Genomic DNA, 72,089 nt, shown 5'->3' with positions numbered 1-72,089 from the left:
TCATGGTACAATTTTAGGGTAAGGTAGTGCAAAACATAACCTTCTTTAGGATGCAAGGTCTGTAGAAGCTTTGGCACTTTTGGCAGTGTGATGATTCCCAATTTTCCCAACATGTCGACTTGCTCGTTGCTCATTGCACCGATGTTCACTACTTCACGAGAGGGGGCAAGGAGGTAATCAGCAAAGAAGTCGTGAAGCTCTTCGGGTATGGTTAAATTGACTTCAACTATATAACCCCACTCTGAGGTTTCGCTGGTGAGCAGTATGTCTGCCAGACTTTTTTCAACTATTGAAAAATCGTTTAAGGGCAAAGGGCAGTGTTTCATTATCCCCCCGTACAAATTGTTTGCATCAATATTGAGGATGTAGCTTGATGGTTCTGAGGGCAAAAAATCGTCGAGGTATTTATTGTTTGCTTTGTAAAATCGGCGCGCGTAAACCGACGACATGCCTCCTCGTATCATTCGCTGCACAAGGTCTAGATGTTCACGGTCCGTTAAGAGTTTCAGTTCGGGCTTACAAACTTTTAGAAAGGCGTCCCCGGAAAGGTTACTTGCCGTGAAGTAACAGGCGCAATCCAGCCCGTATGTTTGATAGCAAACTTCACGAAAAGCTTCGAAAACGGAAGCAAGCAATAGCACATCTGTAGTCAAGTACAAGTCGTGGTAATCACCAAGTGAGCCACACTTCAGTTCGGTGAAAACTTTAAGGGCATGATTGTACTCGCTTCTTGAAACACTCACATCCCCTCCTGTTAGACTATTTTTCCACATTGCTCCTGGGGGAAGGCGAGTTTCTCGGAATTTTTCGAATGAGTTGAAGTATGAGTAGGGTTAATGCCCTTTCTGTTTCAACAGACTGACTTTTTCACGTGAGTGGCCGAGTTTTTCAAAATAGTTCTCCAGCAGAAAAAACTTTTCGTTGGGCAAATTATCGACAAGTTTTGCCAACGATGCTAGCATGAACCTATACGAATCGATGAATCTCAGATTTTCGTAGATTTTGTTGATTTTTCCGTTTTTGTCCGTGTACGTTTTTATGTAGACTGAGATTGTCAAGGATATATATTTTTCTTCAGATGCGGACTTTACGGAAAAAGTGTTTTCCGAATCGCTTTTTGCCAGCGCTTTGATTATAAAGTGTAAATCATAATTTGACAAATTATGAGCTACCACTGGAATGTAATTTGTTGTTTTTCTATTAACGTTACACTCATTGTGTGCCCAACCCAGGAACTTGTTGGTGTAATGGCAATGATCAAGTACCACTTGATCATTGTCGGAAAAATCATTCTCGCATATCCAACAAATTGTAGCATCTTCCCGTTCCTGGTCTGTTATACCAGTGAAAGTGTAATATTTCCTTTTTTCTACGTAAATTTGTCTCGCTAACGATTCAAGGGAGCTAATTAGCTCTTCCATCACATTTGGTCCTTTTTTAAGCTCAAATTTTAACAGGTCTTTTTTCCCAAATTCGATTACTGCTAACGCGTAGCCGCACGGTTGATGGATTTCAATTGTTTGCGTGCTAGATTTTCGCGGATCAGGTTGCGGTCCGTATACTGGTAAGAGCAGTGACTCCAAATCAAAGTAGATTACTCTGGGTACGTACCAACGAGCTGTTAAGTTTTTGAACTTGTGGTCATCTTTTCCCGACTTGGGCATTGTTATGACGACATCTTCGTCTTGGTAGCACAGTTCTTGATGTCTTCTCAGAGTTTCGAATGAAGCGCATGTGTGGAAACATTTGCGACAAATCTCAGATTGAAATCGGTGCACTTTGTCCCGCACGTACTCGACCAGTTTCTGGGGATCACTTATCAACACATAGTGATATTTTGATCCATCTGTCAGCAGCAACAAGTCCACAATCAGGCTAGTAGTGAATCTACTCGATACTCTTATGGGCAACAATTCGCCATCGTTGTACCTGAACAGAAAAATAATTTTTATACCTAGGTTTGCAATGAAATAAAAAGAAGTTTGAATAGGTGAAGAACGTTATTGAAGGAATTTTAAAGTTTTTAGAAGGCAATTAGAATTTGCTTACCGGAAGACGTTGATTTGACAATTGTTCAACTTTTCAAATCTGTCCATATCCATCAGACCCATTGGCATTTCGTATTCCCCATTGATTTTCACAATTCCTTCTTTGTCGAGATTGTAGGTTGAGACTTTGTTTTTCTCCAGCCACCGTCTAGATGTGGGGTAGAGGGCCGGCTCATTCACATTGTGATATGCGGCAACAAAACAGTAGAGAAAGCAACGGTCATCATCTTTAGTGTTGATATTTGTGAGCAGAGTAGATGCTGCGCTGAGTGCATCAGGTAGCTCGAGGTAGGATCCTGCTCTTATTGGTGAGAAGGCCGCGAAACTGATTTGCAATTTTTCAATTCTGTCAATAATCCATCCGCTACCATGAGAAGAGAACGAATTGACTTGGTTGACCATATGTTCAATCAGTTCCAAGAATTGAACCCCAGCTATTCCCTCGAAGTACACTGTCAATGTCTTAGTGTTCAGAAACAACATGGTCCTTTCGAAGTTTCCACTGTCCCCGTCTTGCACAGTGGGAATTTTGATCATTCCCACTTCCACGTGGAATTGCACCTTGTTCGGACCCTCTTTGACCCTTTCCAGTATAAGAGCATCTATTTCCTCCTTGTTTTGCATCATGACTTGAAGCAAATCCATTTCTTTTTCACCAATTTTGAGATCGTATCGACGCAATTTGCCTCTGAACGCGCTTTCCGTTGGGGCAGCGGAAGACGTCGTCTCAATGCCGTCCCAAACTGGCAATGCGTGCTTCTTCAGCAAGTGTTGTCCATAGCTTTCCGCGGTGAGAAATATTGTATGGCAATAGATACAATGACTATTCGAAGTCATGTCATGTACCAGCTCGACGTGCTCTCGGGCTTCCGAGAAACTCTCGAATGACTCGAGACACTCATCGCAAACAGTTTGAGGAGGAGGGGGAGGAAGGATCTTGTGAACTTTTTGCTCATGTCTTCTCAAGTTCCTTTTAGAGCTCAGTGTTTTTCCGCACTGCTGGCAAGGAACAGGTGTCGCGATAGAAGTAGAGTTCGGCATTGTTTGTTGAAGTTACTGAAGTAATTCAAGAAAATTTCAAGAAGTAGAACTGGTTATGAAAAAGCAAAAGCGAGAAGTGACTAGCACCAAAAAACTTTGCGGGTAAGGCAAGTAGAAGCCATTAACGAGAGTTATACTTCGCCGTCTTGACAATAAAAACTTTCCTTTCCAAAAACAGGGTTTATTCTAGCTTTAAGCTCTATATGTCTCATCACTCTGCTCAAGTGCAGGGGTTTTGTATACTAAAAACTGATTCATTTACAGCCTCAAACTTTTGCTGTTAATTTTAAGGGTAAGTGATAAAGTTTTGGCATTTTTTAGGGGACTGGTTTAGACTTTCAATTAACATTTCAGTACTAAATTACAAAATTTAAAGCTTAGATTGATTCAGATAGAGCCTAAAACTTTTTCTGACTAATTTTAACCGTGAAACAGTAATTTCCTAATGATTTCAAGCCCACTTCTTGGTTTGCGTAAATAGGTATAATAAAATGTAGAAACATGAGATAAAAGTATTCAGAAAGTAAAGCCTCAACTAACTAATTAAGTTGAAATAAAATAGTAAACTTAAAAAATGAAAATTTTGCAAATTTGACACCTTGATAGTTACCGATGCATGATAAGCATAGATTGTCATTTGAATGTGTAAAAGATATCGGAATCAAAGTTTCCTTCATGTCATTCAGTGTCCCGTGAAACATTTCATATCATGTCCTTCGAAATATTAAGGCATGGCCGTTTGGTTTAAGGGGCAATAGCTAACCCGGCGTTGCTCGTCGCTACGCTCCTCGGGAACGCCTCCCGTTCTGTAATTTCAAGTGAATTTTTTTTTTTTTCAAAATAAAGGAAAACCTCAAACTTTTTATGTTGTGAAAAAAGGAAAAGTAATGTTTAAAAAAAAGTGTCTTTTAAATCTATCAACAAAAAAACCAGTAAGTTTTGTGGGACCTCGAGCACAGTTCGACTGGTCAAGTTCGAAATTTAAAAAACATAATTTTTTAACTTCTTTTTTCCTTCATTTTTAGCTTGAATTATTCGTTCTCGTTTTAAATTCAAGTGAATGTTGTTTGAAATTTATAGGAGCTATCTGATACGTAATTAGGACAAGCGTAGAAATAAAAAAAAACAATTATAGCCCAATCAATGAGAGTAGACGCTTAAAAAGTTGTGATTTTTTGAGAAAATCTGATTTTTGTGAAAATATTGAAAAAAAAATTGGGAAAAAATTTTTTTCTCTCCAAATCCATTGAAACTACCCTCAATAAATTTGCCATGAATTTCTGAGCAGGGTTAAGGTTCATGTTCATTTTTGGAAAAAAAAAACATAATTTTTTTTTTTTTCACATTTTTACCAAAAAATTGTCCGTTTTACACCCAAACATGTATATGAATGTAATATAATGCAGATTTATGGCTTAAAACACTCTCTGTTACTTTGCGTAAGACCTGGCTAACCCCACCGGGCACAAAGTATGATGAGAGAGAGGACAGAGACTGTTTGATAAAAAAGCCAAATAAATATGGTTGGACTACCAACAAGAAAATGTTGGACCCTTCCATATTTATCTTTCTTTTGAAAAGAAAGCAATATCCCGAAAAGGATGTTCCAAATGGGGTTCACTACTGAGCAAGTGTATTTATCTCTCTCTCTCTCTCTCATTCTTTCTCAAACAACAATTTTAGCGTAAAATTATTCTTGATTTGTGATTTTTTTCTAGTTTTTCTCTAACATTTTGCTGAAAACTTTACGGGGCAAACTTTAATTGATCTATTAAGCAAAATAAAAACTGAGACAAAAAATATACACACAGTAATGTTAAAACAGCTTAGAAGTCAAATCAAACAAAAATGAAAATATAAAACCTTGGAATAATATTTGAAACAAAGGAAAGTTTTTTGTTTAAGTTATTAGAAACCTCGAAACTGTAGTTTTCTCTTTTTTGGCGCATAGCAAGCTGCATTTGGAGGAGTGCCTTGAATGAGATCTGGGGTGACTAGATCAATTGTCTCCGCACTAGATGAAACCCGAGCATCCGAATAGGAAGTTGATTGTTCTGGAGTTGAAACTGCTCCCCTAACAAACGACTCGGGAGACATTGCTGTCGGAATATCCCAGTACGCTTCGCGCTCTGCATAATCACGAATACATCCCTCCTGATTTTCATACAACAGCATTGACTCGCAGTCATACGCGAAGAGAATTTTTCTTGGAGACTGCTCGAGCGAGGTTGTGTCGTTTATCTCCGTCTTTTCTAATGCCGGATAGCTCTCGTGAATAGTGCAACTCTCGTACATTCGTTTTCGATTCTGTCTAAGTAGATCGATGTGATCAAGGAGGTAGTTCGGTAGCATGATATGACTTTGTGTAGTCCATTCCTCGTTTTGATTCTCGTAGTTTTTTCGGCGAGCCAAGTCATTGAACGGACTTGCTGTAGACGGAGAGACTCTCTCTTTCTGTTGATGGATGACTGCACTCGACTCTCTCGTGTATGTTTGGTAGATAATTGTTCTTTCTCGATCAGACACTGAGATTATTTGTAAAGGACTAGTCATGGCTTGAAGAGGTTTAAAGTTTTGTTAAAATGAAATGACTGAACTACCGAAATGAAATTGAGAGAATGAAAAGTATGAAAAGTTTATTAATGAGAATGAGATCAGGAAAGGGGTGGCATAGTTCAATTAGGTCAAAGCTAATAACTTTTTAGGCGAGGCTATCAAATTTTATTCATTCTTTTAAGCATGACGCCTGAGGTCATGTTAGGAATGAATGTGAAAACCCGATTTTTTTAGATTTATGTGATAGCTTTATTATAGTGGCTACGGGCGAAAGCACTCAAAATCAAGTTTTCATGATAGTTTGCCAGACATTCTTTGTTATGCTGTTAGAAATTCATTACCATGATTCATAACAGTCATTAAAATAACCGTCACAATAAATAACACTAGAAGATTTTTAGAGTATAGCCGGGGGAAAAAGTAACTAAATACCCATATAAAAAGAGGTTTATCGTTAAAGAAATTATATCCTTGGTGATTAAGTCTTATCAATATGGCTTAGGGCTCTCGTAAACGTTATCACCTAAATTTTTACTTTGGGAGCGCATGATCTGTCTCGTATACTGTGATCAGTCATTCTTCAACGTTCCACACTAAAAACCAGTTGGTTGTTATTCATTTATAATGTACGCTTCTCTTGACACTGATGTAGACTATTTCGATGATTTTAGGGATATATCTTCGAATGATAAACGTTTAGTTAGAGTCGGTGCAAAAACATTCGCACAGACCGGTACCTACATAACTATCAAATTGTACAAAAAAGACGAAGAGGGAACTTTCAAGTATCGACAAGGAATAACTTTGTCAACTGGTAAATTCGAGTCCTTGGCGGACAATTATACAAAAATCAAAAGGTTGACGAAAGCAAAAAACTGCGACGTGACTGAAAAACTTAGAAAAAAGCGAAACAAATCTAAAAAATCTTCATGCTCTGAAAAGGAATGCGAAAGTGAAAACGATGATAACTGTCGGGTTGTGTAACATTATCAACTCGTTATTCGATTGAAACTTCAAAGCAATGGTTGAAGCAATGTATGAGCAATCCCCTGATTATTTCAAACAGTTCCGTAAAAGTTCCAAATTTTTCATCCTGAATCATGAACCCAACTTTTCAGGCTTCGCTTCAAAAGCTAATTTTGCAGTATCCTCCCATTCGAATAAATTAGATTTTTGCAACCATTCGATTGACAACGAAAAACATTATCATGTGCTGGTCGAATTTACGAAAGAGTCTATCGATTTACTTAACAAGATGACTTCAAAAGCCTTCGTTGTTCCTTGTCTTCTCTCTACATTCAAATATTTAATTTTGGGTTGCTCCAACTATGAATTGTCTGGCCCTCTGATGGAAAAACTGAAAATAGCTGTGAATTATAACTCCATCAACAACTTAGATGTTAGTGGTGTTCCAGTTTGCAGACGATTGCCTCAAGTTTGCTTCGGCTCGCAGACTAAATCTGTTCAAACTCAAACTGACCTGATTACTAACGTAACAATTGAACGCTTTACTAATATTTTGAATGGTGAAAACGCTGCTGAGTTTTCTAAAATAATTGACATAATTTTAAGTGGGTATGGTTGTATGGAAATTGATTCAAACACTTTGTTTGTGAAACTTATCATGGAGAAGAAATTCAAGTTTTAAATATTGGTTTTCTTTCGCTCTTGTATATAAAAAAAAAATGTTACTACACAAGCGGGAGGCGTTCCCGAGGAGCGTAGCGACGAGCAACGCCGGGTTAGCTATTGCCCCTTAAACCAAACGGCCATGCCTTAATATTTTGAAGGACTTGATATGACTTGATTGTTGTTAATAAGAATGAATTGAAAAAAAAAACGAATTTATAAATTTTACAAAAACATCAATAAATTAATTTAGAATAACATATGTTTGGCAAATCTTATCAAATCATGATCATTAAGTTTGAAACCTATTGGAAATTTGTTTGTAATTATAACATGAGCAACATAAATACAATAAAGTCCGCATAACACGGAATCAGCTGATTGTAATGGTTTTTTCAACAGTAGTTGATTTCCCTCGTGAATTGTACGTCGCATATTCTTGTACACGAGGGGATAATCACATAATCGTTTACCTAGAGGATCTGCGAAGAATATCTGTCCTCCAGCTTGAGCAAAAAGCAACCAGTGGGTTCCAGGTTGATCCGATGGTGAGGCATTCATAATCATGAACGTATTATCGTTTTTCAGTACTGAAGAGCATGGCAAATCTGCCGAAAAAACACCTCTAAAGCGATATTTCAAATGTTTACAACGGTTAATAATTTCTACTAGTTGAAGATTATCCATGTATATCTTAGGTCATAAGAGTGTTTTTGGTAATTTTTCTATCTGAACGCACATAAACTGTTGATGCACGCTCTCCCATAAACAATAACTCGACGTTATTACCGAGACCTGCGTCAAACTTGAGTTCGACCAAAATAGTGCAATTGGTCAAATCAGGATGAATAAAATCGTGTGAAGCCTCCTGAGTAGACGTGAGATCAAAAGCCATAATATAATGATTATCATAATTAGCGAGACTGATTCCATGACTAGTGTTCAAAACAAAATCAAGAGCCTCAAGCGTATTGTAATAAATTCTTTTATTGTCTGATGTTGAGATGGGAGTTTCGGCAATGGGTAGACCGTTTCTGTACACAATGATCTCATTCAACCCAATTTTCTGGTAATGAAAAGGGTTTGTTCTATTAGTACCCAAATATGCTTCGTTTATGCTCATTGCTACTATCATTCTTCGAACAGGTTCTTTTGCAAAAACATCCTTTTGTCGCCAGCTTTGTACTCCTGCAGTTGCGAGAAACGTTTTTGGTACTACTTCGATGTAATTATAAATTGCCGGGTTCTTCAACAAAGTTTTTTCTATTGATGAGAGAACATAGTCAGTCACAGTCATCTTTCTGACATAGAGGTTAGCTTCGATTATTTGGACCTTGTAGTGTTTAGCTGCATCTTCAGATATGACAACAAAATCATTAGGAGAACGTCTAAGAGACAATTTTATTGTCACACCGCTAAGTAGATGCTTCTCACACGACAAAAAGTCGCAAGCAATTTTACCAAATAGCTTCAGCTCGCTCGAGGCCGCAACGAGACCTTTACGCTCCGTAACATCATCAGCTCTCCTTCCAGCACCGTCAATGGCTGATGGATTTTCTTCATAATAATAACCTTGACAAGCCAACCATGTTTTTTTGGCATCATTACCGTATGAAAACTCGGTCTCAATAAAGCTTTTATGGGCATTGGTAGTTGATATTTTTTCACCATTCAGAGACAGTGTACACTCAGAAAAAAATGAAGATAAAGGGTTGTTAACAAAATACGGCGTATCTCTGTTTGCCGCCTCTGTAGCATGCGTTCGAAGCACGTTTCCATTGCTTCGAACAATTCGTGCAACTATTTCCAAACGAGTACGTTGAAGATCGATGAAATTATTTCTGTCGCCGAGTACTTCAAACTCGAGCATAGGACCATCAGGAGAGTAGGAAGGTCCAATTTTTTGGGTGAAAGCTTTTTCAAAAGTGACAAGTAAAGGCGGTTTCTCAAATAATTCCAAGGAGCTGTGAGTTGCTTCACTCGGGATTAAATTAGAAATCATTTTTAACCCTTGTAAAGAAATCGGAGCGACATCTCTGTGCAGTTCGTTTTCTGGGAATGACGCGTCTCGTTTTTCGTTTGAACGCCGTCGTTCTTTTCGGATGACTTTTCCGAGATCTACTTCCTCCTCCTACTTGCTTTTTGATTGTTTTTCTAACGGTGCTTTTGAGTGCCTGCTTAGAACTTTTTCTTTTTGTTGCAACTTCTGTCAGTTCTGGAGCTGCCTGAAGAAGTAGTTCTTTTCCGATTTTTTGAGCCAGTGGAAGTGCGACTCTTCCTATTCCCAAGGCTAATGCACCGAAGCCACTGCCTCGTTGTCTATAATGCCCCGAGAAATGTGGTTGGTTTGCTTGGTTGTGGTAATATGAATCCATTTTGATCAATTGCTAAACTTTTGAAATTTCAAAGTCAGAACAACTTTTCCCCCTCCAGCGAAAGGAACAAGTCCTCCAGTTTCTGTGCGCAAGTTCACAGAAATATTGAAAATATTATTGACCAAAAGTTTTTTAAAGTCCAAATTACTAAACACTTTACGATGATTCGGTTCAATTGTACATGCGTAACCGTTTTTCACTCGACGATTTGTATCAATGAATTGTAAAAGGGGTGCTTTTGTGTCTCCGACTATTTGATAATGAATTATGTCCAGATAAATAAACATAAGCTGAGTACCAGCGCATACATCAACGGGATAGTCAGCAATAAGATCTTGGGTAGAGAATGTGCTATGTTTCGTGCTTCCTTGTTTGTAACCTATATGATAACCAGTTCCATCTCTGACGCCTTTGAATCCAAGTAGACTAGGAATTTGCGGGCTTGAAAAAGTTAAACCTTCCCAATAATGCAGCCATAAGGAAAGATGTTTGGTTATTGGATCTATTACGTAATCCAATTTCTCTAATTCTGTCTTTCGACGAATCTCGTCCAGTATTTGATCAATGCTCGTATATTCTCCTTTTGTTATTTTTGCTGTTTCTCCAAGGTAAGGGAGATCTTGTCTTTCTCAACTTTCATGCTTGCTATAACCCGATCTTTTTTGTAGTACACAATGTTGTTGTCAGTTACGTTGTTTATCTGAGTAGGGAAGGTAATTTCTGTAACTGCTACTCTCCATTCACCTTGCAAATTTATTTCTTCACTCAGGAGGTTTTTGAAGTTGGCCAGAGTGTTATCTTTAAAAACGTTCATTGATGCAGATGAAACTAGGCTAATTGTGAAGGAAGGGGGAACATTATGGGTGAAAAGGCTGTTGGAAGTGCCCTCAGTCATGATCGTCCTTCTCCAGAACGCGAATTAGTTCAGACTCGTAAAATTTTCCCTCAATCGGTTCTCTGTTAGAATCAATCAAATTGTATGTTGGGGGATTTCGTGTTGGTATGTCAAAAATTTCAAACACTTCATCGGTGAACGATTGTTTGTAACCCTTGCGAAAACGTATGTCTACTTTGGCAAGTCTAACATAATCACCAACATAAAGCTTTGGACGTCGAACTAACTTCAAAGACTGTTCTGCTCTTAATGAAATCAGGCGAGGAACATCTTTTTTAGTTACTTTATTTGGTGCAAGATTTGTGACACGATTTGTTCTCGAATTAATTGCATTGACAAAATCTTGCAATTTGTCAATGTATGAGTAAGTCCATTTATCCTCCAAGTACTTAGAAATAAGATTTTTCAAGGAACGGATATTTCTCTCAGCGAATGCGGACATTTCTCGCTCTCTGTGCTATATGTGTTTATGCCTTTCTTTTTACATAATGCTTCGAAGGACCCTTTAAACTCTGTGCCCTTGTCCACCCATACTTTTTCCGGTTGTTTTGTCGTTATCATTAGTTTGAACGCTTCTGCTGTTGTAGTAGCATACTTTGATTTCAAGGGTTGCACTCTGAGATAGCGGGACATGCAGTCAACTGCAACAAGCAGATACTTAACATCATGGTTGTACTGGGCAAGTTTATCAACAAAGGCCAGATCTAATGACCAGATTTCGTCGATATCGTAAACTATGACCTTGAGTCGCGGCGTTTTTCGGATCACAGTTCGATATTTCGTGTAAGCAGGTTCAGTATGAAGGAAATGTTTAACTTTCTTTCGCGACAAATTGCTTGCTTTTATCAAGTTGTTCACACTACCAAATAACGCGGGACCTTTGTCACTGTATTTAGTTTTCAACAATTTTTCTTCAATCTTGGTAATTTTCCCATTGTTTTGTTTGCGCCTTCTTCTTTTCTGACGTTGGAGAATCTGAATCGTTATGGGGCGTTCCGTATGAGTCAGAGCCTTCTTCTGACCCTTTTTCACGTTTTTGGTTTTGGGTTTTTCTATTACCGCTGAGACTTTTTCGTTTGTGTTTTTTACTTCTCTTAAGGTTTGCACTACTTTTTTCCTGCCAAGTGGGCGACGTTGAGCAGGTTCTTGAAGGTCCGGGTTCTCGTTTCTCTTGAGCGTTAATAGGCGCTGACTAAACCGCGTGTTTGGCTTTTCGATTTATTACCAGGTTTTCATTCAAGTTGAGAGCAGTTAAAATGTTAATGAACGCCGGATTGTGTAATTTTTTCGTTGGTTGTTGTATGTCGTATAAAAATATTGTAGCTTTAAGTCCTGTTGGTACTTTATCTACATATATCACCTCATTGTCACGGTTTGTGGTTGCTCTTTCTGAATTTTCTATGATTTCAAGTACGGTTTTTGCTCTAACAAATTTTTTGTCTTCTAAAACTTGTAACTGTCCTAAAATGCTTTCGGTCTGTCTATTGTGTTTCTCTTCTAGTATTTCGTCTTTAACACGTTCGACCGGTACTTCTTCATCGTCCGTTAACAGTTTAAGCTGTTCTTGTTGGGGCTCAACATTATCGGTAAATGTTTCCTTCGTTGCAGTAGTCTTACTAGTTTGTGGAGGTAATTGGGGTCTAAGCCGGTTAAGATAGGACAGTTGAGCATTTTTATGTTTTATATTATTATCATGAAGAACACGTGCAGCATGTGGCTGCTCTTTAACATATAAGTGTTTCGGAATTAGAATGAATTCTTCAGCAGTCATCTTTAAGTTGTGAGGTACTTGTAACAAAAACAAAGTATTTGTCGAACTAAATGGAAGCCTTCTTTACTCAAAATAATCGCACGTTTTTTGACAACACTGGTTTTTTGAGTTATTAAGTATTTGTATGCTGTCTCGAATCGTTCGATGTTTGCAATTTTAACGGGTACGCTTCCATTGACTACATTGAGCAAACATTCACAAATAAGTGTTATAATCTCACGATTTGAAGTTTTTCTAATTAATCTTCTTAGATGGTCAGGTTTCAGTTGTACCATATGCCGCAGAATAGATAAGTTTTTCTTTTTCATTTGTGATTGGAGTAGTTTCTGCTTCAGATAAGGGTAAATAAAAAACTGTTGGCCCAGGTGGTGTGATATTTGAACAATATCTCAAACAATCTGATGTACGGGGGTCCAAGTCGATTAGAAGATGTCCAAAAGAGTCTCTGGTAGCTAATTCGTAACAGTTTCTCAAAAATTTTGATACATTCAATTGTCTTCCTAAAAGATCTAGTTGCTGAACGTCGCGAGGCGATTTGAACAGAATGATGTGTGAAGTGTTCAAATCAATCGTACGCGACCATCGACTTTGTTGAAACAAGTTATGCTTAACATATATTACATCTATCCCTCTACGTCTACCCGCTGTCGCTAACCTAACAAATTCCTTGTCATTATAGATGTCTTCACATGAATAATCGAAAACTAGAAGATCATTTTCTAATTTTCTCACAGATTCGAATCCGTCGAATTTCATGAACTCCACATTCACTTCGCGAGAAGACACTTTTTCTGAGAATGCAGGTTGTATCTCTTTGTAAAGATATAGAACGGTTCCAAATTTAGGGTAAAAAGTATTTCCCATCAGAAGTTTCAAAATTAACTCAGTTTTCCCGGATCCTGAAGGTCCCACTATCGCCATAAAAATTCTTGTCGAAGTATCAATCACTTTATTCATATTCTTGGGTTTGGTAGTACGTAACCAACCAAGCCTGATAAAATCGAGAACCAAACTGACGTTTCTTCGCAACTTAATTTAGTGAAAGAAAGTTTGAGAATGCAGAAAGTTAGTAAAACTAGAAATACTACCATTTGCGCAACAAAAACTACTTCAGACCTTGGCAAAGTTACATTGTTACAAAACTTCCATGATTTTTTTTCACTGTTTGTCTCGTTATAAACAAACTCTGTTACTATTGTTGCGTCGGGTTCATCTACTGCTGTTGTTGCTTCTGACATTTGAGAAACTATTTATTCTACAGACTGTTTTAGACTTTTTCTCTCTTTGAATGAAGCTTGTAAAAAATTGAATTAGTTTTGAGAACAGTAAAAAATTTCATAACGTGTGATATCTCTATCATTTATGTCATGCATTTCTAAAACAAAGTTTGCTGGGATATTTGCAGTTTTTTCGTAGTACATTATTTTCTTCACAGTATCCTCTTTCACAATCGTCTTAATCTCATCTGGCAATTCACTGCTGTTTAGATCCATCTGAACTCCTGGCTGACGTTTGGGTACTAAGACTAGTTCTGGAAGATATACTCCTCGCTTGCTGGCTAACATTTCTGATAAACTTGAATCTCTGGAAGTATACAAATTGATCAATAACTGGAAAAAACTTCTTCAACTTCTTCGGAAATTATTATTTGCTCCTTCCTCTGAACAATTTGGCCAGTGCAATCAATACGCTCTATTCTCGTTAATGAAATTTTAATATCACCCTCTGGAGTCATCCACGCACAAAGCATTGAATTTGATGATAGTTGTGTCTCCACTTTCGCTGATCTCTCGCTGTTGTTCATTTTTCAACCAATCATAAAAAACCTTGGTTTTCTTCAGGGCACAATGATTCGTGGAGTTGTAGTGTGGAATATGTTTATTGCAACTTGGATAATTTTAAAAATATAAGTTTTCAACCCGAGGACAGCCCAAATCATCTAGGTTTTCAATCTTTCGGTCCAAGTATTTGACCAAAAATTCTGTCTTTTCTTTTCCTTTAGCGTAAAAAACGGCACCGGGATTTCTCAACACAAAACTCTGAAGTATTTGATTCAAGTTTATGTAAAGGTAATCACCGTTTTCCCAATGGAGACCGTGTAAATAATTTGTTAACCAGTTGTAAGCTTTTTGTTCAAGCTTTGGTAGTATATTGAAATTCACTGGAGGTAGGAAAATGAGTCGATCGCTGTAGTCTGAAGTTGTTATTGCTAATTCTTTAACCACAAAGGCGTTTTTCTTGTAACGAAAGCCTTCCACGTCGAGCACAACTGATCTCTCGCCTAGCATTCTAGTAAATGATAAACTTCTGGTTTTTTGAACTTAATGAAAAGGCAGAACGCTATTCCACTCAAATGTCCCAATAAGCTGTTGTTACAGTTCCAGGGCAACATGTAACAGTACGTGGGACCCTGTTTATAAAATTCGTGTATAAATCCGGCCGCATCGTGCAAAATAGCGTGCAATCGTAAAATTTTGCAATTTTTCAAATATTTGTCCAAGGAAGAGTTATCAATACCAATCAAGCCACCATAAGGTGTCAACTTAATTAAAATGTCGTAGTTAAGGTTATCAGAACTAACAAAAAACAGAGAACATGCAGCTAGAAAATAGTTGCGTCGGTTAGAATTATCAGGATAAGTTTGTTTCAAAGACGTATAAATTTCGTGAATTATTTTCAAATCAATAGGAGTTACTCTGCTTTTATGCAATTTCATTATTTATTTTTTCCAACACCTCTCCAACCTGCTGAATTTCAAGCCAGTGGAAATAAAAGTGACCTTGCAAATACCATTTAGACTCATTAAGATAACGGTGGTAAACAATTAAATAAACCACCGGAAGTTTTTTGTATTTTGATAGCTTGTTGAAACATAGACGGATTTTTCTCTCCAAGTCTTTATCAACCCATAATGAGTTAAAGTCAAACGAATAGTCGAAAACGTTTTCATAATCAGCAATATTCAAATCGCTCACAGTACCATACTTTTGTTTTGTAGAAATGCACCAAGAGATTTGTTGAAGCTCACTCAAATAAAATTGTTCTTTGAAAATCAACTCGTATTCTTTCTTTGAAATTTCCTTTGCCCTTTCGAGGAAGACGACGTAGCGTTCATCACATTATTTGAAAAATGAGTTTTTTTCTGCGGTTGAAAACACTTTTAATTGTAAATGTTCATTATCAATATCTTCATTACACCAAGTTCCCTCTAATTTCATTTTTCTTATTTCAAAATTTGACAATTTTATCATTTGGTATATTTTGCCCAGAAACGGCCGCCGCCTTTTGAGACTAATTTCATTTTACTGCCTTTTCACCATAAAATTTAGGTCAAGTTAAGGAAATAGTTTACTGCTGCCAACAGTTAAGCTACGCTGCCAAATTGGCCGGCGCATTTTTCTTATATACCATAAAAGTCAATTCCCCGTTCACTAACAAATTTCAACTAGGTCGAAAGTTCATTTGGCCGAAACAAATATAACAATTAATATGACTCATATAATTAACCAGGACCAATAATTAGGACCCCAAAAATTGGAATTAGAAAGAATTTTGTATCGTGTCCCTTGTTGTTAAGCTAAACTTAGCAAGATCCTAAGTAGGGGGTCTTCTGCTTTTTGGGTGGAAAATTTCTTTCGTTTACAAAATCCTAGGATAGGGGTCCTCCAAAAAATTAAGGACCCCTTTCCTAGGATTTTGCTTTACGTGAGGACCCCCCCCCCCCCCCCCCCTTAGGAAGGACCCCCCTTAGGATCCGGGACACGATACAATACTACTGTTGGTTGCAAATTTTTTATATCACATAGAAGAAATCGTCATTTTAATAATTTTCCTTTTACCTGAAGCAGTTTTGTCAAATGAAATGAAATGGGGCCATCGAACTGGTCACCGCAAAATTTTGTTCTGTTCAAATAGCATCATTAGGTATTTTAAGTTGAAGATAAACTGAATAAATTGAACGTGAACGTGACATGACCAAAAAAAAACCATATAATTAACGCAGAGTTGCAAGTTCATCTTCCGTTTTTTTTGCAAAAAAAGTCAACAGTTTTTAGTTTCATGTCTATTTTATTATATTAATTATAATCATTTCAATGTCTTTTTTGAAAATTTACAATGTATTTCTTTTTGCTATGCGCATCAGAAGTACTGGCTGAAAAAAGCTGTAGAGACTTTTATAGTTGTTTAGAGGCGCTCTGCACGACTGACAATACAAAACTATTGATAAATCGATTAATCAAAAAACGGCTGAATCAGTACCTTCCCAAATAATCTAACACGGATTTAAAAATGAGCTTGTAAACAATATCTGTGAAAAATTATCAAAATAGTTTCAGTTGATGAATTATGGTTGAGTGAAACAACATTTTTTTTAAATAAACCTTTGCTTTTGGTTGAAAAAGCAACCAAAAAATATAAAAAACACTTATATTTTTTAAAGATGAAACATTAAAGATACAACAAAGGTAATTCGTCGAAATACCAAATTCGCAATGTTTTTTTAAAAAATGTTTGGTAGCTGCAAAGCCAACAAAAATTAGGTAAGATTCATTTTTGAGAAATAACATTTAAAAAAGTTCAGCATGCAAAAAAAAATTTCCGGTATGCAAAAATGACATTGGCTGACCCGTCTTTAACCACAAACTGTAGTCTCATCAATCCTCTACGTGACCAATACAGTAACTTTTGAGCTTGAACCAAAATCTATTAAAAAAGCTGATAAAATTTGATCTGATTTGAAAGAGTTTGCTTGTCACAAACATTTAAACGAAAAATTATTACTAGATTAATGCTTGAGTTGATTTCAATAAAATCATCGTAATGAAACAAATTAGAAAACTCATGTTTCTTAACCAAGATGCAATTTACAGCATTACTTATTTCAGTCTTAATTACACCTACAAGGCCTTCATCTGATTCATATTTTAACCTCCCACAGTGTATTTTTGGGAAACATGATTTTGTCTAAAGAAATTTTAAAGCAAAAATGTCATCAGAAAAATTCAAAAAAAAAATTTGCCGCTACTTTGTCCCTTATGTACTATTTTGAGATATCCATGTTTGATGACGGACCCTAATAATTTTCTAATGGCGCCTTTGACGTCAATATATACTAATTTTAAGGGGGGAGCGCGCGCCGAAACATTGATTTTTTTTGGTCAAAATGTTCCAAAAAGTGACTAAGAACGCCTTTTTTTGGATTGTTTTTTTCTAAATTTTGCCTACGGCACTAAAACTTTGGCCAACACAGGGTCTTTTGAATGCTTTTGTAGCGCTCGCAACATCGAAATTTTTTTGAAACACCTTCGAGAAAATCCTAGATCCGCCCTGTACTGTAACTGAAGGCTTACTGCCATCATGCATCAACTCTTCTGCTGGTATTTTATGTAGCAAAAACCAAAATGCGTAATTAAACAAGAAATTCAATGATTGTTTTGCCAGATTTTAGCAGATTTCCGACATCGTATCATCTGGTATAGTTTTATTTTTTACAGGATCTGTTTAAGACTCATGTATCATTCCATGTAAAAAAAACTAAAGAAACACAACCTGTACAAGTTATCTTCAAAATTAAACCTTGTCCTACGATTATTAATGCAATTTTGTATTGGTTTTTTGCTAAAACCTTATCCTATGCAAGTAGAAAAGTAGTAAAGTGCACAACTTGATTACCAGAAAATCTTTTGAGCTATCTGTAACTGTAAAAGAAAGGAGGCCATGGGCCGTAGTTCATTAAAAGTAGGCCATAGTTCATTGTTATTCTTATAGATTTTGAGAGTAGCTGAAACTGCAAGTCGACTATAGGAAACAACGAAAACGTACCAATGTGTACGCATTCTGATCTTCAAATTCTTTATTGAAAAAAAATATACTTTTTGTTCTAGTTTTTTTGATGTCAATAAACAATTTAGACCGGGAAATTTAATTGATTTATCTGAATTCTTGACAAATAATTTCAAAAATTGACTATCAAACAGCTAAATTGAATTCAGAGAACAACTCATCAAAAACGAAATCAGTGTTTTCAGTCAAAACAACCAAAATTTAAAACCAGAAAACAACGAAAAAAAACACAAAAAGGCTGATAGAGTTTAATAGCTCTAACAAGTTTGACTGTCATTAAAACCAGCATTATGAACCAATCACCGTCAGATCTCCAATAAAAATAGACCTAAGGATGAAAAGTTTCTTATTATAAAAAAATTTTAAAAAATGAATCTATCAATTTTTCTATAGTCGATACACAATTTTTAATTTTATTGAAAACTTAAAAATTCTCTTATTCTATAACTTTTAAATAACTGAATAGTTTTTTTGGAAAAACTTTACTGATTTTTCTCATTTATCATATATTTTTTTTAAAATTCAACTTAATTTATAATAAATTTGCAACTAACACCAATTTTCAAATATGGCATTTTGAATTTTCTCGCTTGTTAAAGGCTAGTTTGTTAGTTTTTATCGTCAGTAGTTCTTTTTCGTCTTTCGAAGAATTTGGAATCTACTAAATTGTTTCACTAGTTCAAGTTTTAATCTTTTGTATATTATTCTACTTTGTTGAATTTCGAGAGTAAAAATCAGATTTGAAAAGCAAGCAAACCATTTTTTTAAAAAGCGAAGTAATTTTGATACGCAGGATGTGGGCAATAAATTGCAATAAATTGATTTTTTTTTTTGAAAAATGACGAGATCCCAGATCAATTCTATCGAATGTCGCCATGACTGAGTAATTGAATCTGAGAAATTTTTTGGTTTTTGGTTTACACAAACTTTTTTTCTAAGACCTATTTCTGCTTCTTTTTTGTTGTATGTGATGATTATTTTTTTGCATCTGTTCTTGCAAACCTTTTTTGCGTTAAACACCCAAATTTTAATCATGTTGTGTTTTTTCTACTTGCAGAGTGAGTTTTAAAATACAAGCGAAGTTTTGTGGATTTTTGTCCTATCTTACAACTTTTGAGGCGTATCATTTTCATAAAAAGACGAACAAGTACCGACTCACGAACAAAACTAATTCCCATTTAAAGACATACAATTCGAGTCTCATAAAAAATACCAACTTTTTTGGGAACAATCAAGATAATATTCATCATAAACCCGTAAACTAGTTTGATGAAATATTTCACAATAACACACATTGCAAGAACTTCTATTGATGCTTTCAGTTCTCGGACAGGAACATTAAAAGCTGCAGGGAAAAAGTTTTCAAATAAGAAAACCAATTTTCTGACTTTTTTAAAAATCGAAACCTAGAAAATTCTAGACAAGGAAGTTTTAAAAACTTTGTTAGTTGTTTTTGTCAGTAGTTTTTATATACTTTCAAAGACTGAAATCTTCTAACTTTTATTTTACAAAATTTTAAATTTTTTAAATATTTCTATTTTGTAAATAAAAGCCAATACAGTCAGTCTTTGAGAAAAAACTTTCAGAGACTGACTGTGCACAACTCAAGTTTCTTCTATTAACCATTGAAGTTACCGAGATTTTTTGGCTTAATCGTCAATTAAAATCAAAGTAAAACAGAAACTTTGAGAATTTCTACCAAAACCTGTCTAAAAAAATTTCGAAGAAATTGCTCCTTTAAGTCCACATTGTCCAAATCTAGTTTTATTGACCACAAAATGACTTTGAGAGAAAATACAAAAAAAACTGAATGATCAGAAATTGATAGAAAGCGGATGACTTTTCGCTACTTTTGACAACTTGACAGGAGAGTTTGGCTTATCAATTTTTCAAAAATCGCATTAGGAGGCCAAATTGTGCACTGGATAGGCGCACAATTTTGCGTATGCATGATCCTAGATTCCAGAGACAAATCTTTAAAAAAGGTCTAAAATGTAAGTGGATTCCACTTACAAAATTTCAGTGGATTCCGCGTACAAATACCTGTAACGTAAATTTTGTCGGCCCATTGTTTTGTTGCGGGTTCCGCAACAAGCAAATATAGCTAGTTGTTCTGGATTCTGCAACTGTAATGAATCCAAAACAGCAAAGAAGATCAAAGAAAAGTAGCAATGTTGCGGATTCCGCGACAAATCTGATTTTAGCCTGTTGCGGATCCCGCTTACAATGCAGAGAATGAACAGTTTGGCCTCGTAATGCGCCACAAAAAGATATTCCCTAAGCTTACTCCTCGTAAAGTTTTCAGTATCAGAGGCTACATTTCTAACTCAACTGCTCTTCAATTTAAATTCTCAAGCATGCAGCTCAAAATCTGCAGGTGATGTGAATATGTGTTCACTTGTGCTTTCTTACCACCAGTGTACCATTTAGACAACATATATTAAACACGAGGGGCAGACGTGCGCTTTTAAAACAGTCACGTATTTTACGATTAATCAAATCAAACGCAGTTTTCTACAAAAGCGAACCAAAAATTTTTCTATTTGCACACTCCAAACTACATGGTTTGGACTTATTTCTGCTTTATAAAAACACAGTCCTTTTTACAACAACTAGTAATTTAACCGCAACTTATCTGCTGTTTATTCAAGTCCAACCCCTAGTCCAATCATTTAGATATTCGATCATAGTAGCGATGGGTTCAACTTCGAGACACGAAATGGAGCTGCAGCGGAAGGTAAGAAAGTTTAAATTGAGAAGAAACAAACCGTTAATCATCTAGGTATAATTCATAAAATCAGCGAAGAAATCAAGTGTTTATAATTAATTTACAAACTCAGACCACAAAAATTGAAATTTATTTTTGCCCACAAGCGCCAATTTTTTGAGAAATACTCTATGAAAAAAAGATTTTTTATAAAAAAGATTTAAATTGGTCTAAAAACAACATTAACTTGTCTGCCAATTTCCAAAAAATAAAATGCAAAAATTGAAGTTCTTGGCGCTGTTTTAGCACATTCTTACAATGAAATTTAGAAACAAATATTAATCTTTATAAAGGATTCAGGGGTAGATCCAAGATTTTCTCGAGGGGGGGGGGGGATTTTCAAATGTTTTTTGAAATTCTGGTCAACCATTTTAAAAAATTTTTGAGGTCGACCATATGGTTTTTCGAGCTCTCCCAAATCATTAGAAAGACCCTGTTTACCAATTTTTTTTGCGCAGCAGGCAAATTTTTTAAAAAAACCCGACAAAAAAAGCGTTTTTGGGCACTTTTTGGAAAATTTTGACCAAACAATAAAAAAATCGCGTTTTTTTGGCGCGCGATCCACTCGCAAAAAAATAAAAACTAAAATTAAAGCAAAATGGAAAAGTTGTGAATAATTTTTTTGTTTATCAGCAAAAAGTTTTCAAAAAAACAAAAGCAACAAAAATTTCATCTTGAACCCAAAACCCGTTTTGAAATTGGCTGCACTTCTTTTGTTTGCTCAAAAGCCAACCAATGAAACCATTTGTAAAATGCGCACAAGGATGAAACAACTTAAAACCTCTATTTCTAACTTATTTTTCATTTGAAATAAACCCTAACAAATACCGAAAAAAATGGGTTCGTTTCACAGCAGCCAAATAAAATTATCTCTATAAAAGTTTTTGAACTGACAACAATACATAACAGATTCCTACATTGATGGCAATCAATTTTCCCAAAGTCTTTCAAAATATTTCGTATCTGGAAACTTACTTTCGTTTGGCTAGGAAAAACAGCTCATCAAATTGATTAGTAAATAGCAGAAAAAAAACACGAAAAATAATTGAGCAACAAAAAATGATAATTACATTTTATTTTCATTCTTCAACAAAAGTAAGTCAAAAACTATAAAATCAACGATTTCAAGTTGAATCCAATAGATTCAAACTGAACTTGGCTGCCATTCATATACTTGCTTAGAAGACAATCGAATAAACCAATTGTAAAATGTGCTTAATCATGAAACAATCAAAAAACATCCAGTCTTTTACTTACTGTTCAAATGAAACAAATCCTTACAAATACCAAAAACAAATTGAAACTTTAGCTTATGACAAAAAATTTAGAACGAACAATTTAAAAGTAAAAAAAAAACAACAAAAATCCAAGAATAACAACCATCTTCTTCGCTTTTTTTACGGCAACCGAATTATTATACCTAAGTATTTGCCATTTTTTATTGATCTAAGAAATTTTTCGAATAAAATAACAGACTTAACCAAATGAAAACAAGAACAGTCGGTTACTGTGCTTGTAGCATAGAATGTTTCGACCATAGTCTTGAAACAAATACATCTTTTTCTTTCAAATTAATTACTTTTTTGCTTGTTGCGATAAAAAAAGCTCTGAAAAATAGATCTTTGGCATAATCTGAACGAAAAGAAAGTTTGCAGACAACTGACTAGAAAAACAAAAAAAACTGTTACAAAATCAAGTTCAGAAACTTTTTAAATTTAAATGTTTTGATTTCAAAGTTGGCGCTACAAAATTCCAAAGATTAGTTTTACTTAAGTACAATTAAAGTTTCACGGCTTAAAATAGGCATCAACAAGCTTTTGTAAGACCGCTTAGCTTGAAACTAGGCCGAAAATCTGTTTTTCTCAACACTTAGAAGCTTTTTAAAAAAAATTCAAATTGGTTCAAATCACGATTGAAAGGGCTATAATATGATATATCACCTGACCAATTTCGATGATTATTTGTGGTACCTGATTTTGTGTCGAGAACAAAAAAAAACTAGAACACACCCGAATACAAAGTTCCTCCATAAGTTTCAAATGGTCGGAACAACAACTATGGGAAATATTTTTGCGTCATTAAACGCTAAGCCAAAACCAACAGTAAGTCTTGTTTCTGAATGCAGGAAACCTAATAACTGTTTTTTATAGTTTGGTCACGACGATAAAAGTGTTTAAAACTCGATTATTTGTTTAGCCTATACAGACGTTCGAAATCAGCCTTAACAACTAGGCGAAAATTTTTTTGCAAACACAGCAACTAAAGGCTAAAAAAACCTGTAAAAAGCGAAATTAGAAAAAAAAAATTGGACTTATATAAAATGACTCTCACATGAGTTTCTTTGGAAATAATCGATTATAATGGATTATATCGCCAAAAAACTTAACCCATATAATCAATTTTGATGACCCATCCAACCATGAAAATGGATTTTTAGGGGATTATAATCGATTTTTTTCAATATTTTAAAGTCCATTATAATCGATTGTTTTGACAGTATAATCAATTTTTTAGGCTTTAAAAATCCATGAAAAGCGATTTTTTTCTGCAGAAAATAGCTTAATTTAGAACACAAACAAACATGTTCATAAAAAAGTTTGACCCACCCCCTCTCCAAGTTTTTCACCCCACCCCTAATTTATCCCACCTTGATTTACCCCCCCCACCACCGATCCCCCCTCCTGCTTAACCCCTCTAATACCTTAACCCCACTATAAACAGTCCAGTTACCTGCAACCCCACCCCGCCCCCTCTCACACACGGTGGCGGTGGACTAAACTATTACGATTATAATCCATATCATCAATTCTAATCGATTACTTTAGTAGTTTTATGGATACTGACTAAAAAATGACAGTATAATCGATTATTATCCATGAAATTCCAGAGCGGGGATTTGTTATTGCCACTTGTTATTGCTGGCTATTTGTACCTCATCAATTATGGCCAGTCACGATTCGTTACCTGACAAAAAAGTAGCTTTTCTTTATTGTCGCAAGACGATTTTTGCTTCTCAAAAAAATCGATCAAAAATCAAAAATAGTTCTCAAAACTTATCTGAAAAACTCAAAAAACATCTCAACAAAAGATTGAATGGTTGCAGTTGAAGTTGCGCAGATGGTTCTGACCATTTATACTTAGTCATATACATATATATATATATATATATATATATATATATATATATATATATATATATATATATATATATATATATAGCAAAAAACGTCGTGTTTTGTGCATGCGAGGATAGAGACTCGAAATAAACTGAGAAAAACTAATTAGCTAGACCTTTTCTGAAAATGAAAGCAAAAATTAATAGACTTTTAGCTAAACTCAGCATTTTCAAAAATATTTCATGGATTTTGACATAAATTTTAGTGTTGCTAAAACTTTTGGCGCCTATGAAGCATTTAAAAGACGAGGATGAAAAAAGACTGTTTTGATAGGTGGCGATTTTCAAATGGCCATATTTGAAGAGATATAATAGAACTGTATTAGATCAGAAAATAGAAAACTTTCAATTTTTGTTACCTTTCAGGTGATATTTATTCCAGTATACTCTATTTCGTAGTAGTAGCTTTAAACGTACCTTTCCTAGTTTAATCAACAATCTTTCTCTTGCTGGCTTAAATTCTTTAAATTGTCGAAATGGCTTTTCTCGACACAAAAAGTTTTTGAAGTTTTTTTAGTATCCATCAAATCACAACTAAAAGGACGTTTACTTGATAAATCACTCGATTCCATACATCTAACCTTTATTTGTCGTAATTAATTTTGGGTGAAACAAAACGTAAAAATAATAAACCACCCTAATACAAAACTAATTGTATATTGATTTGAATCAAGGTAATCGCCTTATTAAGGCTCTCCAATTTTCAAAATGATTGAGTCAAAATTTTTTCATAGTACACTCAATTTTTAGGAGCTTCTGATGTGTGCACTAAGATGGAACATTTGCTCTATCACATTTTGGCATTCGACACTTGATGACCTTCATATACTCAAAGTTCAAGTCATACAATTCCATTCAATTCGTTTAACATGAAAAATACGAAGATAAAATATAAAAATTATATGACTTTTATAGGAAAATGTAAAACATGACTTTTGTAGAAGAAAATGTATGACAATTTTTTTCTAGTCGGGGTAATCTGCAACGGAAATCCTGTATGTGTGTGATTGTATTTTAGGTGAAGGAGGAGTTGAAGAGTGCGACTGACCCGGTGGACAAGATCAGACTGACTGCACTATCCAGGGGCCCAGGGGGCATCAAACACATCGGACTGGTGTTTAGAAACATGGACGACGATGGATCCAAGAGCATCTCCTTCTCCGAGTTCCGCAAGGGAGTCAGTGACATCGGGTGCCAACTCACCAAAGAGGTATACATCTACTGTTTTTATTTTTTAACGTAGAGAAGTCTGAAAACAGACCAGAAGGTCTCATGACTATCTCTCAGGCTAATGTTTAATGGTTGTAAATGCGGTTTTATAACAAGCAATACTGGTATACTAGCCTGAAAACAAAGTATCATTATTATTATTACCAAGAAGTTTGCTTCCATAAACGAACACAAAATTGGTCGTTTTTAGCCAATTTTTTTTCTTCAAAAACTCGTCTGCAGCTCAAAATTTTTCGTACATTAGGTTCTTTAAAAAAGTATGTGCGTTTGTGCTGATTCAGGAGTTGGAGCAGGCCTTCAAAGTGTTTGACAGAGACCAGTCGGGGGAGGTGGACTACGATGAGTTCCTCCTCAAACTCAGGGGCGACTGCCTCAACCCCAAGAGAGAAAAGGTCGGCTATTTCCTCCTATCAGTTATTTCGGGCAAAGTTTCTACTTGCGTTGCAATAGAAGCCCTTCATGCATCCATATTTCGGCTGCACTAGTGATACCACATGAAAATCCTAAGTGCAAAAAAACGACCTTGAGTCACAAAAAAAGAGCTTCACTCAACAAAAGAACTCAGTCTGGAACGTGAGGAATCAAGAGAAACGGACTATGCATAGAAAGGCTGCAAAGTTCATAGATCCTCTGCGAATCGCATAAACGACAATTTTAATTATTAGATTGGCGAGAAACTGGTCACGCAACTAAAATTAACACAAATGTGAAGCTGCAACTCGGAGATAAGCGAAAAAAGCAGCAAAGGAACTGAGAAAAAATGTGTACACAACGCGATTCAAGCTGAAAGGCATTTAAAATCACATGCACACGCTCATATGTATCACAACTAGTTTATAACATCTAATGAGCAGTTAAAAGTCAATCTCGCAGCTAAGGCATAGATCTCGCCCTAGCGCTCTCGAAGCTTGTAGCTCAATACACTTTAACATGTACTCTAGATAATACCTTAATGTTCCGATCAATGAAAGGGTGAGCTTTGTATTCGAATGTTTATTATCAAAAAAATTTCTACACAAAATTAGGTACCAAAAATTAAAAATAGAACTAGTCGAGTGATATATTATTTTAACTTACATCAAGTCGTGATTCAAAAGAATTTCATAAAATTCACTCAATGACTGGAACAAAAGGCTTATAAATTCTAGTTTTTTAGACTAATTTCGAGAGACTAAAGCGCGTGAGTAACATTAATTAGATAAAGATCGGTTTAATAAGCCTGAAAAATATATAATTTCAGCCCATGAAAACATTTTTTCATAGCTTCATTTAGCGCCTCACTAATAAAAAAAATCCGCCGAAAGTGAGAATTTTTTTGTTTAATTTTTTTTCTAAAAAAAAACTGAAGTTGCCTAAATTAAATTACTAAAAGTTTCAGCTTCTGACTGCCATTTCATAACACCACGCATAGAAAATGGCACAATTTTGAAAAGAAAAAATAAAAACGTTAGTTTTTCTATGCTTGTTTATGTGTGTTGTCGGGTCGGAATTTTCAATGCTATTTACACAAAAATTGGCTATCCCTGTTGCTACGACCAATGAAAGTGATGACAAACAATTTTATAAAACTTTCAAAAATTGTACTCATTGTCAAGAATAAAGCGAGCGAGCAGGCTTATAGTAGGGTGATTAGCTCTTGAATAAGGTTTGAAAAGGTTTTTTTTTACTTCAGCAATCTTAGTTTTTAAACTTTTTTTCAGCGCCTTGCCTTCATGGGAATAAATTTTTGAAAATTAAATAATTTTTGCAATTTTTTTGAAAAAAAAAAACTGTTTTGTTGAATATTCCTAATTCTTTACCGTACTATCGAATATGCTTAAACTCTAAGCTTTCAATTTTCTTTTACCACAAACAAAAAATGACAAAATTAGAAAAAACACACTTTTTTTTTGTAATCTTGAGGTAGAAACTTTTGTGCTGCTTTCAGAGCAACATGTTACTCTTCCTATTTGATGGCTTTGATCGGTATGATTTTCAGTTTGTGCAGCGTGCATTTGAGAAACTAGACAAAGACAAGAGTGGAAATATTACAGTGGAAGATCTACATGGAGTGTATGATGTGACTCAGCACCCCAAGGTGGTGTCCGGAGAATGGACAGAGGACGAGGCACTCGGCGCATTCCTAGGTAAGGCTCATACTGGAATAGTTTAACCGGGGCCAAGGTCCGCCACTTATGTCGCCATCAAAAGGCTCAAAATGTTAATCATTATACCCGGGCCGAGATCAGCCACTTATGTCGCCATCAAATTTGATTGCGGAAGTGGTTTGGAAAATACCTTTTTTTGGGATATCGAACATCATCCTTGATCCAGAAAACAAGAGCTTTAGATGTAAAAAAAAACTTTAAGAAACTTTTCTAGGTTCAGGTCATGGGTGGATTTAGGGGGTGGGCGGGGTTACGGACGTCTCTCCCCCCCCCTGAACCTAGAACCCCCCATCACTGCCGACCCTAAATGTTTTCTAAAAACGTCTTTGGCGCCAATAAATTTCAATTTTGAGGGGGGAGCGCGCGCCAAAAAAATGCGATTTTTCAGTCAAAAAAGTGCTTAAAAACGCCTTTATGGCCATTTTTTTTCAAATTAGGCCAAAACAGGGATTTTTAGTGCTTTGGGGTAGCTCGGAAAATTGTTCGAAAACTTTGTCGATTTTTTTAGGTCTACCAAAATTATCTTCCGAGTACTCCCAGAACACTATAAAAACGCAACTTTGACGACAAGTTTTGCTCCGCAGCCAATTTTTTGAAAAAACAGGTAAAAAAGCCGTTTTTCGGCACTTTTTGGAAAACTTTGACTAAGAAATTGTTTTTTCAGCGCGTTCCCCTTCAGCATTAGTGTATGTTGGCGACAAAGGCGTTTTTAGAAAAATGTTAAGGTTGATTGGCCTAAAATGGATGTCATAAAATAATACCAAATGGGGACCCTTTGGTTGGTAGAGGTCGAATCCTAAATTCGCCCATGATCAAAACCATATTTTAAATTTCCAAAAAAGTGAATTAATGGCCAATAGACTTAGATAACAAACTACGCTGGTTTTGAATTGCCAATGCAAAATCTTTCAACCAAAAAAAATAAATGAGTTAAAACTAATATAAACACACAGGGGTGGATTTAGGGGGGCGGACGCTTCCCCCTCAGGGATTCGATCCCCTGCCAACCCAAAGGGTCCCCCTTTGGTACTTTTAAGAAATCCAGTTTTGGCCGACCAACCCTAAAAGTTTTCTAAAGGCGCCTTTGGCGCCAATATATACTAATTTTGAGGGAGGAGCGCGCGCCGAAAAAACGCGATTGTTTGGTCAAAATTTTCCAAAAAGTGCCTAAAAATGCCTTTTTTGGACTGTTTTCCAATTTTTCAAATTTTGCCTGCCGCGTAGAAAATTTGGCCAAAACAGGGACTAAACCAGCTTAGGGAGAGCTCGAAAAATTAATAAATTAATTTGGTCGACCTAAATAAAAGATCGACAAAATTATTAAAGTTTTTCGAAAATCCGACACCCCCCCCCCCCCCCCGAGAAAATCCTAGATCCGCCTCTGTAAACACAGCAATATGAAATGCTTTCTTTTCCATTACGGCCCACTTATAGCCCCTCCCCCTACCCAATTGTTAATTGTATGGGGTCTTAATTTTTCACTAGGCTTGAGGGGCTTATATTGAGAAAAACTCGCAAATTTTAAGTGAGATGCTTTTTCCTGAACGAGCAAAAACAGAAAAAAAAACTGTTCAGAAGATTGTTCCGACGATTTGAAAAATGTGGAGGAACTTTGTATTCGAGTGTGTATTGGTTTTTTTTTCCACGAAAAATTAGGTACCACAAATAATCATCTGAATGAGTCGAGTAATATATCATATTAAAGCCTTCTCAGTTGTGATTCGAACGACTTTAAAAAGTTTTGAACAAATAAATTTTCTCAGTGTTGAGAAAAACCAGTCTGAAATTTTTGATTGTTGGTCTAATTTCAAGCTAAAAAGGTGAGGCTAAGCAAGCTTACAAAAGCTTTTTCATCCTTAGTTTAAGCCGTAAAAACTTGGTCGTTGGAGTCTTTTAGCGCTAATTTGGGAATCAAACATTTCTGCAAAAAATTTTTTGAAATTTTTCAAAATATTTATTTTTTGTTTTTCTTTTTCTTTTTGTCTAGTCATTTTTCCACAAAACTTTTTTGCAATTGGCCTATTTTGCTATGAATGTCGAATATGCTTAAGTTCTATTTTTTCGTTCAATTTTTTATCACACCACGCAAAAAAAAACCACATAACTAATTTGAAAAACTTTTTTTGTCTACCGGCTATCCTTGTTTTCTTTGGTTGTAGCGAACTTCGATGATCCGCAGAACAAGGACGACACAGTGACGAAGGAGGAGTTCTTCAGCTACTACGCTGGCATCTCCGCCTCCATAGACAACGACGCCTACTTCGCCCTGATGATGGAGAACGCGTGGAAGCTGAACGAGAAACCCCGAAACAACAAACCAGGAGATTACAAGAGCAAGGTATGATTGTTTGTTTGTTTGTTTGTTTATGATGAGGTTTCGAAGCCTCATTATGAATTATGTTTAACCTGTAACAAGAGTACCAAATTGCTACGTAAATGCAGGAGTTCGGAACTTAGATAATCACAAAATTGCGTTTCGGGCAATTGAATCTTGCTGCAATTTTTTTTCATACAAACCGTAATTTTTTTACTAACTTCAATTTAAAAAAAAACAGTCTCAAGGTTTGAATCATGGCAAAAAAGTTCACTTGACTCTGGGCGATCCAAAACTTTCTATGACAATCAAAGAGGAACTTATGGAATAATGAGGAGTTCCAAAATCGATGTTGTTATTTCAAAGTTTGGTAAGTGAAATTTTTAGAACAAAACCCGAGCACCACAGAAGGTATGACTTGCATGGCATGCTTTTGTTTATATATGAGTAGGATATAGTTGCAAGCCTTTTAGGTTTCTAGTTTCCAGCACAACACATAGTTTTGCAGAACATATAGCATCAAAGGCTTATGAACAGTTAACTATAAAGAGTAAAAACATTTATTACTAATGAAATCATTAGGACAAAATATTACATGAAGGTTGAAAACAGTAGATTACACAACTTGAAATGCAATAAAATTGAAATTTTCTATAATGCAACAGAATGGTTTTTTGTCAGAATGGTTTTTATCATCTAATTTTGCTTTTGATTTTCTTTGCTGTCGCCGGGAAGCTTATTTTTGCAAGTTTCTTTTTAGCCGCTGTTTTAGATTTAAAAGTTTTGTAGAAAAGTCTGAAACATCATAAAACTTGACATAATTTTTTTGTTCTCAAGTTTTTGCTTGAAGCCTATTTCCTATTACGAATTTGAGGGGAAAAACGAGCAAAAACAGAAAAAAAAACTGTTCAGAAGATTGTTACGTGATTGAAATCCTGAAGTTTCTCTTTTTCATCAGTAATGTTTTAGATACAAGAACTAAGTTTAAATAATTTCAGTTTTAAACTGAAAAGTTTTTGAATTTGATAACCAAAAAGTATCCAATATTCTAAAAATAATGAAAAACTGAATACTCTCTTAAGAATAATTTTATGAAGAAAATCCAAATTCTATTTAGTTGAGAGTGAAATGTGTTGTGGAGTGAGGCTGTTTTTCATTTTCTCTCACCTGCGATTTTCTCAACAAAATAATTCTGGTCAATTTTTCCGATTCATGCGAAACTTGGCTAGCGTAAAATTAAGGCCATGCAGTACAAACGCAATTTTCATATTCATTCTTGTAAAACCGCTAGTTACACTATAAATGCATGCATACTTGAGGTTAAAGGAGGAAAAAGCCCTGAGTGTTCGCAGTGTCACTCAATCCATGTCGAATAGTTTTGGAAAAAAATAATGAAAAACTTTAAATTTTGGTCAAAATTGAAGATCAAGTGTAAAGTTTTGAGTCATACAAAGTTAGTACGACCGATTAGCAAGCCTCAAAAAAATTGGAAGAATTTTGTTGCGTCAGATAACTCACCAAGCATAAACAATTCGCGTCATCTTTTCCGCATTATGAATAAAATCTTCAAAACGCGCATCAATTAGTCCAGAGAATGGCCAAATTGGCAATTTTCAAACTCATAAGACAGACTTTGCAAACAATTATTGGAGATAAAACTTGTTTACATTTGATTTCAAGGAGTTAATATCTTCAATGGGGTATAAAATTTATTGTTGAAATCTATTATTTCGATCGCCGAAAATTAGCTGAATAAAAAAACCACCTCAATTCGAAGAACTTCGCCGAGCAGATGCAAAACAACATTAAAAACACTGGGCAAACAGACATGAGCTTCTATTTCTAAGCTTCTATGTCTTTAACAGAGTGGGGTTTGTATTTAGACAGACGCGTATTCCTACTCGTCAGTAAGCAGACAAATTTTGTAATAACCAATCAGAATCAAGATCAGAAAGCAAACTTTCGAAACAAATAACTATGATTCATTAATTTCTTCCCTGTCCTGATTATGATTGGTTAGTACAGTATTTGTCTGCTTACTAACAAGTAAAAAAACGCGGTTGTCTAAATACTGCTACGTAATCATAATCAAGTATACCTTAAGAAAGTTTTTTATGGTGAGCGCGCCTGTTTTGCTGTTGATGAACTGCTGATTTAAGCTGTAGGATAAATTACGTAAACAAAACTGTTCGCTTGGGAAAAAAAATTAATTTTCGGTTTGTTGGCGTGCCTTTGCTTGTGTAACTATTTTAGAATCCATAGAATAACACGCCATGATTTGGAAAATCAGCGGATAACAGTAAGCAGGCAAAAAATGAAGCGACAATCAAATTTAAATAAGTTTTCAATCGGAATCAAGCCCATTTCTGTGTTGTCATCAGCTTGTTGCCGTCAGATTTGTCAGTAAAGTTTTTTTCATAGAAAAAAGTCTTATACATGACTATAGAGGTGGATCGAGGATCTTCTAGAAGGGATTTTTTTGAAATGTTCTAGACCTTTTTCGAAAAACACTTGAAGCAAAAAAGGCAAAGTACAGGAAACTGGCGAGAAAAACTGAAATGCTTATAGCTCTTTTTATGGGAAATTTAACCGGGGTTTAAATTAATAGCCTTTCTGCCAAAAACTCTGAGGCATTGAATGTAAGCCAATCCACCTAGTATTCAGTCGCAATTGGTGTTCCATTCTTGGGCAATTTGTTTTGTTTATAAATGGTCAAAATGACTAAGCGAAGATTAAAGTTTCAACTTTTTCACAATTATACATGTAACAATACCAGCAGAAACAGAAACACACTGTTTTTGTGATGCGTAATTCAAAGAGGGCTTTAACATGATGTATCATTCGAACGATACAGATTATCAATGTGGTACCTGGTTTTGCTTGGAAAAAAACCAAATAAGTTAAAGGATATGCCTGAAAGTCTGATAAATCTAAAAACTAAAATTAAATTTTATTTTCAGTTTTTTCTAAATTTATACCTTGAACTTTAAATCCAAGTAAAATACCAAGAGTGTTTTTTGAAACTCAGAATATTTAAAACGTCAGATTTTTTCCTTCGATTTTAGCAAAAATAACAAATAATTCAAACACTTACAATGAACTTATCTAGGTTTGTGTAAAACGCATGCTTCAAAAAATCAAAAACCACAAAAAAACTGTTTCAAATGAAAAACACAAAAAACACGAGACAAAAAAAGTCAATTCGTTCAAAATGGTCTTAATGCTGATTTAAATGCAAATGTTTTTGTTCCGACTTTTATAACGAAAGTAACGGAAAATTTGTGCTCGGGGTGGGTTTTTTTCTTCAGACAAATTTCGACTTTTTAACTAGCCATTTTTGACGGAATTTTTTGTATATCATTCGAAAAGTATTGTTGTCCTGAGCTTAAATTTGAAATGATAATTCACATGTGATCATTTTTTGTAAAGTTATGGGGGCTTAAAGGTTGCCAATTAGGCCAATTTAGGACAATTAACTCCGCGATATTTTCGCGCTATTACCGCGTAAGCGGAGATTTAATCCGTCTTAGAATTCGTTCCAAATTGGTTCAAAGAAGCATATTTTCCATAATTGATTTGTTACAAGGAGCGTAATAATTTCTTTGGCGCTTTATATGGCATGTGAGGGGATGCTTTTCATAGAAAAATTTTTAAACTTTTGAAAAAAAAAAATTTCATTTTATGTTATTACATTCTCTTTGTTAGTGATATTTATGTTATTGCTACTCCATAAAAGTTAAAAGGCAGTCGGAACATTCAGGGCTTCGCCCTGATACGAGCGGTCTAGTTTATTTATGCGATTAAGTACAATAAGTTAATTTTAGGACATCTTTGTGAATGAGCATTTTTCTTTCAGCCAGTAAACTTCGAAACTGAATTCTTCTTAAACTTCAAAAAAGGAGTAATTTCAGCCATATCTTTTTCTGAATATACAACCAAATACAGACACTGAGCAAAATACAACCATTTGGACAACGCAAAAGTAAAAAAAAAAATGGATGAAAGATTTCTATTAGTATTTCAGATCATGCTGTCCAAAAAAAAAATTTGGGCTCAATTCTGATTAAAAAACAACAACTTTTCTAATGTGATTAAGTATGATAGGCTGATTTTGCAAGTATGTGAGTGAGCATTATATGTTCAGCCAGTAAACTTCGAGCCCTAATTCTTCTTACACTTCAAGTAAAAAGCGGCCATTTGTACAAAAAATTACAAAATTGGATGAAAATTTTTTATTTACACTTCATATCTTGAAAATTAGTGAAAAGCTTTTATAAAAAGCCTTCTTTAAATTCGCTGTAAAAAAACCTGCCTAAGGTAAAATTTTGAAATGTTTTATTTTGAAACTCCAAAGACTGTTATTTTCAAAAAGAAAAATTAGTGTAGAATTAATTTATGGAGAAACTACAAGGACTTTAATTATTATTTTTATATCTTTAGATACCTGTTAAACTTGAAATTAGTTGCATTTTGAATTCTGTATCGGGAATTTTTGCTCAGTGTTTTTTCAATTTCATAAAATTAAATTATCTGATTAATTAGTAAATTTTTTGGTAATTGAATTAATGTACAAGATCACAGAACCAAACGGTTCTATATATTCACCCGGAAAAAGTCAAATTGTGAAGTTCAAATTCAAGTTTTGTGAAAAAAACTTACAAATTAAAAAAATTTAAAAAGTTTAAGAAAAAAATTTCAAGAACTATTGATTTAAGCACTTGAATTACATGCTTTTTGGCGTAAAATACAGTTGTTCCTTGAAACAAGAAAAGTCAAGTTAGTGAAATATTGGGATTAATTAGCCTTGGAATGATTATTTAAGCGAGGTAAAACCGAAATACTTTGCTGCGCTCAAATAAAAATCGCTCGAGCATGATAGCTAATTGAGTAAAATTGCGCATACTAAAGGTTCAGAAAATTTATGCATCGTCAACTTTCAAACCTCTAACCAAATAAAATCAAAAAATCAAAAACCACAAAAAAACTGTTTCAAATGAAAAACACAAAAAACACGAGACAAAAAAAATCAATTCGTTCAAAATGGTCTTAATGCTGATTTAAATGCAAATGTTTTTGTTCCGACTTTTATAACGAAAGTAACGGAAATTTGTGCTCGGGGTGGGTTTTTTTCTTCAGACAAATTTCGACTTTTTAACTAGCCATTTTTGACGGAATTTTTTGTATATCATTCAAAAAGTATTGTTGTCCTGAGCTTAAATTTGAAAATTATTTCACCTGTGATCTTTTTTTTTAGTTATGGGGGTCTAAAAATTGCCATTTTGGTCAACTTGGGAAAATTAACGCGCGATATAATGAGCGCTATTAACCTGTAAGCAGAGATTTAATCCGTCTTAGAATTCGTTCCAAATTGGTTGAAAGAAGCTTATTTGCCATAAGTCATTTTTTACAAGGAGCGAAATCTATCCTTTTGTACTTTATATGGCGTCTGGGGTGATGATTTTTATTTAAAAATTTCAAATTTTAGAAAAAAAAGTTTTTCATTTTGTTTTATTTCATTAATTTTTTTAATGCTATACTACTCCATAAACCTTAAAAGCCAGTCAGAACATTCAGGGCTTCGCCCTGATACGAGCAGTCTTGTTCACATTTCGAATTCGTTTGGAGTAGAGGCTGTAACAGCTAACTAAACAAGTTTTGCATTTGAACCGGATAAGGAAGGCAACGGCTAGCGACTTTCAGACGTTATCTTTGTCTAACTAAAGTTTTTCAGTTCATTTTTTGAATTTATTGAAAGTTGGGCATTACAGCACTCATTGGAACATAGTAAATTATAGCACTCCAAAAAGAAGATCGGATATACATCTCTCTACAAAATTCATGATATCGTTTTTTCTATTTAGCTGTTTTTTTCAAAAATTTTTTACCAACATTACTCGAGCCTTTTGAAGTTAGGGCAGCGATATCTGCAAAAGTACCATTAAATGTTCATTCAAAACTACTGTTTTGATGATCTTATTATGAAATTTCGCACCTGAATGTGCAAATTGCTCTGCGAAAAAAAGTATTATAACCGTTTAACAATGTTCTCACAAGCATGCCTATCTATGCAGACAAAATCATTTAGATGGTCACCTTTGATTAGATTAAAAACCAGTGCAAATGAATCTGATTTTCAGGACCTGATGGACTCGTTTGGCAAGAGGACCCAGAGAACTAACTTCGGCAGGAGTGGGTCAGACCTTAAGTGTTCTATGCAGGTTGAAGAGCGGAAGAACGGGTCATTCAACAGGAACATATAACACACACCACCGCAGGATCCGATTCCCATTTTAATACCCCCCCCCCACCCACCCTTCAACAGCAACAATATCCTGAAACCACCCCCTTCGAATTCGATGCATATTTGACGAGAAGAGTAGTTGCATGAACACAATTTGCCGTCTATCGAGCAATGATTCTAGTTAACAATTTTCGATCCAGTTGTTTACAGTAAATCGGCAAGAGAAAAAAGCTGTGCTATATGAACTACGTCAAACCCTTTGAATGAATTGTTTCTTCCCTTCTAATTGGAGTATCAATTGTTAAGTGCATCCGATAAGTGAACTAATCTCAAGAAACATTGTTGCGCGTGATTCTATTTTATAAGCACAGAATATCCGAAGCTTAAGCTTCATTTAAGCAAAACTGAAGCTAATTTTCAAATTCTACTGTATAATAACTCGTCAGAAAGCGACGCAACATTGTTTTAGAATCCTCAAGTTTCTTTTTGTTGTCCATATTTCTTTTTTTTTGTCTCGAGGTCAATGGTAATGTTGTATGTTTAAAAAATCTATGAGAAATTTGTGTCAATTTCAACAAAACAACTTTCTAAAACTTTACACAGTAATTAATTATATCTCAGATCTCACCACAGTTCAGCAATAGTTCACTCTTCCAGAATTCATTACCACAAATAATCGGCATCATCACAGTATTGCATCATTGATAAGACTATCAATGGTTCAAATTTCTGAATCTACTGCCGGTAACCAAACATCGCAGCATCGGAATTTTGTTTTACTTTTTGATAGAAATTCACTTAAAACGATAGATTTTCTTTAATTTTTGCATCAACGTTTTTAAATTATGGCGAAAATTACCACCAGCAGTAGCAAACAAGACAGTCTCTATTATATTGTTCTTATGATTAACTACTCCTTGTAGTCCGGATTTTTCTCAAGGATCACAAATCCCTCGAGGAAAGGTGTGAGGGGTCTGTACTCGTCCGTAGCTAACTCTGCCCTTTCCCCGATATTGAGAAGCACAGGGGTAGTATGAGTCTGAAACCCAGTAATGGTTTTTGGCTTTCCTGCCTGGCCTACAACATCAACTGCTTGGCCGACTCTGACAGACACTGGAAGTGGGTTCAAGTTTTCGTCGAAAGTGGTCAGCATTCTGGGCTGGATGGCGGGCACTATGCTGTAGAGAAGGTAGTGCGCCTCTCCCAAAATTGTTTCCTTCACATTCAGGCAAGATACCAGCAAGGTCATCACACCTGAGCAACAAAAAAAAATTCAAACGTCAAACGGTCATGAACAGCGCCAACAATGATTCTCGACCACGCAAAGAAAAAAACTGTAACAATTACTATGCTCTTTTATTTTTTTGTATGAGAATTTCTTAATCATGACAACTTCGAACACAGCAAAATACCACGAATGTAACTTATCGGCAAAAATGGAATTTTTCTAAATTTAAAAACGCCCACTGTCACTTCCATTATTTAATTTTTAGCAACGAATCTGCTCAAAAAAACTTTCATCATTTGAACAAATTACTATAAGACCACATATCTTGATATTTGTTTACCTGCAAGTGCGGTATTACTGCAAAGGAGTCTGTCGCAGTGGAACGCGTTTATAGTCAGGGTTCCCTTTCCCATGTGAGTGAGTCCTTGACTAATCCTGGTCATAAACAGATTGTTGGCGTCTTTCGCGTAATACTGGGCCAGCTGTCTCAACATCAGAGCCAGTCGAGCATTGTTCGTTCCACAGCCAAGTATACCCATTGCCAGAATTGAGTTTGCAGACACCTCTGCGTCAGTGTCATGTGAGAACTTACTAAGAGTGTCAAGTACAGGTAACTGTGGATTGCTGGGCGACAACATAGCCAAAGCCAGAGGTACTGCTTTTCTGATTGATGTCTCTCCGTATCTCAAGAGGTGCCCGAATGTCCGAGTGGCCATTTCGGATCCGATGTCCTCCCCGTTTGCGATGATAGCCAGTCCCAAAGTTGCAACTGAGTGATATAGTCCGGGGTCAATTTTACTTCCGGAATCATCTTTTTCCTTCTCCTTTTTGCTTTTATCATCCTTCGATGATGAACTCTTGTCGTCTTTCTTATCTGCTTTCTTTTCCGAGCCCTGGCTAGATCCCTGGCCAGCAGGTTTCTCCTCGCTTTTTTCCTCTGGTTGCGCAGACTCGGAGCAAATATGCAGCAACTTCTGGATCTTGAGTACATTACCAGTAGTAGCGTAGGAACATATTTCCAACAAAAGAGCAGCAACTTTCTGGAACATCTCGCTCTGATATTTGACAACTTCCAAGGCTGCAATCGTCGCTTCAGACTCTTCTTGAAGTCCAAGGTAGTTCAGACCAAGAGCAAGTGCCAGGAACAACATGAAACTATTCGCGAGCTCCTTGTCCGTTTTCTCCATCAAGAACGCCAATATGCACTCGGACACTGATGCATTAGCATGTCCCACAGAGATCATGCCCAGAGCAATGCCAGCCACGCCCATCACTTCTGGAGTGCTCTTCTTGTCAGTGAGCACTGGCTTGATGAGATCCAAAACGTCATCTCTGTTTGATCCACAGTAGGCCAGGCCGAGTCTAAGTAAGTAGTAAATCAACAATATTGCCAGTCAAATGTCATACAGTGGCGAAACTTAGCTTCAAGCCACTTGCAATAAAATAAGCATAGGATTAAAACAGCATGGTGCTCAAGAAGTAGCAAAGATGACTTCGAAGAAAGGAAAAATTGCAAAAGGATCTAGAAAAGCTAAGACTTTAAAAAATGAAAACAAGAAGTTTGTTCATGATTAAATGTATTGAAGTTTTTTAATGAGATCATTATGAGGTTAATTTTGAGCTTTCAAAAATAAGGATACAAAAAATTGTCAATCTTTCATCGATCCACAGAAAGTTATCAATAAAACCGGAAATTTGTAGGAAACAAACTATTAGGTACAAAAGCAGCCAGACTTTTGAAATTCAAATTTAAACATATATGACCGTAAAGCTCTTTGAATTGCAAGAAATATGACCGGTGCTTGTTTTGATAAAATAAGCCCAATTTGAGAAAATTGGATCAATAGGTAATTTTTTTTTATCTCGACTGGGAAATCTTAACATTAAAATCCGCTATCGAAACTAAAAGTCTATCACGTTTTTCGTCACCTTTACACTTTCGCTGTTCAATACTGGATTTTTCCTTTCTTTTAACAATGGAAATGAACTGAATTTAAAAAAAAATCAAAAGTCAAACCGCAAAATATCAACTTTGATCATGAACAATTTTTATGACTTTTCCTGGGAAAAAATTCATCAAGACCTATTTAAGTGAAAATCACTTCGTCCTTTTCACACTAAAACTGAAAAGACTGGTATTTGAGTGATGCTTACCCAAAACATGAGCAGATTCTGAGCTGCATGTTGTTACTGAGAACGTAGTCCGATAGCAGAGCCAGGGCTGGTTCGCATTCATTCATGATACCCGAACTGACGATTCCACAAGCGAGTAGGGCGCCCGATTTGATGTAGTCGTCAGTCGAATAGAGGTACTTGTCTATCTTGGTCAGACCTCCGTCCACATCCCATAGCAGCAGACACCCTAACAACACACGAGCTTCTCGATTTTAAGTATAATACTATGAGGTTTCTACCCATAAGATAAACTCAACAACACACTAGCTACCGCAAGTATAAGCGACTATAAGCTTGTGTTCAGATAATTTTTTTCCTCCTGAACAAACAGTAAGGTATCTAGCTGCTTAAAGGCGTCCCCAGAGAACTGAACATTTACCCAAACTAGCAGTTGCGCTCATCATGCCGTGCTCTTTGTTTTTGTAAATCCACTTGTTGCCAGCGTCCTCTGGCAGCAGCAGTTTGTCCGACCCAAAGCCACAGTTGATGAACCCATTCACAAATGATGAAGCCAAATTCTGTCTAGCCGAGTCCGGCTGATTGCCCGTGCTAAAAAACGTTGAAATTATAGAGCAGCAAATTGTACTGAACGTTTTATCACTGTTCGAATATTTGTAACCCAATTCAATTTTTCCAAAGCTATATAAATTTGATAGAGCTTAGTTAAAAGTTTTTAATTAGAGCTTACTTAAAATATTTGTTCGTTTCCAAATGCGCCTTGTAAATATCAGCAGGTAGCTTTGGCTCCATAATGTCGAGCTCACGAGCCAATGCAAAGAAATTTCCATTTAGTTTTCCGTTGGTCATGATTTCTTTCAGTTCATCGATGTCAGTCTCATCAAGGGTCAAATTCATAGTTTCCAGCTCCAGATAAATCTGCTGTCTTCCAAGCATAAAACACAGCTGCTTTTGCATTTTCGTACTAGGAGCCGACTCAAGAACATCAATCATCAACGGCGTATCATTTAAACACATTGACAAGCGCATGGCATCAGGTAGTTTGTCAAATTTTCTATATATTTTATAGGCGCACTTCAGCAAATTAGTATTCTCTGGCTCTGCTACATACTTGACGCAACTGGTCAAATAAAGACAAACACGATTGTAGGTGTTTTCATCTGTATGTGACACTAAATCATCTAAGCACTCAGTTTCCATCAAAATATCGCAGGCATCGGATTCAGCATTATGCTTCATAAAGTATGGTACAATATCGTCCACAATTTCCTTCAAAAGCGCCCTCTTTTCGTCGTCTGTATCGTCAGATGACCATTCGTCACCGACTTCGGAAGAAACGTGAAGTACGTATTCGTGACCCCACGAGCCGATGTCTTCTTGTGATCCAAGTTTTCGAAATTTCAAACAATCGTTTTTCTCAGAACACACCATGGACATCACTGACACAACATCAGCGCAAAGCTTTTGATTCTTCTCTGGTGTCATTTTGTTGTAAATAGTATCTTTCAACTTATCGAAGTGTGGCATCAAAAACTTCATCGGCTTTGGAACAGAAGTCATTGAGTTCGTAGACTCTCTCAATTTTGACCTTAACAGTTCAAGTGCGTTCTCCCATTTTCCTGCGTCGGTACTCTCTAGCTGCTCCACGGCTGTTTCCAACTCTTCCTGCAAAGCCTTGTCCTCTTCAGACAATTCATTCTTCGTTGAGTCTCCTTTCTTTTTTGCATCTGTTTCGCTGTCGCCTTTCTTTTCAACCACGCTGGTTTTCTCTTCTAGAGGCGCCATAATCTAGAAAAAATCTCAATTTCTTTAAGAAACAGTTTGAAATCAATAAAATTTAATATAAAAAAGAACGTTTTCGCTATAACTAGCATCATCAGGTATGTACAACTAAAAGACAGAGCATTTCCAGTTTAAAAGATTTAGAAAACCAAAGCGACTAGCATAAAAAAATATGGATTTTTTAGAAACTTACATTATTTTGAACCTTGTTCCAAACGAAACGACGTCGGAAATCACAGTAAAAAAATTTGCCGGATCAATTGAGCAATCTCACCCCCCTACCTTCTCTTTTTTTTGGGGGGGGGGGGATAAAACTCAATAGTTACTTGAGGCATGTTTATAAGCACTTGAAAATAGTTTAGATGATATGAAATCATAAAACAGATTCTCCAACGAATGTGGAACGCCAAAATTTACAAGATCAAAGCTCAAAAATTGCAATCAGAGTGAGAAAGAATCAATAAAACAGAAAAGAATCAATAGGCATATAAAGCTACTTTTTTTCTGTCCTCAAAGGAGGAAAAGTGTATTGCATACAATATAAGGGTGCTGCGAAGAACCGTGTTTGATATTCAAATACAAGGCTAGAGCATCAACCCTGGTAAGTCGCTTTTCTCGATGAAGCAATGATCGCCCAAACAAAAATTTGCAAAAAAAAAACAATTTTCATAAAATTCTAGGCCCCCACGCTGAATTCATCAATATATATTACTGAGACTTTCCACAAGCGGGCGCTCCATAATCTAGAAACAATCTCAACTTCCAGACAACAATACGAAAATTTCACACCAGGTGACCGACTCTGTCTGCGTTAATTTAAATTGTCCAATTTTACATGTTGCGTAGTGAAAAGCAAAAAATATCCAACAAACAGTTGGAAAATGTGAATGAACTCAAGGAAAACAGGAAAAAAAATGATTGCTTGAAAAAATGTATCACTTTGAAGCAAAAGTATAATTTTGAAAAAATATATATGATCAAAGCATCTTTACAATATACGAGACCAATAAGAGAATTGAACTAAAAATAATCAAAGTAAGGTTGCAAAAAAAAGAGAAAAATAGATCACGAAAAAATTTTTCTGACAAAAAACTGAAAAAACTACACAACCTTATTAAACGTCTTCACTTAACTTTAAGACCTTTGAAGAAACAAAAACACAATCCCTGAATAAGGTAGAGGAGTTTTGCCTCATTGGCCAAAGCAAAATGAAGACTAAAACGAGACATACATGTGACATTCGACCAGAATGCAGTCAAAATGCATGGCAATATCGAATTTTTATTGTGACATTCGAGTGGGAAGATTGGCAGTTTTGATAGATTAACTGTGCTAATCGTACAATTTGACGAATCAGGACAGGTCAATTTGAAGTGACGAAAATTTTTTTAAAAATTCGTTCTGGAATAAAGACGTCACGATCTTAAAATTTCGCAGTAACTGATAATGTGCGAAAATCAGAACAACGACTTTCGCTAGTAGAGCAGAAGAGAGAGATTTTCACGAAGACAAGGCAATATTAACTATTGAGGTTACGATAGAAGCTGTCCGGATTGTAACGATTGTAGCTGTACAATCGTTCACGAACAATTCCCGAGAATACGGAAGGGTATCGGGAAGATTTTACCACCCTTCCAGAAGGACGACAAGACCTCTCTTCATCCAGATTCCAGAAGGGTCTCGGGAAGAAAACTGGAACTCCAATTTAACAACTTTTGGCTTCCGGTTATGTCCTGAATTGAGTTAACAACATCTAAATTCGTTTTCAGATAATGAGAAGCTAGGAGTTGAGGGAAAGGGTTGATCCATCTCCGATGGATATGATGATTTTTATCTACTGAATAAAACTGATAGTAATATAAAAATAAGTAGTAGCCCTGTTTTTAAGAGTGATCTCGTGGTCTGGGATACTGAGACCCAGCCACGAGCTCACTATTTTGCATGTAACTAAGTTAATCTGCGCGTTCTGGCCGATAGCCCAAAACTAATGAGTTTGTCGACCCGATGTTAAAAGGACCACACAAAGAACGGGCTTTGGAAGAGACGGTTACAAGCATGTAGAGCTGTGTTTAGACGCTAGCCAGTCGTTTCATAACCTAGCTTTATTTTCCGTCGATATGTACTTCCGGGCGAATGTTACAACATTCCAACAATGCCTGCAAATTCCAATGAAAGGGTATGAAAGACTATCGGAAACATTCTCAATGCTACCAACTTGTAACCTAACTTCCTAGTTATCAGAAACCGACGTCTGAGTTGACTAGAACATGTATGTTCTAAGAATGAACTAGTTTGAGATACCTACAACAGCCTTAGAATTCGAAAAAATGAGATTGCTGGCGAAGACCACCATGCGGAATCAGAAGAACAGCCAGGGACGAACTGAAGAATTTGAAACCACCAATAGTTTCCAGAAACGCACGGCAGAGAGATTTTACCTTTGCAAAAACTTCGCGAACATTAGGAGCCAATAGAAGAAGAATAACGAAAATTGTTTTAAACAACCAAAATTACAAATTTATAATCAAGCAGTTACTGATCGTAGTTTCTGAGTGCACGGTTCGGAAATATAGTCAAATCTTTCTCAGTTTTACTCTTGGACGTCGCAGGGAGTCCGGGCCCTAAACTGTTCGAGCACTCGGTTTTTTAGAATGCATTGAAAACAAGGGATTCTGTGGCTGGGAAATAATGGGACGAAGCAATTTTTCATGGGTTTTTTGAAAAATCTGTCTTACTGCCGTGTATTGTTTGATAATACCCCATTTTGGCCTTTTTTTGAACAGCATCGATCTCCTGCAAAATGTCGCATCTGGTTCCGCGCCAAACTGAGAAACCGTAGAGAAGTTTGCTAAGCACTAGGGATGAATAAAGAAGTGACAGCTCTTCTTGAGTGTATCTGAGATGTTCGAGTCTTAGCAGTAAAAATAAACTTGATGTGGCAAAACGTACAGTTTTCTCTACATGTGACTTGAGCGTCAGCTGTGAATCCAATGTTATCCCAAGAAGTCTGTCATCTGACACCTGCTCTATGTTGAAAACTGGAGAAACCGCTATGCTAGATTTCCTGAACAAAAAATCATTTCTTTGGATTTAGAGCTATTCAAGTGGAGATTTCTGCCTGAGAACGCAGTCTGTAATTCTGATAAAACTGCAAATGACTGATCACCTCTGTCGAATTAACCTGGTATTATCGGCGTAGTGTCGTCTGCAAAAAGAGAGATATTACCATCTAAATCATAGACAATGATATCGTTTACTGAAATACCGTAGTAAGTGAGGAAACAGAAGTGAGGAAACAGAATTTTTTTTGAGGAAACAGAATGGAATACTGTCGGGTCCTGTTGCTTGACTTCTTGATGGGTGTTTGCGCATGACAAGTTTGAAACCCGTTGGTTGCTGGTACAACTATTTGCTGAGCCGGCATTTTTGGTAGCTCCACGATGCTACAATAAGTAGCTCCAACTGTACTATAAGATATGCTATTGTAGTAAATGTTTAGTAGATCTTCAGCAGTAAAATGACAGTCTTGGCTCAAGGTGCAGGTCGTTTTTTTGCGACTGAAATAGTTTACTCGTTCCCACCAAGACTTGCTACTTATTGTGACATCACCTAGCAATGCTTACAAAATGTTGCCGGATTTTTCTTGATAATTCTTCCGCGGCTTTGAATTGTTTACGCCTGAGGTGAGCGTGTTTCTGTTTTTTTAGTAATCGAGAGTACTCAACTCCGATTTCGATGCGGCGGGCAAAAACAGAAGCCGCTGTTTATCCACTTAACACATTTCTTCTGGACATTTTCTGGCACCTTCAAAGGTTCGACATAATGATACCAGCAGGGGCTACCATATATTTTAACAGGAAATTTCATTGATTTGAACAGCTTCAGTTTAGTCTTCGGTTTCAGTAATGTCGAGCTTCTTTTTAACATGAACAAAACCCTCAATACTTTGCTTGCTGCGTTATTTGCAAGAATGTTCCACTTCATGTCATCAACTATTTCAATACCCAAATCCTTCGAAGCGGTCTTTTTCTTTATCATCTTATTAGAGACAATAAAACTTCGGAGAATTGGACATCGAAATGTGTGAGCACTTCTTCGAATTGTAAGGTAGATTGTGTGCATCGCGCCATTTGTAACACGGGACAGATCAATGTGGAAACTTGGTTGAATCTGTCTATTGCAGAAACTTTAGCATCGTCAACGCATAACAGAAGTTCTTGCACAGTTCAGGGAGGCGATTCCTGTAAACAACAAAGAATAGACTAGCTAGAATTGATCCTTGTGGCACAGAACTTGTTACTACTATTTCCAGACTGGATAGTTCAGTACCAACTCTGACTCTTGGGGATCTGTTAGAAAAATGTTTTTTAACTGTTTCTAGAATGCTCCTCTAACTACAAGCTTAAAAAATTAGAAAACAAAATTCAATGAAAGTAAAAAACTTTTTCGTAGTTCGTATAAATAATTTAAAAATAATATCGATTCTACTTCGGTTTCCAATAGACAGGTATATTGTGTACAGGAAAACTAGCAACTGTTTGACGCAGGACCGTTCTTTCGAAAACCGTATTGCAATTTGTGAAAAATTGCTTGGACGTGTCTGTACAGATATATGAGCAAGCAGCGTGTAAACATATTTAAAATGATAGGGGGTGATGATAGTAGCTTAAAGTTCTCGACGTCAGATTTGAAGCCCTTCACAAAAAATACACTTCATGCATTAGAAGTCGTAGTTTAAAAATGAAGAGTATGTACATTTGCTGAAACAAAAAAAATAAATTTATCAAATTTATTTCTATAAAATGAACTAAAATAACAATTCTAATGGTTATATAACTTTGAAAATAATCTATCTTTTCTTTCCATAGTCTGCCAATGTTCTATCTTCAAGGTAAAAATTATGAAAGAACATCTAAAATCTGATTTTAATTGTAGAATATTTTAGAGCGTTTGCGAGTTTAATATGTTCTCGTATTTTACTCCAAAGGGTTAGAGTTCTCATTAAATTGATTTTTTATGAAACTTAGTATCATGTTGCTGTTTGAAGACGAATTATTTTGTTCCATATAAGAAGAAGAAGAAGAAGAAGAAGAAGAAAGAACACCTGAATTACTATACAGTAAAAAGCCGAGGCATCAGTATGGCAAAGTGTAAATAATAAAGTTGGTTAAAATTCATTGTTACATCAAACAAAAACACAACATCAGAAAACAAGCAATAAACAAAACAAAACAAAACAAGTTCGGTTACAGTTCAGAAATTGGTCGATTAAAATATATGCAGTTACGGATATTAAAATAACATCAGTTTTAAGAATTAAGAACGAGCTGGTATTAAAACATTACAAACAATTTTATAGATAGTCCAAACATACAGCGTATATACATATTCTCTTTCAAACAATGTCTGGAAAATTAAACTAAATTAAAACATAGAATTAGCAAAAACGGAAATCACGCCACGTATTTGTATTTGTACATATTGGATCGTTTCTCAATTCACTCACGTAAAATTCTTTCAATTTTTTCTTGAATCCTGTTCTCGAATTTTCTAAATTGCGCAAAATTATGGGCAGTGAAATCCATTTTTTAGAAGTCAATGAAAAAATGATTTTTGTAGAGAAGCGGTTGAACAATGTTTGTCAAAAATAATTTGTTTCGTTCTTTTGTTGAGCCTATAATTGGCAGTCGATAGTCTCAATGTATTTTGAAAAGCCTTCTTTTTGTTTGTAAGATTTTGGTATAAATATGTTATACACTTTAACTCAATTCTTTTCTCGATTCCAATGAACGATTTGCTAATGCAAAGAAGGGAAGAAGATTTAAATTTCGATCTGAAATAAGTTCTTTTTAACGCCCATTTCAACTGTTTCTCTAGAGATAGCATCAAAGTAGCATCAATTTTTTTTAAAATATTGCTGAATAATCTAAATGTGATAAAACAAGACAATGAAGCAAGCCAATTAATGATAATGTCGGCCGTTGTTGTTCAATTGTATCTATAATTTTAATTCCTTGTGCCATTTTTTGGAGAATTGTTTTGGTTTGAGCATAAAAAGATAAACTTGAATCAAGAATAAGGCTAAAACATTTGCATTCTGATTTTTTGGCTACATAATGCCCAATAATTACAATTGTATCAGCATCCACATGTTTTCTATCACTTTTTGACAAAATGTTATAAATTCCGATTTAGATGCATTCAGATTCAATTGGTTCTCTGCAAAAAATTCCGTTAGATTATTGAGTGATTTTTGCAATCGATTCAAAGCATCCTCAGAATTTATAGAAGAGGAAAAAACCATACAGTCGTCAGCATTTTGAACTAAAGTACAACATTCATATAATCGCTCTTGAATGTCAATAACATATAAATTGAACAACAACTGACCAAGTACCGTTCCTTGTGGGACACCTCGTTTTATTTCAATCCAGTTTGAAAAGATTCCATTGACGTTTACTCTTTGAATACGTTTCTTTAGGAAGCTAGCAATTAAAGCATTTGTTCCGTTTGAAAAACCGAGAAAAAGCATTTTTTCAATTAAAATTTCATGCGAAATAGAATCAAAAGCCTTGGACAGATCTAATAAAGCTGCAGGTACGATTTTTTTAAATCTATTTGATTTCGAATACTTTCTGTCTCATAAACAAGAGCATCTTGCGTTGAGATGTTTTTGCAAAATCCGAAATGAAATGGTGTCATTATTTGAAATTTGTCAAGATGTTCTGTTATTTGGACATGTAAAATTTTTTCAAAAATTTTAGAAAAAGCACAAGTTATTGATATTGGCCGTTAATTTTTTGCATCCATTGGGTCATCTTTTTTAAACAAAAGGGTTACGTGTGCTTTTTTCAGCTTTTTTCAGTTCGATCGGGAAATTATTCTCATCTAAGCAAGTATTTATGACAAAAGTTAAATGTGGAACTATAACTGATTGACCGTCAACGATTGCCCAAGCAGGTACGGTACAAGGTCCGAGAGGTTTTCTAACATTAATTTTTCGAACTATATCAAAGCATTGCTTCACTGTAATGTGTTGAAAATGGAAAGGTGCAGATTCAAAGGCAGATTTGTTGTAATTCGGAAGCTTTTTAGCGCCGAAAAAATCGCCTAAGTTTGAAAAAATATAGTTTAAGTGATTGGAAATTTTTTTGTCTTGGGTTATCATTTCACTGAAGGAATTTCGTAGAACTGTAATTCGATTGTTGCCAGAACATGTACCTCTAACTTGGTTAATATATTTCCATTTTTGTTGGATAGTGCTGAGAAGTGAAAAACAATTTTTTGAATGATCGGGTTGTTTACTTCTAATCAATTGGCTCATTTGATTACGTAAAAACTGGTACTTTGACCAATTATCGCTTGTGCTTTGACTGCGATATGATCTGAGTGAATTCTGTTTCTTAATCAACAATTGCTGACATTCTGAATCGAACCATTCCGTTTTCAACACTTTTTTTGGTTTAAAATTACGAACAAATTTTTTTCGATAGGAGCATGTTGCTGAAGAGCACTAGAAATTAAATAAATCATCGTCGAAAACTGTACATTGATATAAGAGATACCAAGGAAGAGCGGAGAGTGTATTGCAAAATTCATTTTTCTGATAATTTTTCTTATTGAAAGTCGAAATTATCCTCGGTAAACTTTTGCCGCATTTTATATCCGTCAAAATAAATGAAGCAAAATGGTCGGTTTTATACGGTGTATCAAAACAAAATTCAATGCCGTTTGTTTCATAGTCACTGATAATGTAGTTGATATGAGTTTTAGTTGAGGAACTATTTCTGGTCTCATCGTTTGGACAAAAAACCTTAAATCCATATGGAAAAATTATAGAATCTAAATTTTCTTTTTCTTTGCTATCCAGATAATTTTTGTTATAATCACCCAGAAGCGTAATTTTATTAGAAACTGACAATGCATTATCTATGTTGAGCGTTAATTGTTCGAAAAATTCTATAAAGTTTGATCTGCTTGGATTATAACTCAAATTAACTAACATTTTTTCTTTACTGGAAATGTTAAATGTAGATTTGCACTCAACCCACACTGACTCATATTTTTCTTTATCAAGTAAATTTAAATCAGGCCTCAATTTCGGAGCCAATTTAACTGGTATATATAATAAAACGCCACCGCCTTTCTTTTTTTACCGCTGATTGCCTATCATATCTGAACATCGCATGCGTTCTAGGGTGGAGATTCCATAAATTGTCACTATTTTCTTTTTTAAGCCACGTTTCGGAAATTCCTATAATTATATTTTCGCCCATATCATCAAGAAATTTTTTCAATTGCATCCGTTTTCTAATAATACTTTGAAAATTCAAATGAACAAATTTAAGATTTGCACAATTTTTTGAGCAGATGCCGTAGACTGTTTCAATGGTTTCAATAGGACCAGGGTTTTTTTCAACATCCCCACTTTGGATCAGTAACACCGCAAAAAGGAAAAATGAGTCAGTTTGGTAGCTCTCCGCTCATTTATCCCATATTTCGATGATAATATCTTCTGATGGTAGCTTAGATAGCCCCAGTAAACAATGGTTTTTTCAATATTTTCCATCTGAGCCTTGGAAATTAGAAAAATTGCACAAAACAACCAGAATTTAATATTCAGCATAATAAATTAAATAAATTAAATAATCGCCAAAGTTTGCACCAAGAAAAAATACGAAACTAGTATTTCCTAAAGAATTTTGCACAGTTGTGAAAAAATTGTATCATTTCTGCCGTTTTTGGATCTAAATTTGATGATTGTTGTTTTGCTTCATTCTGGGGCGGGTTGTAATCTCACATGTGTTTGCATTTATATCAGAACCTCTAAAAAAATCTCTAAAAGTTTGCACCAAAACTTCAACACCCCCATCAGAAGGATGCAAACCATCCGAGCTAAGCGCATCGGTATTTTTACTAAAATTTGTGTTTATGTCTAAAATATCCAATTTTACTTCGCCTAATCCCTTTACATTCCGTACTAAATTAAGAATTTGCTTGTTTAGCTTCTGTACATTTGGATTAAAACCTTTTCTAAAAGCGCCTAAGGGAGTTACAGTACATAGTGAAATTGTTTCTGGGGAGAATTTATGATTTACGAGATAAATTAGTTTTTCTAAGCTGCTCACGGCTTCCTTCGCGTCGAAATCATTTGAGAGGCAGTCATTTATTCCAATTATGATGAAAAATTAATGTTTGGTCTTTTGAAATTTCTTGATATTTTACAAAAATTTTCTTTTCAACTATTACTTTTCGATAAAATTGAAATTTTTTCTTCTTGAAATTTTTCTGTGTTGCTGAACATACAAAACCGCGTTGTTTGGTATTCATTTTTAAGATTGTGTTTTGAAATACCTAGTTAGAGCTTGAAAATTTTGTTCAAGTAGACTAATAGCTATTTCAGTTGTTTGGTTATCAAGAAGAGCATTTTATCATCAGCGTATTGAACAAATCTGCAATATTTTATTAATGGTTGGAGCAGATTATTTATGTCTAAGTTGAAAAAGTGTGGTTCACCTTACTGAAAGCCTTGAAACAGACTAAATCAATCTGTGGGCCAGTCGGTCATACATTCTGAAGTTTCATCTTGATTTTGGAGGAAAAAATATTTTTTGAAAAATTGGCATAAGCTAAGTCAAAAAATTGAATTATAATTGAGAGAAAGTCTGGAGACAAAATGCTGTTCGCAATTTGTCCAGCAACAACAAACCTTTCAAGAAGACCTAACATATTCCTGATAAAGAACGACGAGAGCTATTGAGAGAGCGTTATTACTGGAGTAAGGAAAAACTTGACTGAACAGGTCGACGAGAGAAGCGATTCAATGATCAAGAAAAAAAACTATCAGAAGTAAAACTAGTTATTTCTTCTATTTTGTAGAGTAGCTTTAGTTACACTATTCACTTGGTTCTAGAATAGCGTCACTATGTGGGTACTGAGTCTCTTTTCTTGGGTGTATTTTACACGGCCAAGTTGAGATAAGGCGGGTCTTAGGTTGATTCATCTGAATTGGATCAAAGGTCCACTATCTAAAAAAAACTAAAGGTATACTTGAGTTTCCAACCCTGTTTTTAATGGCGTTCGCGTGTCTTAGGTGATCAGAGACCTAGCCATGGGAAGTTCTTATTTCTAGAGTGGGGAGTTTTTGAGTGATGGCCTTAAAGCTTAACACGATTTTGTAGTCCCATGTCTTAAGCGGAACGAATTAGCTCCGACAGAAGAAGGTACAACAACACAAGAGATAAAGTCCCTGACCCTTGAGCCAATGGTTATAGGGCCTTTTTCTCTTAACTTCATTTGTGGAGTTATGCAGTTATTAGTGTTTTATGGCACTCCTGGGTGTTTTATGGCACTCCTGGGTGTTTTGCGAAATCATGACTACGAGATTGAACCCACTAGACTCAGCAGCGGTCTACATGCCCATTCTAGAGTACCGGTGGTACGGTTCAACTGAAACGTTTCCAACTTCTGGTCGTACCGTGATAGTTTTTGGTAGAACATGTGAAAATGTTTTAGGTGGGTTTTCGGAAACGAGGCTTAGCTAACCGAGTATGGGGGCCATAAGGGAAACAAAAAACGGGTAAAAGACATAAAACGAAACAAAAAAAACGAAACAGGAAAAAAAACCAGAAAAATATAAAAACGATACAGCGACTTTGATTTCCAGATTAGATGGATGGGGTTTTTATAATAATAGATAGTATAGTTATACTGTTTAACAATAAAATCAATCGTTTCGATCGAAATTGCCCGAACTTGGGGCATTGAAATGGTTTTTACATTGCTTTGCAACCTTGGATAAATAATGGGAGAATTCACTGGGAAAGGTGACTACTTGGATAGTGAAAGTGTTCAAAGGACTGAAGTCCTGGGAATCAAGGAAGGACACTACTGATAGAGGCTACCAGAAATGTGACCAGTGCAGCGTGACTTCTGGAGGAAATCACCGGGATGTGCTGTTTGTTCGACACTGGTGATAACGATGCCGAGATTAAAGAAGAGTAATGTTTCAGTTAGCGCTGAGTACGCGGAGTAACAAAAAAGATGGAATCAACACCAATGCCAAACACTGATGAGCGAGAAGCAAAAACAATAGAGTTCTCGCCAATGGGCAATGGTACTGAGATCACTGGCAACACCACAGAAAAAATAAAAGACGATTCCAAGCCGAAGAAACTTTTTCATGGAGAGAATTGCTGACATAGTGGGGATGAGACCGAAAGATAAAGAAGAGATGATAAATGGGACCGGCAAAAGGAAGACCAGGTTTCCGCCTTATCAAGAATGGCAAGGAAATCAAAGGCAGCAGATGACATAACTAGGGCAAATACTTGAGAATTGATGAATAAGACACATTAAGGATTTGCCACAAGAAACACGGAGTCAAGCGAAAGAGGAGGCGGCCAATCGAGGAAACCTTCAAGAAACCCAAAGACTTCAAGAACGATTCGGACGGCTGCATTGACGCATGGGTCGAGGTAAGGAGGCTATATCTAGGGCAGTATAACTTGAATGATGAAAAACATATTTGCACAGCGATACTAAGTAATCTGGAGAGCACAGCACTGAAGTGCGCGGTAGCAAAGAAAGAAAAAGAACGTAATACAGCAGACAAGATTTTCGAAGTACTTTTGAACCGTTTCGGCTCTTGAATGAAGGTACATCAAGCAATGATGAGGTTCAAAAAGAGGAGGCAAAGGGATGACGAAACGATCGATCAATTTCTGGATAAGCTAGAGAGCTTAAGAAGGAGAAGTGATCCGGAGGAGTCCACTAACAGAAGGAACTCAAGTATTGCTTCGAAATTCAGTTCATCGACAAGGTGAAGAGTGACGAATTTAGAACAATAATGGCAACCTATTATACGCTATCGAAAGATAATGCACTAACCCCAGAAGAATTGAGGCAGGAATCTGAGGATACGTTTTCATGAAATCAAAGACCAAAATCTTCAAAGTGGGAGCCGACAGCAAGGGTTGACTTGGTACAAGCCGCGAGACGACATGGGAAAAAATGAGAAACGAAGGAGTGCACTCATCGCAGAAGTTGATCCAGAGTCACCTGAGCAAAGTATTGACGACGTCGAGAAAAAACGATGGAACCAACACCAATGCCAAACACTGATGAGCGAGAAGCAAAAACAATCGAGTTCTCGCCAATGGGCAATGGTACTGAGATCACTGGCAACACACCAGAAAAAAAAACAAAAGACAATTCCAAGCCGAAGAAGACATCCTTCACGGAGAGAATTGCTGACATGGTGGGGATGAGACGGAAAGATAAAGAAAAGATGATAAATGGGACCGGCAAAAGCAAGACCTTTGGAACGGTGTCCATCTTATCAAGAATGGCAAGGGAATCAAAGGCAGCAGATGACATAACTAGGGCAAATACTTGAGAATTGATGAATAAGACACATTAAGGATTTGCCAAAAGAAACACGGAGTCACGCGAAAGAGGAGGCGGCCAATCGAGGAAACCTTTAAGAAACCCAAAGAATTCAAGAACGATTTGGACGGCTGCATCGACGCATGGGTCAAGGTAAGGAGGCTATATCTTGGGCAGGATAACTTGAATGATGAGAGACATATTTGCACAGCGATACTAAGTAATCGGGAGAGCACAGCACTGAAGTATGTGGTAGCAAAGAAAGAAAAAGAACGTAATACAGCAGACAAGATTTTCGAAGTACTTTTGAACCGTTTCGGCTCATGAATGAAGGGATATCAAGCAATGATGAGGATCAAAAAGAGGAGGCAAAGGGATGACGAAACGATCGATCAATTTCTGGATAATCTAGAGAGCTTAAGAAGGAGAAGTGATCCGGAGGAGTCCACTAACAGGAGGAACTCAAGTATTGCTTCGAAATTCAGTTCATCGACAAGGCGAAGAGTGATGAATTTAGAACAATGTTGGCAACCTATTATACGCTATCGAAAGATAATGCACTAACCCCAGAAGAACAGAAGAAATGAGGCAGGAATCTGAGGATTCATTTTCATGAAATCAAAGACCAAAATCTTCAAAGGGGGAGCCGACAGCAAGGGTTGACCTGTCACAAGCCGAGAGACAACTTGGGAAAAAATGAGAAACGAAAGAGTGCACTCATCGCAGAAGTTGATCCAGAGTCACCTGAGCAAAGTATTGACGACGTCGAGAAAAAACATGGAATCAACACCAATGCCAAAGACTGATGAGCGAAAAGCAAAAACAATCGAGTTCTCGCCAATGGGCAATGGTAGTGAGATCACTGGCAACACCCCAGAAAAAAAATAAAAGACAATTCCCAGCCGAAGAAGACATCCTTCACGGAGAGAATTGCTGACTTGGTGGGGATGAGACTGAAAGATAAAGAAGAGATGATAAATGGGACCGGCAAAAGCAAGACCTTTGGAACGGTGTCCATCTTATCAAGAATGGCAAGGGAATCAAAGGCATCAGATGACATAACTAGGGCAAATACTTGAGAATTGATGAATAAGACACATTAAGTATTTGCCACAAGAAACACGGAGTCAAGCGAAAGAGGAGGCGGCCAATCGAGGAAACCTTCAAGAAACCCAAAGACTTCAAGAACGATTCGGACGGCTGCATTAACGCATGGGTCGAGGTAAGGAGGCTATATCTAGGGCAGTATAACTTGAATGATGAAAAACATATTTGCACAGCGATACTAAGTAATCTGGAGAGCACAGCACTGAAGTGCGCGGTAGCAAAGAAAGAAAAAGAACGTAATACAGCAGACAAGATTTTCGAAGTACTTTTGAACCGTTTCGGCTCTTTAATGAAGGGACATCAAGCAATGAAGAGGTTCAAAAAGAGGAGGCAAAGGGATGACGAAACGATCGATCAATTTCTGGATAATCTAGAGAGCTTAAGAAGGAGAAGTGATCCAGAGGAGTCCAGTAACAGGAGGAACTCAAGTATTGCTTCGAAATTCAGTTCATCGACAAGGTGAAGAGTGACAAATTTAGAACAATTTTGGCAACCTATTATACGCTATAGAAAGATAATGCACTAACCCCAGAAGAAATGAGGCAGGAACCTGAGGATACATTTTCATGAAATCAAAGACCAAAATCTTCAAAGGGGGAGCCGACAGCAAGGGTTGACTTGGTACAAGCCGAGAGACGACATGGGCAAGCGCAGATTGTGCGCGAATTGTGGGTCAGGAGATCGTCACATAACAGATCGCACCTTTTAAAGCAAAGATGAAAGGCCTGATTTGAACCAGATGGAAGAGCATGAATTCTACAGTGGCTTGATAATCAAAGCTGGCGCTAGATGTTTTTTCTCTAGCCAGGAAGGTCACTTCAGAACTTGGGCAGCCCTCTATCTTGGGTAGCCGTAAAGAATCAGAAATATCCGGAACACAAGTTAGAGCTAGCAACTGTACAGAACACCAGAAATAGACAAGCAGAAAATGACTTGCAAAATAAGGATGTAAAAAAAGATGAATTGTCGATGAAACCCTTACTAGTGGTAACCGAGGAGAAGAAAACCAAAAAAAAGAAGACAAAGAACGCTGGAGATAAGTTACCAGAAAGCAGCAGCAGCAGATACCACAAGCAAAGTTAAACAATGTCTGGGTACGAAAGAAGTTGAACAGAGGCTGAGACAGGAAATAGAAAAACAGCAAAAAGGCGAAACATTGTCAGTAGTTAGAGCTAAACCTGACTCAAGCCCATTCTAGAGTACCGGTGGTACGGTTCAACTGGAACGTTTCCAACTTCTGGTCGTACCGTGATAGTTTTTTGGTAGAACATGTGAAAATAATTTAGTTGGGTTTTCGGAAACGAGGCTTAGCTAACCGAGTATGGGGGCCATTAGGGAAACAAAAACGGGTAAAAGACAAAAATGAAACAAAAAAAAACGAAACAGGAAAAAAAAACAGAAAAATATAAAAACGATACAGCGACATTGATTTCCAGATTAGATGGATGGGGTTTTTATAATAATAGATAGTATAGTTATACTGTTTAACAATAAAATCAATCGTTTCGATCGAAATTGCCCGAACTTGGGGCATTGAAATGGTTTTCACATTGCTTTGCAGCCTTGGATAAAAAATGGGAGACTTCACTGGGAAAGGTGACCACTTGGATAGTGAAAGTGTTCAAAGGACTGAAGTCCTGGGAATCAAGGAAGGACACTACTGATAGAGGCTACCAGAAATGTGACCAGTGCAGCGTGACTTCTGGAGGAAATCACCGGGATGTGCTGTTTGTTCGAACGGGTATCATTAACAACCCACTTATACTCCAGGAGATAGTTATAAAAATGACTAAGCGGTTCCCCGAACTTTTTTCGACTTGAGCAAACGGTTTTAATGGAGCAGAGCTTCGAAACAAGTTATACGGGATTTTCCGTGAGTGGTTTAGCACCCATCGCGCGTAAGAGGTTTTTCATTTAAGTGGGGGATATCAAGGGGGGAGGTTAGAAAGGAGAGTTAATTAAGATAAAGCTGTGGTTGGAAATTGTAAAAAGGTGGTCTCATTACAAAAACCAAACAATCGGCATCGTCGATTTGGTTACATCATATTAACCAAAATCAGTACTGACTGCAATAAAGACACAAAACAGGATGGAAATGCGAAGTTTAATCTTTGTAATTTCGAGATAAAGTAGGTGGTCTTGCCGGATTGAGTGGGGGTGTTCGGAGATAGTTTTTTTATGAAACCGATAAGTTAAATTTTCCCATTTCCAGAACAGTAGTGAAGATAACAAATTTTTAACTAGAATTGTGAATAGAGAGTATGAAGAAAACAAGAGTGTCGTAACCAGAAAAATCTGGGTGGGGCCAAAGCGAAATCGTCCATTGGGACAGTCAAGACGGACACTGGTGATAACGATGCCGAGATTAAAGAAGAGTAATGTTTCAGTTAGCGCTGAGTACGCGGAGTAACAAAGAACAGCAACAGATAAAGTATGCAACTGAAGAAAAAAATGAGAAACGAAAGAGTGCACTCATCGCAGAAGTTGATCCAGAGTCACCTGAGCAAAGTATTGACGACGTCGAGAAAAAAACAATGGAATCAACACCAATGCCAAACACTGATGAGCGAGAAACAAAAACAATTGAGTTCTCGCCAATGGGCAATGGTACTGAGATCACTTGCAACACCCCAGAAAATATATAAGACGATTCCAAGCCGAAGAAGACATTCTTCACGGAGAGAAATGCTGACATGGTGGGGATGAGACCGAAAGATAAAGAAGAGATGATAAATGGGACCGGCAAAAGGAAGACCAGGTTTCCGCCTTATCAAGAATGGCAAGGAAATCAAAGGCAGCAGATGCCATGACTAGGGCAAATACTTGAGAATTGATGAATAAGACACATGAAGGAATTGCCATAAGAAACACGGAGTCAAGCGAAAGAGGAGGCGGCCTATCGAGGAAACCTCCAAGAAACCAAAGATTTCAAGGACGATTCGGACGGCTGCATTGACGCATGAGTCGAGGTAATGAGGCTATATCTTGGGCAGGATAAGTTGAATGATGAGAGACATATTTGCACAGCGATACTAAATAATCTGGAGAGCACAGCACTGAAGTATGTGGTAGCAAAGAAAGAAAAAGAAAGTAATACAGCGGACAACATTTTCGAAGTACTGCTGAACCATTTTTGCTCCTGAATGAAGGGACATCAAGCAATGATGAGGCAAAAAGAAGAGGCAAAGGGATGACGAAACGATTGATCGATTTCTGGATAATCTAGAGAGCTTAAGAAGAAGAAGTGATCCGGAGGAGTCCACTAACAGGGGTAACTCAAGTATTGCTTCGAAATTCAGTTCATCGACAGAGTGAAGAGTGACGACTTTAGAAAAATGTTGGCAACCTATTATACGCTATCGAAAGATAATGCACTAACCCAAGAAGAAATGAGGCACGAATCTGAGGATACATTTTCATGAAATCAAAGACCAAAATCTTCAAAGGGGAAGCCAACAGCAAGGGTTGACTTGGTACAAGCCGAGAGACGATATGGGAAAAAATGAGAAACGAAAGAGTGCACTCATCGCAGAAGTTGATTCAGGTTCACCTGAGCAAAGTATTGACGACGTCGAGAAAAAAACGATGGAATCAACACCAATGCCAAACACTGATGAGCGAGAAGCAAAAACAATCAAGTTCTCGCCAATGGGCAATGGTACTGAGATCACTGGCAACACCCCAGAAAAAAAATAAAGACAACTCCAAGCCGAAGAAGACATCCTTCTCGGAGAGAATTGCTGACATGGTGGGGATGAGACTGAAAGATAAAGAAGAGATGATAAATGGGACCGGCAAAAGCAAGATCTTTGGAACGGTGTCCGCCTTATCAAGAATGGCAAGGGAATCAAAGGCAGCAGATGCCATAACTAGGGCAAATACTTGAGAATTGATGAATAAGACACATTAAGGATTTGCCACAAGAAACACGGAGTCAAGCGAAAGAGGAGGCGGCCAATCGAGGAAACCTTCAAGAAACCCAAAGAATTCAAGAACGATTCGGACGGCTGCATTGATGCATGGGTCGAGGTAAGGAGGCTATATCTAGGGCAGTATAACTTGAATGATGAAAAACAGATTTGCACAGCGATACTAAGTAATCTGGAGAGCACAGCACTGAAGTGGTGCGCGGTAGCAAAGAAAGAAAAAGAACGTAATACAGCAGACAAGATTTTCGAAGTACTTTTGAACCGTTTCGGCTCTTGAATGAAGGGACATCAAGCAATGAAGAGGCTCAAAAAGAGGAGGCAAAGGGATGACGAAACGATCGATCAATTTCTGGATAATCTAGAGAGCTTAAGAAGGAGAAGTGATCCGGAGGAGTCCACTAACAGGAGGAACTCAAGTATTGCTTCGAAATTTAGTTCATCGACAAGGTGAAGAGTGACAAATTTAGAACAATTTTGGCAACCTATTATACGCTATAGAAAGATAATGCACTAACCCCAGAAGAAATGAGGCAGGAACCTGAGGATACAGTTTCATGAAATCAAGGCCAAAATCTTCAAAGGGGGAGCCGACAGCAAGGGTTGACTTGGTACAAGCCGAGAGACGATATGGGAAAAAATGAGAAACGAAAGAGTGCACTCATCGCAGAAATTGATTCAGGTTCACCTGAGCAAAGTATTGACGACGTCGAGAAAAAAACGATGGAATCAACACCAATGCCAAACACTGATGAGCGAGAAGCAAAAACAATCAAGTTCTCGCCAATGGGCAATGGTACTGAGATCACTGGCAACACCCCAGAAAAAAAATAAAGACAACTCCAAGCCGAAGAAGACATCCTTCTCGGAGAGAATTGCTGACATGGTGGGGATGAGACTGAAAGATAAAGAAGAGATGATAAATGGGACCGGCAAAAGCAAGATCTTTGGAACGGTGTCCGCCTTATCAAGAATGGCAAGGGAATCAAAGGCAGCAGATGCCATAACTAGGGCAAATACTTGAGAATTGATGAATAAGACACATTAAGGATTTGCCACAAGAAACACGGAGTCAAGCGAAAGAGGAGGCGGCCAATCGAGGAAACCTTCAAGAAACCCAAAGAATTCAAGAACGATTCGGACGGCTGCATTGATGCATGGGTCGAGGTAAGGAGGCTATATCTAGGGCAGTATAACTTGAATGATGAAAAACAGATTTGCACAGCGATACTAAGTAATCTGGAGAGCACAGCACTGAAGTGGTGCGCGGTAGCAAAGAAAGAAAAAGAACGTAATACAGCAGACAAGATTTTCGAAGTACTTTTGAACCGTTTCGGCTCTTGAATGAAGGGACATCAAGCAATGAAGAGGCTCAAAAAGAGGAGGCAAAGGGATGACGAAACGATCGATCAATTTCTGGATAATCTAGAGAGCTTAAGAAGGAGAAGTGATCCGGAGGAGTCCACTAACAGGAGGAACTCAAGTATTGCTTCGAAATTTAGTTCATCGACAAGGTGAAGAGTGACAAATTTAGAACAATTTTGGCAACCTATTATACGCTATAGAAAGATAATGCACTAACCCCAGAAGAAATGAGGCAGGAACCTGAGGATACAGTTTCATGAAATCAAGGCCAAAATCTTCAAAGGGGGAGCCGACAGCAAGGGCTGACTTGGTACAAGCCGAGAGACGACATGGTCAAGCGCAGATTGCGCGCGAATTGTGGGTCAGCAGATTGTCACATAACAGATCGCACCTTTTAAAGCAAAGATGGAAGGCCTGATTTGAACCAGATGGAAGAGCATGAATTCTACAGTGGCTTGATATTCAAAGCTGGCGCTAGATGTTTCTTCTCTAGCCAGGAAGGTCACTTCAGAACTTGGGCAGCCCTCTATCTTGGGTAGCCGTAAAGAATCAGAAATATCCGAAACACAAGTTAGAGCTAGCAACTGTACAGAACACCAGAAATAGACAAGCAGGAAATGACTTGAAAAATAAGGATGTAAAAAAAAGATGAATTGTCGATGAAACCCTTACTAGTGGTAACCGAAGAGAAGAAAACCAAAAATAAAGAAGACAAAAAGCGCTGGAGATAAATTACCAGAAAGCAGCAGCAGCAGATACCACAAGCAAAGTTAAACAATGTCTGGGTACGAAAGAAGTTGAACAGAGGCTGAGACAGGAAATAGAAAAACAGCAAAAAGGCGAAACATTGTCAGTAGTAAAAACTAAACCTGACACAAGCGAACTCTCAAGATCAGGAGCAATCGCAATATTTGAATATAGAAACCGGGAAGACGTTCGGGATCAAGAAAAGTGGGGCGAGAATAAAGTCAATAATCACCGTAGATGTATAAGCGGACTGTGCATCTAGATGTGGACTGATCAACATAGATGTATATGTGAAATATTTACGCTCTCATAGTCCTCAAACACTATCGATTGCGATCAGAGGGCTACTGACATAAGGCGTTGGAAAATCGATAAGAGTAGATAGCAGGTACACCGAATCATATGGTCCAGACGACGTCATGATAAAAATAGATGGAATCAACATTTATACAAAGAAGATGATAACTTGTGACAATGACCTGGCAGGCCGGATCTTCGTGGGCCGGGAGGAGCTCAAAGTAAGATCAATTGGACATTGCACCATACAATTGGTCACAGAAACGGACGTGTCCGCGCATGTACTGAATAAAAACAGAATGAAGAAGCCTTTGAAGAGGTTACTAGATACCGAAGACGTCTTGAGCGTGATACCAATAGAAACATGGACACGGATGGGATTCGAAAAAGATGACCTGATAGACTCCAGAATCCGGCTAGCAGCAGCAAACAAAGGGGCGCTAAGGGTACTTGGCAGAACACCGATCATAGCTTTAATTTTGGGGAACGCAATCTGTGGATGAACATCTTGGTGGTGGAGAACCTGGATGAATCGATCAGATTATTTTGGCAGAGAAATTATCAGGAACTTTGATGTGACGATAGATCTTAACAATGCAATGTTCAGGATTCGAAACCCTGAAAGGAAGTACGTAACAAAACCGGTAAATTTGATAAGAGCACTGGAGGAGTGTAAAGCTCCAGTTTTCTTGAGCAGGAGGATGAAGTTGAAAGCCTATGAGGCTGAAAATGAAAGCTTGAGAATGATGAACTCTAAGGAACTCAGTGATAATAAACAAGTAGGGGTAGTGCTAAAGCCAAACATCCAAAGTGCTGCTATTTTAGGAAGATTATACTTGATCAAAAAGGGTGGCCTCTGCGTCAGTCTTTTTTTGAACACTCTTGATACACCAATTGCAATCCAAAGAGGGAGTAAATTGGAATATGCCTTCCCCGTCGAAACTAGATATGAAAAGACTGAAAATATTTAAAATTTTGAAGTTAAAGATCGCCCGAATCACAAACGAAAAAATTCGTACCTGGAGTAGATTAAAGCGATCAAAATTTTGTCGGAATACCCCATAAAGCAGTTGTAGGAACTGAAAAAGTCTAAAATTCAGTTTTGTTTCCAGATTCAATATGATATTTCCTTGAAAGAAATTGAGTTGGAACGATCAAAACTAACAATCAAAATATTAGTGGAGATATAGCGATTCATGCTGCGCTGTCACGAAGCTATGAAGCAGATCTTTTTGAATGATAATCTGGTGTGACAATTCTAGTGTGGCAATTCTTGAGTGGTAATCTGATTCGGTACTATCTTGTGTGGTAATCTGGTTTGGTACTTTTCTGATTGGTAACCTGTTTCTGTATTTTCGTGAGCCCTCTGCAACCTTCAACCATGGCCAATCGCTGCTGAAAATCGATGCCCGCGGCACTGAAGAAGCCCACGCTTACCGAACTGTACAGGCGTCTGAGGAATCTGGACCATTCCCAGGTGGACGAGAGGGTGGCGAGGATGTTGAATGCCATATTGCACCTAGAGTCGCAATGAGAAGGCAAGGAGCCAGCAATGGAAGCGGTGCTGATAGTGGGCTACACGTTTGATGGAGAGCAAACCAGGTAGCTGTCATGGAGCAGGCCGAGAGCATGAGAGGAATTGACTTGGCAATAAATCCTGGCTTGAGCAACCCCACGGATGATGGTGCTGGTGAGTTTCCTCTCCCTGCCAGACCATCCATGAGAATGGTGGTTCCGATGAGCAGTAAAACCACATCGATGATTCAATCTCAACAAACGGAAGCGGCATACCAGCAGATTAGGGAGAGAATTGGAAAAGACCCGTAGCGAACAGGACCAAGCCACTTCGGATAGGGACCAAGCCGTCCTAGAGAGGGACCTATTGAGGCCCGATATAGAGCAGAGCCGGAAGCTACAAAAGACAACGGCCCATGCGACCTGCTAAAGTCAGAACTCGAGCAAAGTCAGAGGCTGCAACAAGAGACTGAACATAGTAAGGAGCAAAATGTGAGGACGCCGACTGAGTCTTTGATGGCTCGATCAAGGCCGGAATCGAAGATCGAAGTGGAAGAAACACCCAGAGCGACTGGTCGCATTAATCTCGTCGAGTAGCTCAGGAGCAGATAAGCGAGGATCTAGAGACGTGGACCCCTCCGGAACCCACGCCGTCCTTGAGAGATCTGGAGTTGAGTCGAACCAAGCCGCTGGCAGTGGATGTGGCACTAACTGGCCTGACGCTAATCTCGACTGGTTGTAGCCAGGTTAGTGCCAGACCTTCCCATCTCAAAGAGTTTCATTAGAGACTACAGTCGAGAACTCCCGAAAGCACCGCATTGGAAGAGGAGACGTACACGAAAGCCCTTGTCTCCAACTACAAGAAGGACATCAATGGGAAGTACCACTAACACCACGAGGAGGACTGGAGAGCGCCCAGAGAGAGAGAGAGGAGGGAGGCCTTCAATGATGAGGCCTGGGTGGGTTACCTGGCGAAACCAAGAACACCTGAGGACGCGGTTCACTTGAAAATAGGAGACAGCCTGGTCAGGGTTCTCACGAGAGTTAAAGCGCACTGGCAAGTGGGTGTCTTGAGTTTCCCAGGTGCGGCAATGCCTCAATTGTTGGCTTCCCTGGAGATGTTAGAGGTAAGGAAAATACACACCGTCACCATATTGATGGGCACAAATGATGTGTCTAGAGGCGACTGGAGGAAAATTACGATGTTGCCGGAGAAGGTGAGCTGTTTGTTGCAGGAGGTGTGGATCTACCTGGATCATACGATACTGATGATTTGCACTGCCATAAAATAAGATGCTGGACGAGAATGGACTGAGCATGAATGAGAGGGTGCATCAAATTTATGAGATACTACACGAGATCCAAAGGAGCAGTATTCGGCCGTTTAGATTGCCTGATAATGCTCACATGATGGAGGATTTCTTCCCGGGCGGATCATCCTCCAAAGGCATCCTTTTTGATCAACATAAAAGCTTGGAATGGTTGAACAAAGTCTTTCAGATGCATATCAACAATCTAGAGTCGGATTTACTGGAAAATGGAGAGCCTAATTTTTGTCCACCTCCAAGACCTCCTTTCTTCTCAGTCAGACCGATGGAAGACAGGTTGGGAGAGAGAATTGATTCTAAAGACAGTTCAGGGAGCAGCAGGAGCAGGCAGCCGGGCTTGATGTCTTGGGATAAGGGCTCGACGCCGCAAAGCTCGGTGGTGTCGTCAATCGTGGTGCTGGAAAGAGTCAGCGAGAACGGCACGAGCAAGGCTACATACCTAGAAAGGGTGAGGGACCCAGACTTGAAGGAGAGTTATGGAAATTCTAGAGCTCAAGAGCCTGTCTCATAAGGACCTAAGGAATCATTTTTGCGTAGACTGACTTAAGTCGCACGAGGCGCATTTTTCTCAGAATAAGACCTTGGAGACGGCGGACCTGACAAGTAATCAGAGAAGGTCGATCAATGGTCCGATCAACTATCGACCACTGAGGGAGCTTGAGAATCCAGGCGCATTTGCAGAACCACCAAAACTAAAACAACGCACGGGCCTGGCCAGAATAAGGGTGGCGATACCAGCGCAATTGCAAGTGGTGGAGAAACTTCTATTCTTAAGGCTATGGGGCTTCCTGACAAGGCCTCAGCGGGCCCAGAATTGTAAAAAGATGCAAGATACGGAGATGCGTTTGGAGCGTCCCAGTTGGTTAAGGCACTGGCTGCCTATGATCACTCGGATCCGGGAGCCGCTCGAGTTGTAATCGTCGCAGGTTCGGACTTCGCGGGAACGTCGTAGAAATCGTTCTAGACGGAAACGCTTTTATACATGTTGCCGGATGCCAAACTGAGCCAAATGTTGACGCTAGTGGTAGCAGTAAAGTCGGAGACACCATGCGAGCAGGAATTGCTACTGTTAGCGGGAATGGATGAACACCTGCACGCAAAATTTTGGAGGCAATAGAGACGTTGTTCTCCGAGATGAACGAGATACAACAGGATCGAGTCCAAAAGTGATGTTCACGTTGTCACCAGGATATGCGAGCTTGCCCTCTGCCCTTCATTTCGTATGCTGATGGCTGCTCTCAATCAAGAATTAGAACCAAAAAGTTGAGACTCTTGAAGTCGGAAGTGGCGGCAGTTCGGGCGGAAGACTTCAGCCAGTCGTCAATAGGTACTTTTTCTAAGCTCCGTGACTGTGTAATGTCTGGGCGAATGTTACAATTCTGCGTGCAGAAACGTCTTCTTCTTGATCAGGAAGGATCGCAAATTTTCTCGTCAGCCTTCATGATTCAAGGGATCTCCTCTGTAACGGTTGTAGCAGTACAATCGTTACAACTCGGAGCACTCTTCTTCGAACACTGACAACTAATTCTTATCGTCTTCTATATCCGTCGTACGTCTAAGTCTGATTAGCGAAAATCAACTGTCTCCTTTTCGCTTTTTCAATTGTCGCGACAAAAAATTGTTACGTGTCATGCTCACCAAAACTGAAAATTTAAAAATAACATTATCATTCCAAACTGACCCTTCTCAGCTTGTTCCCTTTAACAATAAAGACACCTAATCGTCAATATCAGCATATCTTCCCGCAAAACTGCTCTTGTTAAAAACTGTTGGTGACGTACTTTTTTGAGGTTCTTCTAGGCGAATGGCACAGACTCCGCTGACAGCCCGGTCAATGTTCTCAATGAACTCTGAGTAACAAATCAGAATGGTACAGTGCCATCGAACAAAATTTACAAATTGCACCAAAAGAACTTAATCCTCATCATATCGACTCACTACATGCTATAATTGGCATCATACTACATCACTATATCCCTTTTATTTTTCACTGGTCTGCACTCTAAGGATATGACCTAAAATTTAAAAAAAAAAGTTCGGATTCATTAACGTCATTTTCTCAAACCAAACTCTTTTTCCCAGGTTCAAAAAGTGTTGGCACGCAGCACAAGCAGGGATATCGATTCGAATCCGAGTATTCGACCCGAATACCGAGTATTCGGCACTTCGAAGCCGAATCCGAATATTAAAATTTTGAAATCCGAATATCGAATCCGAATATTTTTTTTTTTTGCCGAATACCGAATAATGCAGGGTCCACTGCTAAAAAACCCGAATATTCTGAATATTGGTTTACTATTTTGTTTCACAATATTTTTCTGTTTTTTTTTAAGATGCCTAATGTAGAAGAGTCCCAGCCAATTCTTCTTGAAAAATGCTATGCTAGGGAAAATAACCAAATATCCGAATAGTTGTTCGAGTAGTAACATTTGGCCGAAGCCGAATCCGAATAGTAAGGGCACTATTCGGCCGAAGTCGAATATCGAATAGTTGGGCCGCGGCGAATAACGAATATCAAAAAATCCGAGTATTCGACATCCCTGAGCACAAGCCTGCCAACCGACAAACTAAAATTATTCTACTTTGTCTTGTCTCTTCCTTTCTGGAGTTCCTCTTCCGGAGTTTTAGTTCGCTGGTCCTGAATATCAAAATGAAGAAACTCGTTGGTGTGAATGAACAATGAAATAATCTCCCTCGTCGAGAGATTACTCAATTCTTTCATGTCACCACAAAGTGAACAGTTCTCTTAGGCGATAAAACAATTATGCGGGCTGGAATGCTTCGAAAATACTCTCAACTCAAGCCTTACTAAATCAATAGTACGTTTCTCTGAAAACAGTAACCAAAATCACAATGCAATTTCATAATTGCGGAATCGATAAACGTAAAATAACAAAGGTTTTTTATTCTTTAAACTTCATTTTCAAGATTAGTTACCTTGATAGCTCATTTGAGATTTTTCGCACAAAACAATTTCGAGTTTCAATTTTTCACTTTTGTTGCTTCTTTGTTTGTCCCTTTTAATTATCGTCATTCACAAAATCTTAAACTTCTAAATTCTTCTATATGTTGGGGGCGTACATTTTCGGGGTCATTGTTGTCGAATGTTATAAAAGCTCTTGTGTCGACCGAAAGCGAATGATCTGAACCACCGTCTTTGAAATTCTCTATTTTTAATTTTTAGCACTTAGCAGTTTTTTCCCATTCTGAAAAAGTCAGTTTTTTCATCCGCACTAATTTTGTCAGAACTCGTGAAATTGTGAAATACATGAGTTTAGGAAAGTTGTCTCTGATAATTGCAATGTTCTTGAGGATATTGTTTCTTGTCGAATGAACACTTTTTTTTACTCCGTTTATTCCAGAAATAGTTCACTACGATACAAATCTAGCAGAGACGGTTAAAATGGCATTTTCAGACTAGAAAGAAACGGGTAAATTTTTTCAATTAAGAATTGACACTTTCGGAGACGATAGTTCAGATCATTTGCTTCCAGTTGATGCAAAAATTTTGTTAAAATTCAAAGTAAATATTGTCCTGAATGGCCCTTTAATTAGGCTGTTTAGAGAGTATTAACCCAAATTTGGGTTTAATTTTGCCCAGTAGTGTATGACACTTCTATGCCATTTTAAATTTTTTCAAATAACTTAGATATATAAGAATTTTAAAATGTTATTTCAAACGTTTTGGCACATTTTGTGCATCATCAGGATGAAATTTTTGTACAATACTCACAGTACGATCGAAGATCTGAAAAAAGTGACAAACATGTTGTCATAAAATGTCATGGTTTTGTGAAATTTGTATGAAAAAATGACTTATAAAAAACAGTACAAAATTTGGAGTTACCAATCCTGTAATTGTGTGCTGTCAGAGTACACTCGTAGGATGCAGATCTTATTTCCAATATATGAGCTGTCGAATCACCGGAGGTGCGTTACACGCTAGTCATTTATTATTGATTGCAGTGTAGTTATTGAGTTATTGGTTGGTTATCTAATGTTGCACCTCAAAAAAAACGAATCGTTCACTTTCAGATTGACTGAGAAAAATGAAAAAATTCAAATCAGCACAGCAATGAAATTGAAGAACTTGCTCTTAAATTCAACGGTGTGTAAGTTGCCGGTGAAATTAATTAGTGTACGAGGAAAAGATTCGTTTGCTCTCATACAGAGTTTGTTGACTAATAATGTTGATGCACTGTGGCCAGCTCGAAAAGATTTTCCATCATCCATTTACGGAATGTTCCTTTCTCTGAATGGACGAGTTATTTTTGATACCATTCTTTATTCGAGTAATGAATCAAACGAGATGAATCTGTATCTGGAATGCCATATTAGTGAGATCAATCCGATGTTAGCCCATTTGAAGAAATATCGAATGAGGAAAAAGGGCACATAGTTGCTAACAAAGAGTCAAAGATATAGTTAGCGAGATTTTAGGAGGTTTAGCATTAAGTGAAATATCTTTTGGATATCGATGTTTTCTCTGCAAAAAAAATCGGCAGACTAGTGTAGACTAGAGTTGGAGTTCAGCTTATGACAAGTGTGAATCATTGCACTCGATCGAAATAGTTATGAGAGTACAACTATCCGTATTAATATTGTTATTCAAGTTGAAAATAATTATAGTAGTTTCGACTACATCCAAAAAAGCTGTTAAGTTGTGTAAACAAAAAAAATCGAATGTTGATGGAAACGAGGAAAAGGTGTTAAGCAACTATGTGGTGTGCGTTATAGGCTGAGATAAACTTGGAAAGTTCGTCTGTATATGGAGTCATTGAAAACTCGTTCAGTTGTGATTTGAGTACTATATTGAATGATCAACGAAATGATTTTACTCTAAGTGAAGATCCAAGAGCACCAAAAGAGGGTCTGAAGAGACTTGTGGTATTCGATCACTCCGATGATTCCATCAGTTCAACTATAGATACAGGCGCGTCTAGTGTTGACTTGTATACGGAGAAAAGGTACGAACTGGGTATTGCGGAGGGGCCAGGGGAGATAGTGCGGAACAAAGCATTGCCTCTGAACTACAACGTGGACCTCATGAATGGAGTATCATTCTCGAAGGGATGCTACTTAGGACAGGTGCGTCAACTATAATGGCCAGATCACAATTTGAGGGGGGTATAAACCAAGCGAAGCCAATTTCCTATTTTTCTATATCTTTATGTTATTTAGGTGAGCGAGACATTTCCGCCACATTTAAGCCAAGTGTGTATATTTAAGAGATATACGCTATCTCTACTTGTAGCTACTGTCTTTTTTTACATAGCTACGCTGTGAAAAAAGGTCAAAGCGCTACTGCCAACCTGCGCATTTTTTTCTAGCATCGGTTTTCTGCCTAATCGCATTCTCTTTTAAGCATGCTTCTTTGTTTTACATGATTTGCTGTTTTTTTCTTTTTAATAGATATTTTTCTAATACTCAAATCCGGGCTATCTGAACTAATTCTTTTGTCGATGCTTGGCGATATTTTTTGAAACTGATCTCCCTTATTGGCTGTACGTTTTGTTAATACTATTATTGATTTTGGGCTTCAGTTTTTGTTTTGGAAGCTGAAGCCCCTCTTGAACTTGTTCACTGGCTGCTGCATGGGCTCAGTTGTTTGTTCGCCTGATAAGCCTCCATTCCGCTTAGCGTGTGTTATTGAAGTTTAAGTTTAAGGGCTTATAGGGACTTGAGACAGTTAGTAGAAGCAGTAACCCTAAAGTGAACAAGTTTCAGAAAATTAAATATACAGGCTACGAGGGCCTACGACTAGCAAGTTTTCGAGTCAACTTTAGTTTAATAGAGGACTTTTGGCTGGAAAGTAACTTAGCCTGGAGGTAACGAACATGCCTGGCATGGCAATGGTCCTGGGTTCGAATCTGAGCAGGACCTGTTTTTTTTCCTAACAGGAATTATTTTGTTTCAAATAAAATCGTCGGCCAATTATTTGTCTGCTGATCTGTTGTCGGCTTAGTTGTCACATCTCTGAATTATTATTTTTTTTTGCGCGCATTATTCGTTAATGTTTTTTTAGTGTTTGATTTACGCCTACATTTTGAAGTTTTACTTAACTTTCCTTTGTTTTTTCTTTCGCTGAACAAAATCCTCGGCCTAAATTATTTCGGCCTATTTTGCATCGGTTTAATGACTTAATTTTGGGCCGTTTCAAGAGAAACACAATGTTAGCACTCCCCTCCGCACTTTTCAAGTTTTTCTTATATTTTACCAATCAGTTTGTTGAAATTTCTTTTGTTTCGTTATGGAAAATTTTTTCACTTCTTGCAAAAGTTTTATTGTCTCAGAAACTTTTCTTGGTTTTCAAAAAAAGGGTGTGTGCTTGTGTACTCCCCTAGAGTCATGTTTTTGTGTGTGCTTGTGTAGTCCCCTAGAGTAATGTTTTTCTTGACCCCTCTGTCTACAGCCTTCGGAAAAGCGTGGGGAATATTTGAACCATATTTTTTTTTTACTTTATTTTCATTTTCTCGAAAACTACTCCTCAAATATAGATTTTTGGTTTCAATGAGTTGAACTGTTTCGAAACGCTCCCCTGCATAAGTGGCCACGATCAAATGTTTTTGCACATAAATTTATGCCCCTCCGAATAGTCAAATTTTTTATTTTTGTCCGTTCTGTGGATATTTTCTCGAAAACTAGCCTCTCAAATCTGATGTTGTGGGTTCAATGAGATAGCGGTGTAGTGGGAAGCTCCTCTGCATTAGCTGGCACTAACTAAAATTTTACACAAGAAGTTATCGCCCTCTGAAAAGTCAATTTTTGGATTTTTGACCGTTCTTAAACTTTTTGAATATTCTCCAAAACTACAGTTATAACTGAGATTTTGGGGTAAAATCTGAAAATGGGTTCAGAAGCTCATTTGCTTATGCGACTACGCCTAAATTGTTTTGACTCCACAAGTGTTGGCACTCGCAAAAGTAAAATTTTTGATTTTGACCCTTTTTTGGATTTTTCTCGCTAACTACCCTGCCAAATCAGGTATCATAGTTTTAAATGATTGAATAGGTTGTTGAAAGCTAACTTTTATAATTGGCTATGCCCAGTATGTTCAAGGAAAAAGTTTTTTGAATTTTATTGACTTCACGCGAAAACTACCGGGCCAATTCAGGTTTTGTTCAATCGATAAACCCAATTTTGGTGGAAATCTTCTCTACTTCAACGGCCATAACCTGCTCTTTGCAGAATAACGTTTTTAGAATTTGACCGTTTTTTAGTAATTTTTTGAATTTTTTTAAAATTTTGTCAATCAAATCTTAAATGAAAAGTTCCAATGAAAGAACGGGTTGCGATAATTGTATCTGCAGAAGCGGAGATGCTTTAATTCCTTGTATGAGAAATTATCTCCTTGGCAAAACTGTTTATTTCAAAACTTTTTACTCTTCTCACTTATTTTAGTAGAGAAACAACTAATGTTTTAGGTAAAGTCCAATTTATGAAATCACACTTTTCGTGCCGCATCAGTATAGCAAATTCATTCAATATCAAACACGTACCTGCAGCAGTAACTGGGCCCGTAATTGTTTTTATCTATTTTTTTTCATGTTTTCTGTTGCATCGCAAGTGGCGCAAGTGGCGCTTCGCCTCTGTGTTAAATTTTTCCTCAAAAAGCGAGCTTTTTTTTAGTAGAGCGCTTCCTTTTGTCCCATGTTGATGCCGTGTTTACTTTTTTCATATATACACACTATCTCTACATGTTGAAGTTTTACGCATTCTCACTTTCTTTCTACAAAAGTCTTGCTACTGAATTTTTTAAGAGCTTTTTTCCTTTTTTTATTTAAAACGCTTTCTCCGGATTCTAGCTTCTTTTACTTTTTTCTAAATAAGGTTGTAGCTATTTTTATCAATAAAAAAAGTCTTATTTTAGTTGAAAAATTGTTGTCTCCAAATTCCGGTTTGTTTTATTTTCCAAACTTTCCAACTAAATTAAAAAAAGAATATGCAGCGGTTTTATTATTTTTTTCTTAAGGAAATTTCTGACTCATTAGATCCTTTGAAAAAAGCTTCCGAAGTTTCAAGTTTATTTGTGTTATTCAAAAGAGCTTTCAGTTGTTGTTCGTGCTATTTTAATTTTTGAAAACCCAAAAAAGTTTTTCGAATAATCTGTTTTTGCTTTCCGAAAAACGCCTTTAACTAAGTTTGGTGTTTTTTTTTTAAGTTAAAGCCATTCTAAAAAGAATTCAAAGTGAGATCGAAAAAAGTTTCCGCATCAGTTTGAATTCGTTCAATTTTTTGCTT

General features: G+C 37.0%; 3 protein-coding genes across 4 annotated transcripts in view; 2 read left to right on the top strand and 1 right to left on the bottom strand.

Annotated features, from left to right (window-relative positions):
- Positions 1-20,599: 20,599 nt before the first annotated feature.
- Positions 20,600-36,648, top strand: LOC134841076 (calcyphosin-like protein). Of its 2 annotated transcripts, XM_063856850.1 has the most exons (7): positions 20,600-20,896; positions 25,120-25,311; positions 25,613-25,723; positions 27,310-27,457; positions 29,638-29,816; positions 30,180-30,203; positions 35,930-36,648. In XM_063856850.1, exons 1-7 carry the CDS (start codon positions 20,855-20,857, stop codon positions 36,050-36,052), a joined length of 819 nt encoding a protein of 272 aa, XP_063712920.1. In that variant the 5' UTR covers positions 20,600-20,854; the 3' UTR covers positions 36,053-36,648. The 2 variants fall into 2 exon arrangements, with proteins under 2 accessions (XP_063712920.1, XP_063712921.1); XM_063856851.1 differs by lacking the exon at positions 30,180-30,203.
- On the bottom strand, positions 36,584-41,179 carry LOC134841075 (26S proteasome non-ATPase regulatory subunit 2-like). Its single transcript, XM_063856849.1, has 5 exons — positions 40,125-41,179; positions 39,816-39,985; positions 39,416-39,623; positions 37,602-38,623; positions 36,584-37,287 (listed from the first exon to the last, which is right to left on the bottom strand). Exons 1-5 carry the CDS (start codon positions 41,177-41,179, stop codon positions 36,944-36,946), a joined length of 2,799 nt encoding a protein of 932 aa, XP_063712919.1. The 3' UTR covers positions 36,584-36,943.
- A 26,708-nt stretch (positions 41,180-67,887) lies between these two features.
- The window catches only part of LOC134841799 (uncharacterized), a 12,023-nt gene continuing 7,821 nt past the window's right edge, over positions 67,888-72,089 (top strand). The window contains exons 1-3 of the mRNA XM_063857836.1: positions 67,888-68,239; positions 68,382-68,428; positions 68,586-68,936. Coding sequence (XP_063713906.1) covers positions 67,924-68,239; positions 68,382-68,428; positions 68,586-68,936 — 714 coding nt within the window. The 5' untranslated portion in view covers positions 67,888-67,923. The remainder of the gene's footprint in view (positions 68,240-68,381; positions 68,429-68,585; positions 68,937-72,089) is intronic.

The sequence above is a fragment of the Symsagittifera roscoffensis genome, chromosome 3 (genome assembly GCF_963678635.1).
Source record: "Symsagittifera roscoffensis chromosome 3, txSymRosc1.1, whole genome shotgun sequence".
Lineage (NCBI taxonomy): Eukaryota > Metazoa > Xenacoelomorpha > Acoela > Convolutidae > Symsagittifera > Symsagittifera roscoffensis.
This window is presented reverse-complemented; position numbering and strand designations above follow the sequence as displayed.

Bases quoted from the DNA above. Each gene is read 5' to 3' on its own strand.
- LOC134841075 (XM_063856849.1), bottom strand. From the start codon at position 41,179: ATGGCGCCTCTAGAAGAGAAAACCAGCGTGGTTGAAAAGAAAGGCGAC. The intron at 39,986-40,124 runs GTAAGCTCTAAT...AACGTTTTTTAG, and splicing joins GAAACGAACAAATATTTTAA to CACGGGCAATCAGCCGGACT. The intron at 38,624-39,415 runs GTAAGCATCACT...CTACTTACTTAG, and splicing joins AGAATCTGCTCATGTTTTGG to ACTCGGCCTGGCCTACTGTG.
- LOC134841076 (XM_063856850.1), top strand. From the start codon at position 20,855: ATGGGTTCAACTTCGAGACACGAAATGGAGCTGCAGCGGAAG. The intron at 25,312-25,612 runs GTATACATCTAC...GTGCTGATTCAG, and splicing joins GGTGCCAACTCACCAAAGAG to GAGTTGGAGCAGGCCTTCAA. The intron at 30,204-35,929 runs GTATGACTTGCA...TCTGATTTTCAG, and splicing joins AAACCCGAGCACCACAGAAG to GACCTGATGGACTCGTTTGG.